This window comes from Vigna umbellata, chromosome 1 (genome assembly GCF_029865625.1).
Source record: "Vigna umbellata cultivar VRB3 chromosome 1, Vumbellata_1.0, whole genome shotgun sequence".
NCBI lineage: Eukaryota > Viridiplantae > Streptophyta > Magnoliopsida > Fabales > Fabaceae > Vigna > Vigna umbellata.
This window is the reverse complement of record NC_142165.1, coordinates 53,165,487-53,237,575: the sequence shown is the minus strand read 5'-3', so window position 1 is coordinate 53,237,575 and position 72,089 is coordinate 53,165,487. Positions and strand designations below refer to the sequence as shown.

The 72,089-nt window shown below is 33.4% G+C and overlaps 4 protein-coding genes and 1 non-coding gene across 5 annotated transcripts; 1 reads left to right on the top strand and 4 right to left on the bottom strand.

Annotated features, from left to right (window-relative positions):
- Positions 1–1,949: 1,949 nt before the first annotated feature.
- On the bottom strand, positions 1,950–6,120 carry LOC124821534 (G-type lectin S-receptor-like serine/threonine-protein kinase B120). Its single transcript, XM_047293433.2, has 7 exons — positions 4,653–6,120; positions 4,157–4,282; positions 3,828–4,045; positions 3,444–3,654; positions 3,081–3,318; positions 2,844–2,991; positions 1,950–2,571 (listed from the first exon to the last, which is right to left on the bottom strand). The coding sequence occupies exons 1-7, from the start codon at positions 5,983–5,985 to the stop codon at positions 2,263–2,265; spliced, it is 2,583 nt and encodes an 860-aa protein (XP_047149389.1). The 5' UTR covers positions 5,986–6,120; the 3' UTR covers positions 1,950–2,262.
- A 15,449-nt stretch (positions 6,121–21,569) lies between these two features.
- Positions 21,570–23,027, bottom strand: LOC148205730 (uncharacterized). The gene has a single exon (XM_088105161.1). The coding sequence runs from the start codon at positions 23,025–23,027 to the stop codon at positions 21,570–21,572; it is 1,458 nt and encodes a 485-aa protein (XP_087961287.1).
- An 11,133-nt stretch (positions 23,028–34,160) lies between these two features.
- Positions 34,161–36,298, top strand: LOC124832846 (protein PLANT CADMIUM RESISTANCE 11-like). The gene is made up of 5 exons (XM_047307164.2): positions 34,161–34,492; positions 34,949–35,012; positions 35,150–35,314; positions 35,508–35,573; positions 35,783–36,298. Exons 1-5 carry the CDS (start codon positions 34,233–34,235, stop codon positions 35,969–35,971), a joined length of 744 nt encoding a protein of 247 aa, XP_047163120.1. The 5' UTR covers positions 34,161–34,232; the 3' UTR covers positions 35,972–36,298.
- Positions 36,299–36,350: 52 nt separating this feature from the next.
- Positions 36,351–36,424, bottom strand: TRNAT-AGU (transfer RNA threonine (anticodon AGU)). The gene has a single exon. It is a non-coding gene; the product is annotated as a tRNA-Thr (tRNA).
- Positions 36,425–40,544: 4,120 nt separating this feature from the next.
- LOC124832848 (uncharacterized) lies at positions 40,545–42,334 on the bottom strand. Its single transcript, XM_047307166.2, has 2 exons — positions 41,920–42,334; positions 40,545–41,824 (listed from the first exon to the last, which is right to left on the bottom strand). Exons 1-2 carry the CDS (start codon positions 42,158–42,160, stop codon positions 40,785–40,787), a joined length of 1,281 nt encoding a protein of 426 aa, XP_047163122.2. The 5' UTR covers positions 42,161–42,334; the 3' UTR covers positions 40,545–40,784.
- Between the last annotated feature and the right edge of the window lie 29,755 nt (positions 42,335–72,089).

The window sequence follows — 72,089 nt, the reverse complement described above, 5'->3', positions numbered from 1 at the left end:
TTTCAAATTCTGAAAGATACTTAAGATTAAGACAGGGATAATAAGAGCTTTTCAGGGATGTAATATAAAAAAATTAAGACAATGAATAATAAAAATAATAAATTACGGGATAGATATATAATTGATTTGATATAATAATCATTTTATATATTTTATTGTAATATAATATAAAAAAATTATATTTTTAGAATTAAATTTTAATTTTTTAAATTTATTTGAATTCTAATTAATTAATGCGTTAATTATGTTTTTTTCCGTAACGCAAATTAAAATAAATCTCTTTGAAACTTTAATTTAATTTAGTTTTTCAATTTTAAAAATACGTAAATTTAATTTTTTTAACAAAATTTTATTAAGTTTATTTAATATTTTAAATATATTTTTAACTAATATTAAAGTAAAAATATGTCAATTATAATAAACAATTTAATTATTATCATAAAATATGTTTCAAATGGCAATTAAACTTAACAATTGAATAAAAAAATAAATTTATACATTTCTAAGACTTAAAAACTAGATTGAACCAAAGTTTTAATTTATCCTAAAGAAATAAATTTACACATTTATAAAACTTAAAAGAATAAATTTATCCTAACTTATTTTAATAAAACATGAATGAGAGTGTGATTCCTGTAAAATTATTATATTAAAAAAATGCAAAAGAATCTTAAAAATAATGTGAGATAGAAAACCCCATAAAAATTAAATTAGGATATGATAGAAGGACTCCTATTACGGTGTTGGACAATTATCATAAGAAAAATAACAAAAAAAATATTTTTTATAACTTAAATATGCAAAATATTTTTCATATGATTTTTAAAAAAAATTATAACAACTTAATTTTAACTTTCTCAACCCCGTTTGAATAAAAAAAAACATTTTCGAAAAAATCGTTTTCTTCTAGTTGCATCCTTCTTTGGAAGCGCATACAGATAAGTCAGAAGTCTATTATATTTGAAAGATTACTTTTCAAATTCTGAGAGATACTAAAGATTAAGACAGATATCATAAGAGCTTTCCGGTGAAGTATTATAATAAAAAATAGATTTAATGTCTCAGTAGGTCCCTATTTTTGTTCAGAATTTGAAATAGGGCCCTTTATTTTTTGGCGTCTCAATTGGGTTCTCCAATAAAATTTTCATGTGTGTTCCTCGAAATAGACAGATAATTATTTATGACTTAATACTTGTGGTTAGGGTTTTACATAAATATACAATACAAAACCTATAAAAACTAAATTAAGATACGATAATAGGGCTCCTAAAAATGCTATTAGGGTTTTTGGACAATTTCATAAACATCCAAAAAAGAAAAATTAAAATTACTTTTCATAACTTAAATTCGCAAAAGCTTTTTCATGACTTTTTTGAAATTGATAAACAAATTCATTTAATTTATGAAAAGCACCTTTTTTTTCTGATGCAAAATGCTGAAGAAACTATATTGTAAACAACTTTCATGACTATTCGAACTAAATATCTCCTAGAGAGTTATTTTCGCAAAGCGAAAGGGAGAAAATTATTCAAACATAAATCCTGTTTCCTGAAGAGTAACTTTCGCAAAATTATTTCATCATTTTGTGACCTTTAAGTCCTGAATTATTTCCATACTCGTGGTTTATGCTAAAAGAAAAATTCAAATGCGGGTGAAACAGTGGTAGTATAGAACATTGCACCACGGCATAAACACGTTCAAATGTCAATGTTATATAGTGGATCAACGCATATGATAGAGTTTTATCAGTCTTTAAACATAAACTTGTATAAAGAAAAGTTTATTGTCCTTAATAGTCTTATCGTATCCACTACAAAACACCCAAAATCTATATAAAATAAACTATTGATATAATGCACAAACAGAATATTGTGGTAGTTTTAGTGAGAGATTTTCTATTTTACAAGTTATGCGTGGTCCAACTGAGAGATATTTAAAAAGAAAGATGCTCCTCCAAGAATAAAATAATCTATTACTATATGCATGATCGTACATCAAAACTACGTGTAAAAAAACAAATCAATGTAAATGCTAAAAACAAATATACAACTTGCATGCATGATGGTGTGCTATGATCTCTCCATACGAGAGCCATCAACCTAGAATACTTCATTCATTGACCAGGAATCAAGGCACTTTTTCTGAGTCTAAAAAGATTTGTTGGTTTATAAATTATATATACAAAGGACTAAACAAAATGCTTTGTACTTTAATAGGTTGATAAGAGTCTAAACAAAACTGAAGGAAAAAGCATAAACACTTCTATCTCCCTGTCACCATTGTAACTGTCAAATCGTTTGACACGTCAAGGCCTTCGCTATAAGATTGATCTCCATCATCAAATTTCCTCATGGAAGCAGTGACCAAAGGTTGTTTAGGCAGAGGAAGAGTTGTGTCTTCACTTGCCAGCATTAACAATACAGAGGCCATGTTTGGTCTGCGAGATGCTGAGTCTTGCACACATAACATTGCTATGTGTATGAATCTCAATGCTTTACTCTTTGGAGTTGAATCACCAATGGAAGAATCAAGAAGTTCCATTACTCTCTGCTCACTCCACATGTGCCAGGCCTGCATCCATTTTTTCATCATAAACCATCAGCCTTCACCACTCCAATAAACCAGGAATTTTAAGTACTTTTACTTTCACAAACATTGTATAAATTTGTAACTTCTCAAGACTCCTTAGAGGTGGGCACTTTTCAAGTAATGATATAAATTTGCAACTTACTAACATGAACACCAAAGGAAAATAAGGAAACAAATACCTTATGTATTTCAACTTTAAAGAAACTTTTTCACTAAATTTGAAGTTTTGTGAGAGTTGTTTTAGTTATACTCACATATCCTATGAGACTTGAATCTTCTGTGTTGCGAAAGCTAGTGTTCCTGCGGCCACTCATAATCTCTAGTAGCAGTACACCAAAACTATAGACGTCAGATTTAACTGAAAAGAGACCTTCCATTGCATATTCCGGCGACATATAGCCACTGCATCAAAGATATAGAGATTAGTAGTCTGGTTCACATAAGATGGAAGAGAGTGATTTTGTCAAAAAGTGAAATAAAAGCATACTTACTATGTACCAACCACTCTGTTTGTGCTTGCTTCATTTTGGTTTCCTCCAAATATTCTGGCTAAGCCAAAGTCTGAAATTTTTGGATGCATGCTTTCATCTAATAAAATGTTGCTTGCTTTAAGATCCCGATGAATTATTCGTAGTCTTGAATCCTGGTGCAGGTAAAGTAGCCCTCTTGCAATGCCTTCAATTATTTCAAAGCGCTTTGTCCAGTCTAGTTGTGTTTTCTTCACTGGATCTGCCATGATGTTACAAGAACAAGCAAATTATTAAGATCATGCATGCACTGGTTGGTTCTGTTTCAAACTTATCCGAAATAGGATGCAGAAAAGGAATATGCTCAGTTAATGGTAAGAAACATACCAAATAAAAAACAGTCCAAGCTTTTGTTTGGCAAGTACTCGTATACCAGCATTTTTTCTTCTCCTTGAATTGAACATCCAAGCAGTCTAACCAGATTTCTATGTTGTAGTTTGGCTATTAGCATCATTTCATTCTTGAACTCCTCTAATCCTTGACTAGACTTTCTTGAAAGCCTCTTAACAGCTATTTCCTCTCCTCCTGGAAGCTTCCCCTGGTCAGTGGAATAAATGAAGCTATTAACCTTTTATTACGAAATGAGTTTTGCGTTTATGGAACACCTTTTTTTCTCTTGTCTTTCCATCACATACATACTTTTTCTCACTCACTCTTTTTGTTGTACACTAAACGATATTCTTAAGGTAAACTTAACAGTTAAAATTTTACCTTGTATACAGGACCAAATCCCCCTTGTCCCAGCTTATTTTTTTCGGAGAAATTGTCTGTTGCTGCTGCAAGGAAGCTCAAAGTGAAGAATGGAAGCTCTGCCTTATTCCCTTCCAAACCTAAGTCAGTTGATCCTGAAAATTCTGTCGATAAATCTGTACTCCTCGTTGGATCAATGATCGAAAACTCACCAATGTTGTTAGCCGAAGCCGGGGAAGCTGTTGACAAATGGAAAGGAAGAGATAACATAAGAAACTGTTGGTAATACCTTGTCATTCATTCATCTGAAGGATGAAAAAATAAAATTCTTACGGAAATAAATATATTACCTTCACGTTTTCTCTTAAACCTCCATACCAGCAATACAGAGATCCCAAGGCAGATGAGCCCCACCACAACAGTTATTATTATTATTATTATCCATGTTTTGGACTTTTTCTCTCCATCGTTTGCTTCTGAAAACATAAAAATCATATGCTGTAAATACTACCAGAAAATCAATGAAACTTGTGAGAGCTTGGATGGGATTTGAAGTGATTTGCCATCTCATCATATTCACAGACAACAAACTAACAGATGTTCCTCCTCCTATATGCCATATGGGAAAATCTCTAACCTAACGCATTAAGCAAATAATTTCCTGTGCATTGAATGTTATAAGCACAAGATTTCTAAACTTGATTGGTTTGGACATGAAATATGACAAATTCAAGTAGTTCCTCGAGAAAGCATGTAAGGTGAGATGTAAAATGGATTTATAAATCAAGATTAAAAACAAAACAAAAAAGATCAATGAAAAGAAAGACAAATTACTCGAGATCTTACCTAACTCAGAATCAGCAAGACGGATGTTGAGTACACTTCCAATATCATTTTCAGTGTGTTGAACATCGACCAAGTCCACATACCAAATCATGCACCCAATTCCAATTGTATATGAATACGCAGTACAAGAACTATTCTGCAGACAAAACCGCTTGCATTCCTCATCGTTAGAAGGACTCTCCAGACGTGCAAAATCTGGCAACTTTGTACATCTTTTAACGGAGAAACCATCATCACCAACAGTAACCTCAGTTCCAGAACTATTTCTCTCAGCCTTCAGTGGAGTCCTCCTCTTACAACCCCCTGAATTTCCATCATTCCACTCACTCAATTCCCCTTGTTGAAACCCGTGCAAGCAACTACAAACAGATGCCTTAGAGATATCACACACTGCAAAATTGCCACAAAAATTATAATGCTCACAATTATTATAAGGCTCGTGTTGTGTATTATTCCATTGTGTCTCATCTTCATTCGATATAAACTTCTTTTCAAACCCATCCCAGGTTATCTGAAACCTCACCTTTTCAGTTTCATTCCATGTATATGTAAAATGATTCCCATTAAGTTTAAAACCAAAAAGAGAGCTTCCTGTCATATTAGAGACACCAGTGAATACTCTACCATCCCAGTACCCAGTTCTCCACCTCCTTTTTTCCCCTTCCAAAATCAAAATCTGTATGGTTGATCCCCCAGAGTCAACCCCCATTGAGTAGTTTCCCGGTGAAGGATCCGTTGCTGATTTCCACGACCTGAACATACTCGTTCCAGCATTAATTGGTAGAGACATACCCGGCACGAAGGTATCAGTTGGATTCTCAAAGCTTTGCCACACCTTTTTCTCATGTTCTGATTCTTCTGAAAGAACAAGGTTCCCGTCATCACCAAGAACAGCTGTTGTGTTTCTAGTCGATATAGACTTGTTAGTTGACCACACCTCGTTGTTCTCTCCATCGAAAACAACCAAGTTTCCGTCACCTTTGATTTTGATCGAACCTCCTCTTCCCATGATGGGTTTCTCTCTATTTGCTACCCATATGAATGCCGTAGCCGGACTAGGAAACTTGCGGTACCAAATCCCAACGTACCTTGAAGAGTTATCAAAACCGAAGAAACCCATTTGAAAGCTGAGGTCTTCTGACACCAAGTTGTCATCACCATTGTTGTCTCTGATTTCTTGCTCTCCTGTCAGGGAATTGACAGCATGAGAGAACGAGGCATGAAAACAGAGAAAGAAGAGAAGGAGAAGAAAGTTTGTATATTTGGGTGCAGTGATCATGCCCATGTCCCTGAGATTACACAGAGGATTACGTGGTTTGGTGTGATGAGGCATAAGAATGATGAGAAATGAGTAAATAATAAATATAAAGAAGAAGGTTCAATGGCTCCTCTTCTCTGACCAAGTAGGTGTCACGTTGACATACATTTGACCACTTTAGCCACATGATGAACACTACCAACGTTTTCTTTTTATTCTTTGAACTCAATCATAATTAATAATTGTACCGTAGAGTCCGGAGGTTTGGTAATGTGTATCACATAGGTTAGATGTTCCTCGAGGATAAGAAACAGCTAAACAGGGGTTAGACATTTGGATTTCCACAAATAACACTGAAGGACTCCAGCAATAAGGGAAGCAAGATAAGTTTTTCCTACAATAATTAATTAAGATAAATAATAATTAGGGATAATAAATTAAGATTAGACTGACATTAAAGTGTCACTAAATCTCAAACTCAGAAAACTATAAATATAGATGAAGTTCTGAAAACTATAAATATAGAGGAAGAAGATGATCGCATTATTATGTATTTAATATTATTGCTTTGATTATCTTATGCTGACTTAAATATCAAATAATACTTCAAACAATTGGAATAAAAATAAAGATAAAAACGTGATTTTCATTGCGAAGGTGTCAGAAGTTACGTTTCAAACAATAATCAATATTTTTGTTCTATGTATTCAAATATTATATTGTTTTAGTTAAAGGTGCAAACTATTTAATCCCTTATAGTTATAAATTTAAAACAGTTTTTGTGTGATCCTTTTCACTTGTATGATGCACGGTTAAGTTTACGTTTATGTAACAAGTTTTTAATTTTATCAGATAATATATTTTTAATTTGATTGAAGTGAGTTCTTAAACTGGTCTTTCCTGTGGTAAGAGACCAAATTAAAAAAAAAAATCTATAATATATGGATCAAAGTTAAAATATCTTACTTATAAAGATTAAATTAAAAATGTGTAAAATAAATATTGGTGATAGAAAGCAAATCTATAATAGTTATAGGATTCAGTTTAATAAGGTTTTAAGTTTAAGAATTAAATTGAGAAACTACTCGTAAATTAGTATATTATTACCTCTTAAATTTTAACTTTCTTTTTTTGTGATTTAATAATATAGAATAAACGAAGAAGGTTGAAATGAAATGAGTGGTATGAAAAATGAGTGGAGAGAGTGAAGTGGGAGTTGGAATGAAGAAGATTGAATTGGTTGTGTAAGTATTACTGGTTTGGAAAGGTTAAAAACATTAAAACAAACACGTGGTGGTGGTTAGTTAATGAATAAGAAGTTGAAAAACTTTGAAGATGGAAATATTCATGGTAACAGGTGTACCTTCTCAATTAAATATTGTTTTTTCTCATATATGAACAAATTATACAGAATTATACCAATTTTCTTATGAGTAAATATATTGACTTTAAGAGCCTGCGCTGAAAAAGGAAAGAAGACTCCAGGAACCCACGAGCCTTGGAATATTTTCTTCCGTAGAAGCGCATCATGATGGATTTTTCAACTGTAAGCAGAAGAAAAATGCTACACGGAATGGGAAAAATCTGCACATTCAAAATGGACTCCTCAATTACCAAGTAAGTTGGGTTATTCAATGGTTTCTACGTCAGATTAGGTTTTGTAACACATTGTTACTTTGAAATTCTATGAACCAAACTCAATCCAACTTATCACTCTAAAATTATTATTAGTCTTATAATTTTTCTTACTATTACAAAATTATATTTCATGTCACACAGTTTATATCCAATTTTAAAAAGAACGACAAAAAAAATCATGACATTTTTTTAAATAGTCTAGTTTAAATTAAAAATTCCAACTTTTTTTTTCTTTTTGCATTCTTTCCAATTTCCTATTGTTTCTTTCTTTTGGGGTAACAAAAGATAAATATACTACTACCAAGTGGGTGTTTTTTATAAATGTGTAGGAGGCCATCTTTTTGGCTGAATAAGTGATTGTAGGAGTTTGGTTATGGTGAGTATTTTTTCCCCGATTACATTAAAGTTTCGTGGATCTAAATATCTAATTGAGATGAGTTATTATATATTGAAATTGAAAAATATTTATTATTGAGAATCTGAATGTATGAATATCTCAATTAATTTTGTGTTTATAATCTGTTTTGTTTGTTTTTCATATATCCTAAAACTTTGTTGTATTCATTTTATTGTATTTTTGCATTTTCACTGTTCACGCGATTATTCAAGTATTAGTTTATAACACTAAGGTTCATTATATATGTAAATTAATATTAATATTTTTCTATATTTCAAATTTTAGTTTAAGGCAAAATCGATTAAATAAAAAAAAATACAAAAATTTACATACACCACCATGTTGTAACATCCCAAAAATACAGTATCAAAACCATATAATAGGAATATCACAAATTAATAATATTACATATCAGTCTTACAAAAGAAAATCAATACAAATACGGCCGAACGACCTTAAAATATTACGAGAAATTTAATAACTTCACAAAAGTTGAAACTAGGCCGAACGGTTTACAAAAGACCTATACCGAAAGGCCAACAAAAGAAGTAGCTCAAAAGATGACCGAACGGTCATATAAGGAAACCAACAACTGACCGAACGGTTCTACTGTTCGGTCTTAACTTCTACCTCTACCAAATTTTCTTCTTCCAGCGCCTCTTCCAGCAACGCTTCTCCTTCTGCTCACATCCACATGGATGATCATTGCAACGGAAGGACACACACCGAACGTACAAAACGGATAAGACAGGAAAATAGGGTAAGCTTATGTAATTCAATTCAATCATCAACATGTACTTCACACAATGCAATTAAACAAGATAGTTTCATTCACTTTTACAGGCAAAACCTAATACTAGACTATGTCTGGCTAGACTGTATGAATTCTGTGTAGCTACGACGTTCGTGCACCTGGGTGATGTAGTAACTGGGATACCCTCAACAGCTGCCACCCGAGGTTAGTCCTATCTGTCCAAATTAACCATAAGGACTAGGACCTCCTGCCATTCCCACTCATGACTTACCCTTCTCTATGTGAGAACGAGTAATCACGGAATATCAGGATGAATCGCTAGCTTAGCATGCCCACATTCATACTTTACCAAATTTCCAATATACATTCATGAGTTATCCCTCCACGGAACGCTCGTTCATAATCCAATTCATTTCGTCCATATCATATGTTATTCATCTTTCATTATTAATAATCTCAACTGAACCCTTCGTACAAAGATCCCTTAGGATACCAAATACCGAACGTTGAACATCAACCCCGAACAAGACCGAACGCTCGGAGTGAGACCAAAGGTCTCCAGTTCCAAAACGGATCAAAATCGAAAGTGTGAACATCGATTTTAAGAAAGAGACTGATTTCAATAATATTTTTTGAGAACGACTAGAACCAAACGTTTATATTCTAAGTGAGCCAATTGGATGAACTGACTCACGAGTTAGACCGAACACCAACAAGCCTAGGCCGAGTACTAAAACTCTAGGCTGGAACCAATTTAGACAGACACTGAGGGACATCAAATAAGGGTACTTAACTGGATCCGGTGAATAAACCGAATGTCAATAAATATACTTAGCCTTTGAATGAGGTAAACATCAAGAACAATCAGAATGTCAGTCAAAGACCGAGCACCGAAAAGGGCGAATCCTATTGAGTTTGGACGAACGTTCTTATTATATATATATATATATATATATATATATATATATATATATATATATATATATATATATATATATATATATATATATATTTTACAGAAAGGAGAAAGAGTGCCTAGTGTAAGACTGAGCACTTACTCAGCACGAGCACTTGGTGTAAGACCAAGTACTACTAACTTATAGAGAAAATGTTTGATAAATATAATGGATACCATTTTTAGTAGTATTTAAGAACAAACGAATTATACAAATACTTATAGATATACTTGGGTTTATAATCAAATACCAAGGGACGACTACCCTTGGCCGAACGCTCATATACAAGTATTACAAAACAAAGACGCTCATCCTCAACTAGGATTCTTCCCAAATGAAAGAATCTAATTTCAACCAAGTCCACTAGAAAAAATCGAACGTTCAAAGACCATTCGGTGACGAACGTACACTTTCATAGGGAATTACATACTTATCATTCTTTACACCAATTCATTTCCTCAACATATATTTTCATACATTCATACCATCAAAACATATCAACAATCATACGTTATATTCATTCAGCAACTCAACAAACATGCATCCATTATAACGAACATAGAAACGAACATACAATCAAATTATATAAGTTTCCCTTACCTCTAAGCGTGACCGAACGTTCACAGAGACAGAGTACAGTTTCACCAGTACAAGTCCTTCTACCCTCAACGCTCGACAATTTTCCAACTAAACCAAGTAAAACCAAAACACTATCAGAACCTCTCATTTTAGAGGAGCGATCAACACATGAAACCAGAACTTGGTTTGCATGTAAAAGAAAACGCACGACTAAGTTAAAAGAAGAACTTACCAGTCCAGAACCCAAAACCGATCGGCTCAAACTGAAGCTCTTGACACCAGAGGAGTAGAAATGGTGCCTGAATGGTGATCGGAGGAATAAAAGGTGATAATTTCTTAGAGAGAAGTAAGAGCTTTTTAGAGAGAAGGAGGAGAGAATGGAAATTTTCAGAACTCTGGGGAAGAAGGGTGCATGTAGAGAGTGGCGTGAAATTCTGAAACTTAGAGTTTTCCTTCCAAAGTCAAAACGAACGGCCACTCAGCTGCTCACACCTGTCTTCCACCATCCGAGTGTCGGACCCCATTCTTGACACATGTAATCCACTAAGACGAACCTTGAGTGGATTTTAATGGTTCTGACATATTGTCAGATGAAGATTTATGCTACATCACCCACATTCATGTCAAACTGTTATTTGTCATAAAAAATGATAAATATACAACATAAGAAAAACATATTTTATAACCATACCCATGTAGAAAAGAAACATTTATTTTATAGTTCACTATTCTTCATCTTATCATTCTTTTCAATATCATATAATGGTTTTATATAATAATTCATTTTAATGGCTAAATTACAAGATAATAAAAGGTGAGGATAGATTAATTTATACCTCTTCTTTGAATATTATGTTATAAAAATATGTACTAACACTCCAAAGTTGACCAACAGAGTAAATATTTCATTCTTACATATTTTTCAAAACCACATTCACTAATTGTGAAGTACATTTATAATTATTGTTTAGATATATCAATGTTTTAAGAATCACTATTTGTATTAATGTTTAAACTATTGACAATCTTGTAAATTTTAAAATTCTGAATATATTGATTATGAGATATATTTTCAAGAATTACATGTGAAAATATATTTTAGGAACAAGTATGTTTTGTGTATCACCATATAAAATAATCTCTCAATTATAATATATACTCATTAAAGAGCTTATAATAGCAAATATTACAACCTAAAATGCACCAACAATATACACATATAAATATTTATATAAAAAAGTTAAAATAAAATAAAAATTACATATTTCTATTACTCCAAATATTCTCTTTACAATTGTATCTTTATTTGGTTATGTACATAATATAGTAATTATTGATCACAATACAAACAACACATGTAAGGATAATCTATTAAAATAAATTTATATATATAAAAAGATATATTTTAATTAATACGCCACAATAATTCATTTTCATTTCAAAATCTAACATATAACAATCACATAAACTACACATAGATCTATACATTAAGGATATTCATCAAACAAAATATCAACTGACTTTTCGGATATTAAGTACGTCATACAATAAATTAATATCTAGATAATTGAATACTTGATGAGCCCCTAACCCCTATCAAGGATGAAGGCACATGCTTAGGGAGAATAAACGTGTTTAGAAAGAAAAGTTCTTTCACCATCTTTCTTTTATTAAGTTTAGTTTTATGCTGACTTAAGATGAGTTGACCTTATTAACTTGATTTATTGACCTTCTTGTTTGGTTGTTTGTTTTGTAGGAATAAACTAGACCCAACTTGAAGGACGATAGCACTAATTGGAGTGGAGGAGAGACTTGTGCTTGAATCCACATGCCTTTTGAGCACATGTTTGGAGAGTTAGAGGAGCTTGGAGTTGACCTTCATTATAGAAGGTTAAAGGTTCCACATAAGAAATTTTGGAGGCCTAAGTTAGGTCTCTTTTCTTTTCAAAACACCACACCTTTAGTTAACCTAGTTTCTAGAACATTATTTTGTATTTTTGCTTCTTAGTCCTTAAGATTTGTATTTTTGCAAGAAGACCCCTTTCATCAATTATAAAAGGGACTTTTCTATACTTGTAAAGAAGGTTGAATATTTTGAGTAAAATTACCTTATATTTGATCATTTGTGAGAGTGTTCTTTAGTAGAATGTGTTTTCTTCCCTTAGTCTCATCTTTTAGAGCTCTCTATTAGAGTGTGTTTTCTTCCTTTAGCCTCATCTTGAGCCTAGAGCTCAAGTGACAGAAACACGACTTCTCTTAAGTTAGAGAGTCTTAGTTTCCCCTCAAGTGACGTGTTCCACCTTGAATCTCCCTTCCCTTTCAAGTCTTCCATCTTTCACTTTATCTTCTCTTCTCTTTTGGTTCCTTATATCATGTTTACTATTTGACACTTGTGTTCCATTTTTTGTTCTTGATTTTAGTTTTCTTTAATTGAATCATCTCATTCTCTAGAATACTTGGAAGTGAACCTTCACAACTTGATAACCTTACTTGTTTTAGGTTTAATCATTTACGAGGTCCCTAATTTTGTTGAGAAGTTTCAAATAGGTTCTCAGTTATTTTTTCTCTCAATTGGGTCTTTATTTTTGAATAATTAAAGCAATTAGGTCCTTCCAAGTTCTTTAAATTATAATTAAGTTCTTTAAATATACCTATAAGGTTTAAAAAAATTCAAAAATAATTAAATTTTAAAAAAAAACCACAAACTGACACGTGGCACCTCCTTTAACGGTGTTAGTACGAAACTAAAGGCAAGGACTTAATTGCTTTAACTTTTCGAAACTAGGGACCCAATTGAGAAAAAATAATAATTGAGAACCTATTTGAGACTTCTCAGCAAAATTAGAGACCTTGAAAATGATTAAACCTTTATTTTATTGTCGAGTGAAGATCTTTCTTGAGCTTTGTTAATCATCTAAACACCGTATTTACTCAAAATGAATCTTTATCAATACCTAAGACTTAGATTTACAAGTGAATTTAAGAGAAAGGATCAAATTAAGTTCAATACAACACAAGTCATAAGTTCATTATGTGCAAGAATGTTTTCCTCAACTTTTCATCACCTAGTGTCTTAATTCATGTGACTTAAACCATCAATCAAGGTAGGAGATCTTTGTTACAACATAAATGTCAATATTTAATGCTCAAATTAAACAAAAATCCATGTGTCATTCCATATATGTGATCATAAATTCACATAATTATCCTCAATCTCAACCACCATCTCCATATATAACATGTAAATTTCATCAATCTCATTAAACATTGTTATAAAATATAACTCATTTAAATAAAACCATAAATCAATCATGTATAAAAATTAATATTCAATTTGCATTTATAAAAATATTCACATTTAATCAGTTAAAGAGACTAAAATAATTTTTTTCTTAGCTTAAGTGAAAATATGCTCGTTTGAGTGAAAATTAAATAGAAATTGGATAAATTTGCAACACTATTTTTGCTAAAGTGAAAAATCATTTGCTTGAGAAAAATAAGGCAAAAATCAAGGTTCTTTCCATCTTTAAATTTTGCGCTTAAGCAAAAATTCTTTTACTTAAGTGAAAATAAGGCAAATAGTAATGTCTAGGTGCCTGTTTTGTTTTCACTTGTGCGAAAAATCCTTTGCTTTAACAAAAATATCAAAGAAATCAATTATAATAAAATTGGATTTTGTGAATAATTTGTTGGATGTCTCACATCGACTAGAGATAAGGTCAATTCATAATTTATAAGTGGGTGCAAACCTCACCCTACAAGTTGGTTTTGTTGGGTTGAGTTAGGCTTAAAGTTCACTTCTAACATGGTATCAAAGCCATGGTTAGAGCCTATCCTAGCGATATTTGTTGACCTCACCCTACAAGTCGGTTTTGTGGGGTTGAGTTAGGCTTAAAGTCCACTTCTAACATAATTTCAAAAGCATTTTAATAATACAACTTCTAATCAATTCAAATTATTTTATCTAAATCATAATTTGTTCAAACATTATTTCATGTATAATCTCTATCCTTTAACTCCAAAATATGCATGTTTAAGTTCATATCAATTTCATAAATTATCATAAGAAAAGATATAGAAATTTACTCTACTTATCTAAATCATATTCAAAACTCAATTCAAATAAGTTCTACACATGCATAATCTACTTATCATATCAATATATCAATAAGCATCTAATTCATATTAATTAAACAATCCTTCGTCAAACAAAACTTCATAACACTAAAATTTAAAACATTTACACAAATTTTCAACCTATTACAATCGTTACATAAGAATTATAATAGGTGACCAAGTCACCTTCACACACTCTATCTTAAATTTATATAAAAGAAAAACATAATAGCTTCCTTTACTTGTAATTCTTTATTTCAATTAAATCAATATATAATTCAAGCAAAACCAAATCAATCTATAATTCAAGAAAAACCAAATCAATCTATAATTCAAGCATAAATTAAAACTTATTTTATTTAAAAATATGATCAAATTATGAAATAAATAAGATATAGAGAAAAAAATTTTAAAAGAAGAAAGAGAAAGATTTTAGAGAAAAGAATTGATATGTGTCGCAACCGGAATCGCGACGGGACGACGATCCAAAAAAAGAAACGGGTTTTGAAAAGAGATTTTGGAGTCGCCACCATAGTTTATTCTGGGAAACTACGGAAAAACCATAAAAATGATAAGGCACGGTCTACAAGAACCAGATTCTGGATTCGGGAGTCGGTTACGCGTAGGGAAGGTATTAGCACCCTACAGCGCCTGCCCGAAGGCAGTACCTTTAACTAAATACGCGAAAGTGATGTGGTTTTCAAAATGTTTAACTATCCCCTAAAATAAGACTCTAAAGAAACAAAATGTATTTTTTAGTTTTTTGGGCCCGACAAGGATTGACCTTGCTCCTACGTATTCTCATTCAGAATGAGAAATCAGGGTTACGTAGTTCTTTTGAAAATGTTTGAGAAGTTTGTTTGAGAAATTGTTTAGAAAATTTGTTTGGAAAATGATTAAGGACAAATTTGGACTTTTGGGGAAGTGAACCTGACAAGGACTAGCCTTGCTCCTACGTATCTCCACTTTTGATGGAGAATCAAGGATAACGTAGTTCTGGCTAGAAATTGTCTGTTGCTTTGAAATTGTTGATGTTTTTAGTTTTTGAAAATTTTATATTTTTTGATATTTTTATAAAATAAACGGAAAAGGTATTTAGCACAAGGACGATGCGTGCGATCACACGTGTGCTCAACCTTTAAAATATTTTTTGTAATTTTATTTAAGAAAGAAGAAAAGGTTTTAGCACAAGGACGACGCGAGCGGTCACACGTGTGCTTAACCTTTAAAACGTATTTTTTGTAATTTTATTTAAGAAAGAAGAAAAGGTTTTTAGCACAAGGACGACGCGAGCGGTCACACGTGTGCTTTAACCCTTAGACGTATTTTTGTAATTTTTTAGAAGAGAAGAAGAAAAGGTTCTAACACAAGGACGATGCGTGCGATCACACATGTGCTTAACCTTTAAAACGTATTTTTTGTAATTTTATAAGGAAGAAGAAAAGGTTATTAGCACAAGGACGACGCGAGCGGTCACACGTGTGCTTAAACCTTTAAACGTATTTCTATTATTATTTTTTAGAAGAGAAGTAAGAAAAGGTTCTAACACAAGGACGATGCGTGCGATCACACATGTGTTTAAACCTTTAAAATATCTTTATTATTATTTATAAAAGTGCATTAAAAAATAGATGAATATTTAAAATGGGAACAAAAGAGAGTGAAAAAATAAAATAAAATAAAATAAAATAAAATAAAAAATAAAATAAAATAAAATAAAAGGATAACTAAATAAATAATGAAAATAAAGTAAAAAGTAAAAGGATAAAATTAAGGTAAAATACTAAGTAAATGAAATAAACTAAAATAAAAAAAATAAAAAAAAAAGGTGTGGAGGTGCCAAATAAGAAAAAGGAGTGTTTAAACAAAAAGCAAAATTTGGGCCAAAGCCCAGGCGGGGAGGGGTGCGAAAATGAGAATAAGGGGGCGCAGGAGAAAATTTGTTTTCTTTTTATTTTTTAGGAACAGAATGGGCCTGAGCCCAGACCAAGGGAATGGATAGGGGTGTGCCGGCCTAAGGTCGAATGGTGCACCAGGAAAAACTAAGCCCACTACGAATGGGGATGTTTGGAGAAGAAGATCCAAAGCCTAAACTCTTTTATTAGAGTTTTCAGAAACGCAAATGGGCTTGAGGCCCGATCAGAAAAAAAATGAAAGGGTGTGTGAATGGAATCAGGGTTTCAAACAGAAATGAGCAAAGCTGCCCAAGAGCCAGGCCCAAAGTCTTCTTCATTCACTAGCCTAGCACATTAGGGGTTCTGCCTCCACCACTTCATTTGCTCTCATCCTTCCCCAGAGCAGAGAAGAATGGCGCTCGCCGCACACCCACACCACAGCCTTTGCCGAATCAACCACGCCGGCCACCATAAACCGAGAAGCACGGCGGCGCCGATCGCCGTCAAAGTCACCTCTGGCGACCGCTCCGATCTCTCTCTCTTCTTCGCGTGCGAGAGAGAAACTCTCACGCTTCTTCGTCAGTCGCCGCTGGAACGATCACGGCCGCCTTGAACCAGAACACCACCAGTGTTCACAGGTCACGACCAAGGTCGCCGCCGGTTCTCGCGTTGACGTCCTCCACCGCCATGACCAAATCCAGTCGCCACCGGTGCCTTCGCGGTACGACCCTTCTCGCACCGGAACTGCTGCGATTCCCAGCCACCTTCACCGGCGCGTGACTCCTTTCTCTCCCTTTCTCTATTGTTGCCGTCGTTGCCAAAGAGGCTGGAGCCGCCGCCACTGAGACCACCACCAGCGTGGTTCCACCGTTGAGCTATCAGAGAGGACAGTCACAGAGGCTTGCCGAGACAATGTTTGGGGGTTTGGAAATGAACTGAGACATAGAGGTTTAAATTGCTGGTTTGTTTTGGCTTGTGATTGCTGTAGTCAAGGGGTGGTTGGGGTTAGATTATTGTTCTAGCAGAGGAATGGAATTGGGATGGTGTGATTCATGCTGACTGAATGGGATGGGTCTCAAGAGCAGAGAGACTGAGATCAGTGATGGCTGGGGAGGATGACAGTGATATGAGAGGCACATTATGAGAAGGTTTTATCTCATACTCTTTCTTTTGGTGATTGGATTAAGGAATGTAAATGAAAGAAAAATTGAATCTGCTTTGGCATTCTTTGTTGCTAGAGTAATGAATGGGTATCGATGAGTCTGCCTTGGTGTTCTATTTTTCTGGTGATGATCAGTGTTTATGGGATCATAGATATTCTATTTTTTTGTGGATTGTTGAGAATGGATGAACGACAAGGGAGGGAACAAAAGCAAACCAGAAGTAACAGATAATATATATCCCAGTATAATTACATCTTTAGTCCAAATATGAGCAAGCAAACCATGCCAAGCGTTATCAAATCAAATGGAAGCAGATATCAACCCAACGCAAGCAGACAGCAGCCATCAATATCCCAAACATTCATAGCATATGAGCAATTTAAGAGTGAAGACTTACCTTTCGCGTTCTAGCTTTTCCTTGCTTCGTAAGTGCCTGCGAGCTACCACCAGGAAGATGCTAACGAGAGTGGATAGATGAAGATGCCCCCTGTGGATAGTGAGGGTACCGTTATGTGAATGGGGAGGAATCAATTTTCCCTTTTTTTTGTGAAAAACGTGTCTCGGCCTCTTTTCCTGCTTCCTGTCTGTTCTCTTTTCCTTTGCACCAGGTTGGGTCACTGCCACCCTGCCATTCAACCGCTCTATTTCCTTTTTCTGCTCTCCATGGTCAGGCAAGACATTTCCATGTCTAGTAATCAGGCCAAGGTAGTGTTGGGTTGTGCATGGCTTACCAAAAGATTCCCATCCTAATATGGGAGATAACGTGAAGGAAAAGGAAAACTGGAAACCTGGAAGGCTGATAGTGAATCAGTTTTGACTTTTGCCAGGATCATGTTCTACCTTTATGTTTTGTTTCTTTCCATTTTTTTTTTAACATTTTGACAAATGAATTAAAATAAAAGAACATAAAGATAAAAATAGAATAAAATAGAACAGCCTAAAATAAAATAACCCTAAATGAAAAATCAGAATAACCAAGAAATAAAATAAAACACAATATAATAGAATAAAATACAATAACTCAAAATAACAAAATAAGATAAGATAAATTCAGAATAAAAAAAATAAATAAAATAAATAAATTCCATTATTATTTATTTATTCACCCGGACGAAATTAGGTGTTGACAGCTGCCCCTCTTTACTTAGATATTACCGGATAATATGAAAATTTGATATTTTCGTATTATCTGAGTAAAAGCTAAGTAAAGATTGAAACACTAATTTCGTCTGGATTTCAAATGAGAAAAAGCAAGAGTAAGAACTGATCCAAATACGATAATTGAAATCAATGAAGAGTGTCATGACGCGACAAAGAAAGTTCGATCTTTGCCTATCAGAACACTTGAACTTAGGATGCCAAAGAAAACTGGGCTTTGAGGGCTAGGCGAGCTGGGCTTTGGAGGCCAGTATGGAAACTGGGCTTTGCGGGCCAGTGTAGAAACTGGGCTTTGAGGGCCCGTGTGGAAACTGGGCTTTGGGGGCCAGTGTAGAAACTGGGCTTTGGGGCCAGTGTAGAAACTGGCCTTTGGGGGCCAGTGTGAAAACTGGGCTTTTGGGCCAGGCAAGCTGGGCTTTGGGGGCCAGTGTGGAAACTGGGCTTTGGGGCCAATGTTAAAATTGGGCTTTTGGGCCAGGCGAGCTGGGCTTTGTGGGCCAATGTGAAAATTGGGCTTTTGGGCCAGTGTGTAAACTGGGCTTTGTGGGCCAATGTGAAAATTGGGCTTTTGGGCCAGTGTGGAAACTGGGCTTTGGGGGCCAGGCGAGCTGGGCTTGGGGCCAGGCAAGCTGGGCTTTGTGGGCCAGGTAAAACTGGGCTTGGGGGCCAGTGTAGAAACTGGGCTTTGTGGGCCAGTGTGGAAACTGGGCTTTGGGGGCCAGTGTAGAAACTGGGCTTTGGGGCCAATGTTAAAATTGGGCTTTTGGGCCAGTGTGTAAACTGGGCTTGGGGGCCAGTGAAAACTGGGCTTTAAGGGCCAGCGTGGAAACTGGGCTTTGGGGCCAGGCAAGCTGGGCTTTGTGGGCCAGGTAAAACTGGGCTTGGGGATTTTGAAATTCTTGAAACTTGTAATTTGTGAAATGTTTTGTAATTTTGACAGAAATTGATTTTTGAAAAGACAGGAGGGTGTTGAAACCTTTCATTACAAAGTATTAAAATCTTGATGCAGGATCAGGATGTCAAGACCCTATAATGAGAGAAAAAACGTGATCGAAATGAAACAATATGGCTTGAAAGAGAAAATCTGAATGTTATTCTTTTCGTTTTTTTGTTTTTTTTTGTTTTTTTTTTTTGTTTTTTTTTTTTGCGTGAGTCAATTGTCTTATTTGCAATCATCAAACTGGTCATTATTTCCAATGGTTCGAAAAGCGAGGAATGTCATACATCCGAGATCTAATTTTGAGACGATTACGTTTTGACTTTTTCTTCCGAGACTTTAGTGCACACATGTTTGAAATTACTGGCAAGTGAAGGATGAGAGTTGTTTAGAATGGTTTGGAAGAGAATGGGATAGCCATGCGAGCATGTCACCTCATATGCTCCTTAAATGAGGTGAGGGCCGAAGCGAACACGAGGTACTTAAAAGTTGCCCCGGTTTGGTGTAATGAGTATGGTGACGAACCCATGATAATTCAGGTGGAAAATTCAAGTAAGATCTGCAAAGCTGCCCCAGTCTTGAGATTACGGGCTAATGAATTTCAAGGAAAAGGCGTGCGGTGAGATCCACCAAGCTGCCCCAGTTTTTGTTGTTGTTTTTTTTTGGCATGGGGTTCGTTTGGGAGAGGTAGTGGGCATGAAAGGTTCAGCTAAAAGGATGGCGCAAATTGGTTTGATTTTCTTTTGTACGCTTCTAACCAGTTGGTAGGGAGATCCCCTCTTCTTGAGACATTAGTTTTTTTTCTCCTTTTTTTCATTTTCAAATTTTTTTTGTTTTTGTTTTTTGGACACATTGCAAGTCATTTCTTCTTATCGCAAAATTAAGCTTTATGAAAATTTGAGCAAACATTATTCAATCTGTGTGGACTTTATTAGGCTTGTAATGTGGCTAGGGCTAGAAGGTATCGAAAGAAAGGGTATAAAGGCCCAAATGAATGTTTGTTGGTTATTATTTTTGAAACAAGGGTTATCATCTAAACATTGCATAAGCCATTGGCTTTTTGAGCACTTTGCTTTTTCTTGAACCTCATTTTTTCATTTTTTCATCACTTTGTGATTTTTTGTTCTTTTTGTTTTTTCTTTGTTCACTCTTCTTGATGAAATTTCTTCGTTTAATCATTGAGTGTTCTTCATTTGCATCATGAGTTGACTCCTACCTGATGACAACCCTTGCTTGGGGATAATTTTGAAAAAGAGTTTATTTTTGGCTCAAACGGGGTAACAATGGTTATAGTTTTTGCTTTTTGGATAAAGAAAAATGGCCACACATCATTTCAAATTCTGATTGCTTTATTTTCAAAAGATTAATTCTACAACTAGATGACCTCAACATGAGTTTTTTCTTTCTAGACTGCCCTTTCAGGTTTTCAATCTAGTGGGCTTATTTTCTTTTTGGAAGTTCTTTTGTTTGTCTCAATGGATTCAGGGATCACCCAACTAGCACAAGCGAGAGTAATTTTGGTCAGACCAATCTGCCCCAGTGTAAAGGTTCACTTTGTTAGTGAGGGCAGTGATAGTGTTTGTTGGGGAAAATCCTTTATTTTGGAAAAGGTAAATGGTGAAGGTTTTCAAGCAACATGCGCACAAACGTCTCGACAAAAAACGTCAAATTGTCATTTTTGATTCAACATCTGACCTCGGAATAATCTGACACTGCAACTTTTGTTTTCGATTATCATTTTTTATTCCTTTTTGCTATTTTTTTTGAAAAAACAAGAGTTTGATGATTTACAAGAAAGACAAGTGACTCAAGATTGCCTTCATCATTTTTGTTTTTTTCAATTTGTTCTTTGCGGCTTTCGTTCTCCACGACACCCTATTAGGACATGATTTCCAGTAAACCTTGGAGATACCTCGTAACGAAAGTTCACATTAAAAGTCATGGATGGAAACATGATATCAATGAGCATTGCCCTCATAGCAAGACAATTCAAAACACGAGCAAAACAACATCAATTTCGCCTTTTACAATAACCTATGCTTTCCCACATAGTCCTAGAGTCCTCTTCATTTGTTCATGGCATTTGTAGAGGCGAACTCACGCCTTGTCAGGGTGCTGGATTGACTTTCTTCAAACTTTAAACATCCTGAATCGATCAAAGATTGCACTTTATGCTTTAGAGCCTTGCATGCCTCTGTTGAATGTCCACGCGCTCCTTCATGATAATCACACCTGGCATTTATGTCATAGTTCTTTGGGTAAGGAGGTCGTACAGGCCTGGTGGGACAAACCTCTATGAGGTTGTTGCGGAGAAGATCTGGTAGTAGCTCTGTATAGGTCATGGGGATAGGAGTAAAGTTGGCGACCTTTTCGTCACGATTGTAATTTCTTCGCTGAATGGCTTGATTGGACCCATAGGACTGTGACACTTGAGGATAGGCAGTAAAATGTGAATTAGCTCTTCGTTCTTCATGTCTAGGACCATACTCATTTAAACTTGCTACTAGCTCTGGGCCTAGTGCAATTTTTCCATTTCTTATGCCACCCTCAACCCTCTCTCCAATTACTACTATGTCAGCAAAACTTGAGGAGACGCTGCTTATCATGTGTTCATAAAATGGTGGTTGTAGAGTATTCAGAAATATGGTAGTCATCTCCTTGTCACTCAGAGGCGGTTCTACTTGAGCAGCAATTTCTCTCCACCTTTGGGCATATTCTCTGAATGATTCAGACTCTTTCTTCAACATGTTCTGCAATTGTACTCTATCGGGTGTTAGATCTTTATTATATTCATACTGCCTTAGGAATGCATCAACCAGATCTTTCCATGAGTAGATGTGAGTCGTTTCTAAGCGCATGTACCAAGTTAAAGCCACGCCAGTTAAACTTTCTTGGAAGAAGTGAATCAAAAGTTTTTCATCGTTGGCATAAGCTGCCATTTTTCTGCAGTACATGGTTACATGGCTCCTTGGGCAAGTATTTCCCCGATATTTCTCAAACTCTGGCAACCTAAACTTTAGAGGTATCACCACATCAGGAACTAAACATAGTTTTCTAGCATCTCCAAATTCAAAACTTCCTTCGCCCTCTATGGCTCTCAACCTCTTCTCAAAGACTTCTAATTTACTCTTGTCGTCCTTAAAATCTGCTGGTGTAACGACATAAGATGAAGACTTCGTCCCGGGTTGTTTTTCCATTATCATGCTCTCAGTACCTGGTTGGATCGTTTTCCCAGGAATTGTGAAAGTGGTTGCCCCAAGCTCGTCTTCTACTTCAACTGCATTATCTTCAGCCTTTTGAACGTCAAGGTGTTCCAATTCCACTCCTGAGGGTGGAGTGTAATTCGGGGGAAGACCATAGGAAGGGAAAGTTTGTGCCTCTGGAACTGTTTGTTGTGGTTGTTGTGCGCACGAATCTCCAGGGCTTTGTAAGGCATTCAAAGCCTCTAAGATTTGACTCATTTGTCCCTTCAGCTGTTGGATATCGGCTTTCATCCCCTCTTGAACTTCTCCTTGGTTCTCCATGACTTTTCCACTGGTTCGTGTCCCTTAGGGTGTTTTGGAGACTTAGCCGTATTATTATTTTTAAATCTGAATTTCATTAGATGAAATAAATTAAGAAAAAGAAAATAAAAACGAAAAGAAAAAGAGTAAAGACAAAGTGACGCAATTACTATAGTAAGAAATTATAAAGATGTGAAAACATTGCCAAATGTATAATCTGGAAATTAACATGAAACAAAGCCAATAGGACAGTTCATCCACAACATTTAAGTTCACCACATGTGAGGTATCACGATCAATTATCACGAGCCTCAGCCATCACATTCTTCATTTCTCTCATCAGTTTCTTGCAGTAATTGAGGAAAGTTTCGACCTTCTTAGGCGGATTAAAGATCGGCATTACAGATTCAGCATCAGCTAATAACTTAGGGACATCCTTAATGGCTTCATTAGCAAGGGAAGCTAGTTGTGAGAAACTTCTCTTCCAGTTTTGTATAACTCGCCCTTGTTCAACGGTATACTCCTTCATCTGATTCATCAACTCTTGATGTTTCTTCTCTGATTCAGCCCGATGCCAACGTTCCTTCTTCCGTTTTGTCACTACTGCTTTTATCCACTGCTCGTCATTTTGAAATTGTTTTTCACAATTTGGGTAGGTGAAATTAACGTGAATTACAACTTGATTGTCTTAACCCTTTCTATGTTCCCTTTCCTAAGGAAAACTTTCATTAATAATCCATAATCTTGAGCCTCCCTCCGACCATTGCCCCAAGTGTCTCTAACCTGATGAAGCAATTCAGCAAAGGTTCCTTCCTCTTAAGATCTGCGATATGGCCAGAGATGCAGGCGTGGGCGCTACCCAGATTGCTTTTGTGCTAACACAGTATTGTGATTAGTACAACATCGAATACCCATGAGGGGTACATTAGGGTACTTCCCGCAATGATATATGATTTGTGGTCCTTGCTGCCTAGAAAACACGTCATTTAAACCTTTCCTCCTCTAAGCCCGCATAGAGTTGCGCTCATTCATTTGCCTCTTTCATCTTTGGTTTACACCGCAGTAGCTCCTCCATAGGACACGTGGCATTCAAGGCTCCCTTACTCATCCGAGAGATGAACCATGCATGCACCACCGGTAAGCAGCATAACATCTTCCTGTCCTTTAGCTCATAACAACTATGAAGGGTCCCATAAACTTCAGCTAGGATAGCAGTGATTGGATTCTCATAGCGCTCTTTATAACCCACAAATGCATTCATGGCGGCGTAGGCGATGAAGTGAAACATCTCAATGGTGGTTCATAAGACTGGGCTAAAAGAGTAATGGCCGGTGTTTGTACTTCCACCTCTAACAGGCTCAACAAATTCCCATATTCCTTCCTGAATGCATCCTTTTGGGTTGTCTCCATTTTCTTCCGCAGTTCTCTCAGGCAATCCATATTACCCTCCTTTACTTCAATGGCTATCCTTTCCTTTAAAATTTCTGAACTTGAACCCCCCTTGACTTCAGATCTCATGTTAATTTCCATTTTATCTCAAAGGCTTAATCACAAAATTATAATTTCCTGACTAGAACCAGTGACAAGACCATAAAAATGCATGAGAAAAAGAAAGAAAAGAAAGAAAGAAAAAAAATGTATCAAAAGATATAGTGATATGTACAATGTGTTGGATTTTATTAAGCAACAATGAGGATTATAAGATTGCACACATCTCCCTTTGTGTCCTACTGAAGGTTGAACACTTAAGATCCAAGGTTAAGTATATGAAATCTCACAAGGATGGTTACCTGAACCTAAAGATCAACGGCCACTAGAGCTATGGCCCCCTTCATAGTATCTCCACAACAGTCGAGTAATCAACTAGATGCGGAGACACAAGTGAAGAGAACAAACTCTAGCTGGGGTTCTCACGATAACCAAACAGGAAGTATGTCCCAAATGGCACCGCTACACAACCCCTCTATTTCTAAGCTACGCTCAGACCCGGGTATAGGGCCCCACTCATGATGTGTATAATGTGTGTGTGCGAAGGGAGAATGCAATTGTACACCCCAAACCCTCACCTGCAAAACAACCAGAAGATTCCCAGGCAGATATAACACATTTTCTACCCTAGGGTTCAATATCCAACAAGCAAATTTATTCACATGCGATTATTCAAATATCAAAGATAGATAAAGAAAAAGGGAAGAAAAACATAAAGAAAAACCACATTGAATTCGCGCATATAGTTAAATGGCTTGACTCTCTAAAAAAGGTCTCCAGCGGAGTCGCCATCTGTCGCAACCGGAATCGCGACGGGACGACGATCCAAAAAAAGAAACGGGTTTTGAAAAGAGATTTTGGAGTCGCCACCATAGTTTATTCTGGGAAACTACGGAAAAACCATAAAAATGATAAGGCACGGTCTACAAGAACCAGATTCTGGATTCGGGAGTCGGTTACGCGTAGGGAAGGTATTAGCACCCTACAGCGCCTGCCCGAAGGCAGTACCTTTAACTAAATACGCGAAAGTGATGTGGTTTTCAAAATGTTTAACTATCCCCTAAAATAAGACTCTAAAGAAACAAAATGTATTTTTTAGTTTTTTGGGCCCGACAAGGATTGACCTTGCTCCTACGTATTCTCATTCAGAATGAGAAATCAGGGTTACGTAGTTCTTTTGAAAATGTTTGAGAAGTTTGTTTGAGAAATTGTTTAGAAAATTTGTTTGGAAAATGATTAAGGACAAATTTGGACTTTTGGGGAAGTGAACCTGACAAGGACTAGCCTTGCTCCTACGTATCTCCACTTTTGATGGAGAATCAAGGATAACGTAGTTCTGGCTAGAAATTGTCTGTTGCTTTGAAATTGTTGATGTTTTTAGTTTTTGAAAATTTTATATTTTTTGATATTTTTATAAAATAAACGGAAAAGGTATTTAGCACAAGGACGATGCGTGCGATCACACGTGTGCTCAACCTTTAAAATATTTTTTGTAATTTTATTTAAGAAAGAAGAAAAGGTTTTAGCACAAGGACGACGCGAGCGGTCACACGTGTGCTTAACCTTTAAAACGTATTTTTTGTAATTTTATTTAAGAAAGAAGAAAAGGTTTTTAGCACAAGGACGACGCGAGCGGTCACACGTGTGCTTTAACCCTTAGACGTATTTTTGTAATTTTTTAGAAGAGAAGAAGAAAAGGTTCTAACACAAGGACGATGCGTGCGATCACACATGTGCTTAACCTTTAAAACGTATTTTTTGTAATTTTATAAGGAAGAAGAAAAGGTTATTAGCACAAGGACGACGCGAGCGGTCACACGTGTGCTTAAACCTTTAAACGTATTTCTATTATTATTTTTTAGAAGAGAAGTAAGAAAAGGTTCTAACACAAGGACGATGCGTGCGATCACACATGTGTTTAAACCTTTAAAATATCTTTATTATTATTTATAAAAGTGCATTAAAAAATAGATGAATATTTAAAATGGGAACAAAAGAGAGTGAAAAAATAAAATAAAATAAAATAAAATAAAAAATAAAATAAAATAAAATAAAATAAAAGGATAACTAAATAAATAATGAAAATAAAGTAAAAAGTAAAAGGATAAAATTAAGGTAAAATACTAAGTAAATGAAATAAACTAAAATAAAAAAAATAAAAAAAAAAGGTGTGGAGGTGCCAAATAAGAAAAAGGAGTGTTTAAACAAAAAGCAAAATTTGGGCCAAAGCCCAGGCGGGGAGGGGTGCGAAAATGAGAATAAGGGGGCGCAGGAGAAAATTTGTTTTCTTTTTATTTTTTAGGAACAGAATGGGCCTGAGCCCAGACCAAGGGAATGGATAGGGGTGTGCCGGCCTAAGGTCGAATGGTGCACCAGGAAAAACTAAGCCCACTACGAATGGGGATGTTTGGAGAAGAAGATCCAAAGCCTAAACTCTTTTATTAGAGTTTTCAGAAACGCAAATGGGCTTGAGGCCCGATCAGAAAAAAAATGAAAGGGTGTGTGAATGGAATCAGGGTTTCAAACAGAAATGAGCAAAGCTGCCCAAGAGCCAGGCCCAAAGTCTTCTTCATTCACTAGCCTAGCACATTAGGGGTTCTGCCTCCACCACTTCATTTGCTCTCATCCTTCCCCAGAGCAGAGAAGAATGGCGCTCGCCGCACACCCACACCACAGCCTTTGCCGAATCAACCACGCCGGCCACCATAAACCGAGAAGCACGGCGGCGCCGATCGCCTTCAAAGTCACCTCTGGCGACCGCTCCGATCTCTCTCTCTTCTTCGCGTGCGAGAGAGAAACTCTCACGCTTCTTCGTCAGTCGCCGCTGGAACGATCACGGCCGCCTTGAACCAGAACACCACCAGTGTTCACAGGTCACGACCAAGGTCGCCGCCGGTTCTCGCGTTGACGTCCTCCACCGCCATGACCAAATCCAGTCGCCACCGGTGCCTTCGCGGTACGACCCTTCTCGCACCGGAACTGCTGCGATTCCCAGCCACCTTCACCGGCGCGTGACTCCTTTCTCTCCCTTTCTCTATTGTTGTCGCCGTTGCCAAAGAGGCTGGAGCCGCCGCCACTGAGACCACCACCAGCGTGGTTCCACCGTTGAGCTATCAGAGAGGACAGTCACAGAGGCTTGCCGAGACAATGTTTGGGGGTTTGGAAATGAACTGAGACATAGAGGTTTAAATTGTTGGTTTGTTTTGGCTTGTGATTGCTGTAGTCAAGGGGTGGTTGGGGTTAGATTATTGTTCTAGCAGAGGAATGGAATTGGGATGGCGTGATTCATGCTGACTGAATGGGATGGGTCTCAAGAGCAGAGAGACTGAGATCAGTGATGGCTGGGGAGGATGACAGTGATATGAGAGGCACATTATGAGAAGGTTTTATCTCATACTCTTTCTTTTGGTGATTGGATTAAGGAATGTAAATGAAAGAAAAATTGAATCTGCTTTGGCATTCTTTGTTGCTAGAGTAATGAATGGGTATCGATGAGTCTGCCTTGGTGTTCTATTTTTCTGGTGATGATCAGTGTTTATGGGATCATAGATATTCTATTTTTTTGTGGATTGTTGAGAATGGATGAACGACAAGGGAGGGAACAAAAGCAAACCAGAAGTAACAGATAATATATATCCCAGTATAATTACATCTTTAGTCCACATATGAGCAAGCAAACCATGCCAAGCGTTATCAAATCAAATGGAAGCAGATATCAACCCAACGCAAGCAGACAGCAGCCATCAATATCCCAAACATTCATAGCATATGAGCAATTTAAGAGTGAAGACTTACCTTTCGCGTTCTAGCTTTTCCTTGCTTCGTAAGTGCCTGCGAGCTACCACCAGGAAGATGCTAACGAGAGTGGATAGATGAAGATGCCCCCTGTGGATAGTGAGGGTACCGTTATGTGAATGGGGAGGAATCAATTTTCCCTTTTTTTTGTGAAAAACGTGTCTCGGCCTCTTTTCCTGCTTCCTGTCTGTTCTCTTTTCCTTTGCACCAGGTTGGGTCACTGCCACCCTGCCATTCAACCGCTCTATTTCCTTTTTCTGCTCTCCATGGTCAGGCAAGACATTTCCATGTCTAGTAATCAGGCCAAGGTAGTGTTGGGTTGTGCATGGCTTACCAAAAGATTCCCATCCTAATATGGGAGATAACGTGAAGGAAAAGGAAAACTGGAAACCTGGAAGGCTGATAGTGAATCAGTTTTGACTTTTGCCAGGATCATGTTCTACCTTTATGTTTTGTTTCTTTCCATTTTTTTTTTAACATTTTGACAAATGAATTAAAATAAAAGAACATAAAGATAAAAATAGAATAAAATAGAACAGCCTAAAATAAAATAACCCTAAATGAAAAATCAGAATAACCAAGAAATAAAATAAAACACAATATAATAGAATAAAATACAATAACTCAAAATAACAAAATAAGATAAGATAAATTCAGAATAAAAAAAATAAATAAAATAAATAAATTCCATTATTATTTATTTATTCACCCGGACGAAATTAGGTGTTGACAATATGATAAAAGAAAAAGAAAATAAATAGAAGAGACAAAACTTCACATTTTGATTATAGATATATTTTAGTGATTATAAAATTTAGAGAGTACTAAAACTTGGACCAGTCACTCAGTGCATACTCTCGCTAAGCGAAACCCCCCAAACAGTGGATTATACCCTCAGCTCACTCGCTCAGCGCATGTCATTCGCTATTTGAATAAAACTGACAAAGCTCTCAAACCTCAACAATTCGCCCAACGCATACCATTCGCTAAGCGAAATTCCTCTGACAGAAAATCCACCTCTACCACCACTCGCTGAGCGAATTCACTCGTTGAGCGAGTGAATTCGCTAAGCGAGTTTGCATAGTTATGCAACACTAAATCTGCAGAATTACGCAACCTACATCAAATTTACCAATTCCAACTATTTTTCCCATCTATTATATTGTTTTATATACTTAATTAAACTTAACTAAGTTTGTTTAAACCCTTCTAACATCAATTTAAACAAGTAGCTACAAGATCTCAACCAAAAACTCAACTTAGAGACTCAAATTGAATTCTACCACTTGTGGTACAATTTCAAGCAACTTAGGGACTCAAGCAAGTCCCAAATGACTTACCAAAACTCATCAAACTGACCATTTGAGCACAAAACCTTTAACTCAAGTTTTTATTAGTTCACTTCCTCAAATTGAGTTTTAAACCAAGTACAACTCTACCTTATCTATCACCAAACCTTCTCCCCACATATTTCATTCATTTTAAACATCTTAACCACTCATAACACACTCAAAACAGACTTCACATACTTCAAACCAGTTCACAAGACTTCTCTCATAGTCTTCACTTTCTAAGACCTCATTTCTAGACCAAAATAACCTATAAGTAACCCTTGCTCCCAATAATTCCATCATCACAATTCACTTTATCAACACTAAATTCAACATCAATGTCATATACAAATAAATTCAACATATTATACATCATTCATCAACACAAAACGTCAAACATCTAATTGATTTCTCTACATTCAATCATAGAACAAAATTTTACTCACACAGTTCAATATTCATGCATCCTCTAACATACACAATTATCATCAATTCAAGAAAACTCTACCTTCCCTTACCTCTAAACCAACTGCCAAACTTTAAAAATGCTCGGACGATTACTTGAACCGCAAGGAATACCTAGATGAACCTACGAAACACCAAATTAGAAACGAACAGAGTTCTTAGAATTCTAGATGAATCAAGAACATGTAGGAGATGCATGATTACACATGCAACAGAACAATATTACTCTAAAACAGATTTAGGAACGAAAGGGGAAAAATGAGTCGAAACTTACTTGCTCTATTAAATAAACTGATCGGATAGAATGGTAGACCTTGACGCCGTGATCATCTAGGCACCTCATGATCGTCAAATAAAGGACTTGAGATCAAGAACTCTTAGAAACAAGGTAGAAAACTCTAGAAAAATGATTTCGTGAACGTTTTAAAATAATAAAACTCGTTTATAACAAAATTATTTATAATAAAACCGTTTAATACTAAAATAATCGAGTCTCACTATTTTTATATTCCCATTACTTCTAAAATATACCATTTTCTGGGGTTTTACAAAGTCAATTAATAATAATGTTAATTTAAAATTAAAAATAATAGATAATTTAGATTAAAATATTTAAAAATTCAAAATTAAAATATCATATAATCATTAAAAAATTTAAAAAATTATTCCATAAAATAAAATTCGTAAAATATTCCGGATCTTCGCATTGCACTAAAACCGTCATGGCCATTATAATTATAGTCACCATTATGGTCAACTTTATAATCATAACTATTATTATTAATAACATAATCAAGATTGTCATTATTTTTCTGTGACTTGTTGACATAATAATCATGGATGTAATAATAAATATGATTAATGACTTAATCATTTTCATCACTCACTTTTTAAATATTTTAATTGTAATGACATGTTATTTGTAATCTGTTTTCAATTATTGTCACTAAGTTACTTCATAAGCTGGATAAGTATGTTACAAAGAGAAATCTATGGAAAAAAAATCATATCTATATTCAATATTACTTTAAGGTTTCGCCAAAGTTAATGATAAAGATATAAATAATAATATTATCTTTCAATTATAAAAAATAATATAATTATCTTTAGCTCGATAAGTTTGTTACGAGGAATATCTAAAAAAATATCATATATATTCAATATTACTTTAAAGTTTCGTAAATGCTGATGATAAGATATAATAAATACTAAAAAAAATGGTATACCACACGTGAGACCAAAATATAAAGCTTTTCCCCATTAAGACCACAAGTTCAACACTTTCTTAAGAAAAATCTATAATGAAAAAAATATATATTAACCATATGAATCAAATTTAATATTATAATATAATTTTGTCCACAAAGTCTGATTCGTAAATGATGTTTCCCAAAATTTCAAAGATTAGTTCGTCAATGTTTCAAATGCATCATCTTCTTGCAGACCAAACGTATAATGTAAAATTGTCTTTTACTATGTAAACTTTTATTATCTAGTAGACGTTTTTCAACTCTTCTTCGCTTTTTATAGAATGGGATGTCTCAAAAAAAAATTCGAGTTCTTAGTAATGTAATTAAATATTTTACTCAAATATAAATTAATGCAAAAAGGTAAAATCAAATTATGATAAAAATAATTATTATAAAGATGTTTTCTCATAATAAATTCATTTGAATGAGTATCAATTATGAGTTCATTGGTCAAGATTTAATGTCCAACTTACTTGTGAGAAATTAAATATTTTTATTAAGTTATTAATGGTGAGAATGTTTCCAATAAGTATAAATAGACATGCGATATCATAATCTAAAGAATAAATGTGACCTTTAAAAACATAGTATTCAATATTTGACACCTATTAATCAACATTAAATTTATCTATTTATGAATACAATTTTCAATATCTGATAACTAATCTGTCTCTAAAAAACTATTTAATAATCATTCTATAATTTTATTGACTATAAATTATATATTGATTATAAATCATATAGATACCCAATAAACAATATTATATTTAAACAATATCATATTTAAATATTGTAGTTAAGCTTGGACATAATTAATTAAACTGTACTAAATTATAGTTAACTATATTTTTATTAAACTAAAGAAAACTGAATTACTTACTATAACAACTAACTGTATTATTTAACCGTCCAGTTTTAAAAATCTGAATTTATATTAATTAACTAATAACTGAACTTACATCGGGTAGTCTTCTCTGTAATGCGAGTTTGTGTACTGCAAGTTTTTATACTGCTGGGTTTTACTCAAGTTTGTGTAATGTGGGTTTTACTCAAGTTAATGTGTGTACAGTGATCATATATTACCATAATTTTTAACAAATCAATTCAAGTTAGCTATCACCATTTCAATTAATTTATGAAATTAGACCAAAAGTGACACAGCTCTCCACTGCAAAAGCTCTTCAGGTAATTTATAAAACAAAACTTTTAAATTAACACTATTTCATAATACTTTTTATAACACTTCCTTTACCATCTCAACTAACATTTATATTGCTCACATGTATTTTTTTTTACCAACTTTTATAAAACACACACACACATACATATATATATATATATATATATATATATATATATATATATATATATATATATAACATTTTATTGGATAAATGATTATTTAATCAAAATTAAAATTTCACATCAATCATGTAAAAATTATCTACAAACTGATGTCAATTATGAAACAAAAACTCAAAATTGAATATAAAACATTAGTGTCAAATCATTCATGTTTCTCAGTATTTTATATGGTTTATTATTCATAAAGTTACTTGATTGAGGATTTTTGTTTTCAAGTACTAGAACAACTTGGATATTTTAACCTATTAATTTTTTTCTCTCTTTCCGTCTGTAAAGTTTGCAATGGAGTCATGCAGCTAAATCGAAGCAGAAATCAATTAAACAAGTGGTGAGAGAAGGGAATGGGATCAACAAAAAGCAAAAAAACAAAATTTCAATTAACTCCATAAACAGCAAATATTATAAGTTCAGTTTTTCTAACTTAAACTAGATAATAGTATAAATAATTTTTGGTTAAAATGAATTAGTTTTTTTTAGTATAAAACAGTGCAATTAATTATAGTTTAATATAGTTAAATTATTTTTGCTCAGTAGTTAAGCTAATGGAGATCTATCTACCCATGTAATCTTATGGAACTTGTACAATTTTTGAATTTAATTCCAAACAATTACTAGCATTAAAATCACGATTTTTTGGTCAACAAAAAATCAATCCTATATTTATTCATACAATTACCAGTTGATCTACCTATAAACAAATTTTAGAAACAAATTATTTTGTGTTGAAAACATTGTAACAGACTTGTACTCTTAATTATTTACAAAATATTATAAAACATTTATAAAATATTCACATCTTTCATTCCGTTTTTATTCCTCATCCTATGTCTATAATTTTACCCATTACTTATTATTTTTAATGTTTTTCCACTTTTTCTTCCTTTGGTGTTAATGAATAGTTTTCCTTTTTTATTAAATAATAAATATAAAAACATTTATTTACGTGATTCTTGATCAATTAATAATCCCACAATATTGAAGTCAAAATCTGACTGGCATGTCAATTTACGAAAACAGAGTTTGGAGGATTCAGTGGCAATGGCGTGAAGTTTCTTCTATTTTTTTAGTTAGGGTTGAAATTTGTTTCTATAATTGATTTAGTTTACTGTTCAAATCGGTGTGTTGCTGTTAAAACCAACCGCAGAAACAAAAAACGAAGTAGTTAATTATTAATTATTAATTATTTAATAATATTTGTGAATTAGTGGGAAAAAGATAGGAATAAGATCCACTATGAAATTGGCAGCAGCACACCGTTAGTTTGTTATATAGTGGAGAAAACACAGCTACTGAATTTTACTTTCCACGTGGCAACAGCTACACCCTTATAATTGATACAATTATTTCCCGCCAACCTAAGATTCATGAATGTGTCAACGCACATTCATCAACAAAACAACCGTCCTTATCTTATCTTCTTCTTTTAATAATATAAATAATTTTCTTTTTTTCATTCATTTATTCATCTTTTCTCTATCATTCTCTGTTCTAAACCCGCATAACAGAGCCACCAAAGGTTTTCATTTGACGCTATGGGGGATTTGGAGAAGCAGGAGAGGGTCTTGGAAGAGGAAGAGAGAGAGAGTTTGCTCGAGGGTGTGGCGGTTTTGGACTTTGACGTGCTCTGTTCCACTGTGGCTTTGCAAGCTCAGCATGGAAAATGGGGGAGGCTTGGTGTTGGTGATGATGATCAAGAAGAACAGAGTGGTGAGTTTGGTGTTGTCCTAAGGATGTGGGAGGGTGAGATTCTTGAGTGTTTCGATGATCATCGCATCGCCCTTGAATCCACATGGTAATCAATTGTTCATTCTGTTTTTTTTTTTTTCATTCTGGGTAATCATCATTATTCATTCTGTTTTTTTTTTCTTCTGGGTATTCATCGTTGTTCATTCTGCTTTTCTTTCCCTTCTGGGTATACGTCATTGTTCGTTTTGGTTTTGTTTCCCTTCTGGGTATTCACCATTGTTCATTTTGAGGCCTGTCTTGTTTTTTCAATTATGTAATGTATAACAGTTCGTAAAAAGACTTTTTTTGTTTTTGTTTTTTGGAATAAAAGTATTGAAATGAGCTTAGCTAATATTGTTCTAAAAGGTAAAAACACTTGCTTGTTATGAATTTAGTCCTTTATTTTTCTATGAAGTTATCAAGGGGCTCAAAATTTGATTTTGAAAAGTAGGAGTTAAGATGTTTTATGAGATCATGATCTGCCATGTCTGAAAATAAAAGTTCATTCATTTGGTTGTTACAGCTGTCCTTGCTACCGGTTTGGGAAGAACATGAAGAGAGCTGGTTTTGGTTCTTGCTACATTCAGGTAAGCGATAACATTGATCAGAAAGTTAAACAGCTTTTGTTTTGGTAAAAATGATGAAACAGTTGCTAAGAAATTCTTAGAACGATTGTGTTTATAATTGGCAGTTGTTTAGCTTGTTTCCTTGTCTTATTTTGCAGGCAGCGATATATTTTGTTCTTGCCATGGGTGCCTTTCTTAACTCCATTGCCTTTATTGTCACGAGACGTCACTGCAATCTATATCTGGCAGTTGCCGTCGTTGTTTCCTTTGTAGCATATTTAGGGTTCTTCCGCACACGACTAAGAAAGAAGTTCAACATCAACGTGAGTATTTTTCTGTATTTGTTTAGATTTACTGATTACTGATGAATGATTCAACAATTATGGTTAACATTGAGCCATAAGGCTTCCTATTGCGTGGATTCAAATGCAAGACTACTTGCTTTATTTGCTTGTATTGTATATAATTTGATATGTTTTGAGAAACTAATACGCTCTTTATTTGTAACTTTTTCAGGGTAGTGACAGTTCCTTGGACGATTGCGTTTACCACTTCGCCTGTCCTTGCTGTACATTATGTCAGGTCATTTTCGAAACTTTCCTTCCCTTCTCAATTAAGTCATCTTGAGTAATTTTTAAAAACATGTTCTTACAACTAAAATTCATATCAGTTTCTTCCAATGACAATACTGAATAAGGGTAATTTCTTGAGCTAAGCAAAATGGGGTATTTGATCTATAGTAATTGGAGTGAATGGTGAGATTTAACATGTGTCTTGGAAACATGATGCAGGAATCTAGAACGTTGGAGATGAACAATGTTGAAGATGGCACTTGGCATGGTCGGGGTGACAAAATATGCATAGGAGGTTATGGCCAAGAGGGCAAAGGATTCTTTCAGTTAAATCCTCCTTCGATTATGAATATTGATGAAAGTTCATTGGAAACAAAAGCAGACACAAATGTCAGCAATCCATCTTAATTGAAGGTGGCGAGGAAGATTTTAAGGAATTTAACATGCACATTGGCCACACATTTAAAAATCCCATTGAAAATTTCTTGCTGAGATGAAATGTAGTGAGCAGTCCTCCATACATGGAAAGTTCATGTTAAGGACTATATTGTTATGGGCGAGAGGAGTGAAACACAAGTATTGTTAATGGGATGACTTTCCATTTGCTCGAAGAGCGATGGTTTGATTCAGATTCGCTCTGGGAAGGAGATGTTGTAATAGAGTCTGATGATGGTACAAAAATGTTGCCATCTTATTGTTCATAATGTAATGTTTCATGAGATTAAGTGTTGATAATTCACACCCAGCAATATTTGAAATTGAGGAAAAGGAAAAATAATAATCACAATGCTTTCATTGAGAGTCGAACTCAAGACCTCCCGCTTACTAAACGGGTGCTCTAACCAACTGAGCTATGAAAGCTTTGTCGATACTAGAAATACAATATTTATATTTATATTTTTACACCTAAAGGACTTCAATTCACTTGTAGAACTATTCCATTGTATTTTAGGTAGGGTAGTGTTAAGTGGCGATGGAACTCCAAATCTCATGTTCACCTATTTCTTTTTAATTAATTTATTATATTTTTTCTTCTTTATTTAAAAAGTGGTATCAAATATATTATAAGCAGCCATAATCTATCGATTTGTTTTTTTCTTTGCACTTTCTCTTTGTTTCACCTTCCATTGAAATTATTTCAAAATCTATACAATTTTAAAGTCCTGGCACACATTAATCATCATATTACTATAACTTATAACGATCATTCTTCCTATATTTCTTTTTAATAATTCTTTATATATATATATATATATATATATATATATATATATATATATATATATATATATATAAAATAAAGCATCGTAATCTAGTTCGTAAACTAAAAGGTTTTTAAAGAATAAGTTTCTATTTTTTTTTCTTAATCAATTAGGTATTAAAACTTTTAGACTTATACTATTTCATAATTATGTAATATTAACCAATGGTTAAATTATTTGATATCATATTTATGGTCTTACATGCTTAAAATGTTCTAAAATAGAAAGATAAATTTAACACTTAAAAAAAATTAAATTAGAGACATTGCACAATTCTTTTTATAGCTATATTATCAATATACAGTATATATTGTTTTTATCATTAATTAAATTTCTTAAGAAAGTTCCCTAAAGAGAAGGGGAAAATAAGACATAAATACGTGTTTTGTTGTGATGTGTCACTTGTGTATTAGGCTTCTAATGTATAGGTTATGCATTAAGAATAATGAATTTAACGAAGAATCACAACTCTAAGTATAAGGAAGAGAATGGTGACAAAAAGGTACCGGAGAAATGGAAAATAACAATGTTCTTCTTTGGATTACATGAATAAAAAAAAATTTGTAGAGCATATTTTTAGAAATAGGAAAAGTGAGAGAGCTATTAAAATAAAATTATTAAAGAAAAAAAGTCCAACACCATATTTTTTTATTGAGTATTTGATTTTTTTTTTGTTGGAAACTGAAAACAAATTAAATTTTGGTGAATTTAATAGAAACTTAATCTAATCAAAACAAAATAAGTGTCAAATTCATTTCAAAATGAACTCAAGTTGAACACTTATCAATTGACTATAGAAAGCTTAATTAAGCCACAAGGAATTATCATTTTTTACTTCCTTTCATGGACTAGACGTTGCAAAGGTTAGTTGAACAAGTTTATTACTGTTTTTTTGACAATTTTTAAGATATAATAATATTGTAGTTGATCATAAAGAGAAAACTATTATTACTTTTTCTTTTGGAATATTTGCATATGAAAGAATTTCATTTAGATTATACGATGCTCCAACTACTTTTCAAACATGCATGATTGTTATTTTTTAAGAAAATAATTACCAACTCCATGTAATATTGGTCATTAAAGCTAGATGAAACACTTTGGACATATAGAACAATTGTTAAAATACTTATAGGTATGACTCCATTTAATTGGTTTATGGTAAGGCATGTCAATTACTAGTGGAGCTTGAGCATAAAGCCTTTTGGGTCTAAAGGCCTTGAATTATATTTCAAAGTTACTGGTGAAAAAAGGAAATTACTGGTCCATGAATTGGAAGAATTAAGGCTACAAGCCTACAATTCAGCAAATATTTATCAAAGCAAAATCAAGGCATACAATGATCAAAATTTTTTGAAATGAAAGATCAAAGTAGGACCATAAGTCATACTCTTCAATTCCAAGTTGAAACTCTATCGGGGTAAGCTGAAATCTAGGTAGTTTAGACCTTTCATTATCAAGCATATCAGTCTATAGGTGGCAATAAAGATTGAAGATCCAATTACAAAGAGGAGCTGAATTGTCAATGGTTAGGGGTAGAGTTATGAAAACAGGTCATCGACCCAGTTCGATCCATTACGGGTTGGTCACCTAGTGAGCTAACACAACCCGACTCACTTATTAGTGAGCTAAAGAAATTTAAGTCTAACCCGACTCACCACGAGTTGGTGGGTCAAACAAGTTAGCTCACTTAATTAAAAAAATTAGAACTTTTTTTTTCTTCAATCTATCATATTTTTTAATATGTAACCAAAATCTAAAAAGTTCAAACCTATACTAATTTTTTTTCTCCTTTTAGACAATAAATAAATCATTCATCCCAAAAAATAAAACACAATTTTAAATAAAATCTAATAATCTCAAAATTTAATTCAACATATTTAGCTTAAAACTTAAACTTCATGGCATGGACTTCTCTCTCATAAAATTTAAATAAAGAAGTTTACAAGACTGACATGGATTTTGTTTTTTATGTCCAAGTTGGTGAGTCAACCCGACTTAACTGATTTGAAATTTTCAATGAGTCAAAAAGGTACCCGGTCTACTAAAAATCCGACTTACCCAGCTCGAAGAGTTATCTTCTCACTGGATGAGCATAGAGATCACTAAACGAGTCTTTTTCTAGTAGACACTCACTAAGCAAGAAACTTATTCAGTAAGCGAGAATGTGCCATCAGAAAGGATGACTTAAGTTTAAATTTTACAAATTATTATTGAGTTATATGAACTTGGATGGAATGTAATAATAAGAAAGGGATTCCTAGGATGTGAATACTACAATGTGTTGTTTTGTATGTAGTGTATTGACAATAAGGATTAAAAATGAGATTATCCTAACTCTATTAGTTCTTTGATTCCTATAAATAAAAATAACTAATTGTAAAAGTTGATAGAGTTTTCTATCCAAAATTTTGACAAACGGTCGAATAATATATGTAAGTTACCGTGTCATATTTTACGGATCAATTTATATAAAACTTATATAAATTGATCCATAAATATAAAACTGTAAATATATATATATATATATATATATATATATATATATATATATATATATATATAATAAACTTATATATTTGATTTATTGCTTAATATTCAATTTATAATAATTTGATTAATATTGTAAATATGTTAAGTTGAGATGTTACATTATACATATATTACTTTTTTTTATTATGTTCATGATTTTAACTTTATCTCGAATTCATAAATTAATTATACAATTTTTATAGTTAAAAATTACAATACAAATTTGTTATCATAATTTGATTATTATAAGTATGGTAAGTACAATTAATAAATCAACTGTAATACAATATTTAAGTTTAAATACATTATAATAATTATATGTTTATTTATGCTTGTTAATTGTTAATTAATTTTAAATATATATCTTTATACTTATTTGAATACAACAGTTAGTTTAATTTGGTTTAATTCTTTATTTTGAATTTGAACTAAATCACGCGATTGAGAAAAATATAAATTGAAAGAATTAACAAAATTGTTCTTTATACTTTTTTTTAGATGAATTTGTAGTTATTTGATTGAATTGTTCCGATTTTGAGTAATTCTAATTTTAGTTATGGAAATGTTATTTTCTTTTTCTTCTTTTTACTTTTCCCCTTATAAAATAACGAATAACGACTTACGAAGAAATTTATTTAAATAGACCCTTAAAACTCATTAAAGTTGAAAATTAGGGTAATTGAGTTGAAAAAAAAGAGAGATTCGTTAAGCTAAGGAAGCAGGAAGAAGAAACATGTAGAAAGCATCTATATTTTATACTTTAACCAATTTTTTAACGTTATAACTAAAATAATATGCATTTATTGTAGATAAAATGTGAGCACCTAAGACATTCCTTATCCAATATTGCTCCTCATAAAAAAACGGTTCTTTCTTTAATAGGAAAAATACAAAACCTTCTTTCTTTTAGACAGGTTTAAGATCAGATCAAAAGATTCCCAGCATTGTTTGCTTGCGGAAATACAACGTGTCCAAATAAATTCAAGAAATATGATTTAAGCTCCACTATATCTTTAATAATCCCAGAAAAAAAATAATAAAATGAAAGGAAAGCAATTAAAAAAAATCGTTTTCTTTCATAATTACTAAATCAGTTTTAAAGCACTGGTTTAATTTTATTCTACATAAAAGGCAGAAAAAAAATCTTCTAATTAGTTTTTACCAGACAATAATACCAAAAAGCAAAATTTATTGGCAGCAAAAAGAAATATTATTTATCAATAATGTCCTTTATAATGTACAACCTGATTAACTTGCTCAAAGAAATTCATATAATTACCATATTTGGCTTGTAATGCATTCAATTCAACGAATAAGGGAAAAAGCCCAAACTTGATGGAGCAGGCACGTGTACACATGAATTACCCATTTGCATGATCGTAGTATAATAAAATAATTCAGCATCCACCCCCAGCACAAAAACCGGTTCAGTTATTCAGCGAATTGGGGCCCCGACCCACCATGTACTCCGCTCCACCTCTCTGCAGTTCATCAGCACCGGTCATGGGCATCATCGGGTGTACGGGAACCGGGCCGGAATTTGGCACGGCATGATACACGTGCTGTTTCAAACCGTCGTGAACCACTGCGGCGGAAGGATTGTAAGGTTGCAGTTCAGTCATCTGCCTCATGCCTGCACCATATACTTGACCCGAACCCGGAATCAAATGATGGTAGCCGATGGGAACCTGAGATGGCATCACTGCATGGTATGGTTGTTGAACGTAGGAGTAAGGTGTCTGCTGCATATTAACCGGCACAGTTCCCGGTTGAACCGGACCGGGAACATAGAAAACAGGAACCGGGTTTACTGTATGAGCAGAATAAGCAGATTCTTGGGGGTAGTGGACTACAGGGTTACCCGCGTAGAGGTTTTGGTTGAGGTTGGGTTGCGGTTCCGTTTCAGGTTCCATTTGATTTTCCTTGGAGTCCGAATCAGCAACAGAGTTTGAAAGTTTAGTCTTTACTGGGGGAAGGTTCGGAAGAGAAGGAACGCAGGGCGCTGATGAGGTGGAACAGTACGGTGAGGAAACAACCGGGGCGGGAGAACCCGGATCCGAAACGGAAACGTTGTCTTGGAGAACGGGTCGGTCCTTGGGTCGTGGGTCGCGTTGGTGTGTGTCGTCGGAGTTGTCTAATCCGAAGAGGTAATCGGGTACTTCCGAGACCATGGAAGAGGCTTCAGAGCGGCCACGCTCGAGACCCGAAACGCCACCGTTTAGTGCGTCGAGGAACCAGTTCTCGCGTTTGGCTGAACCGTTCAATAGCGAGCTGATGCTACTGGTTCGAGAGTCTTCCCCTTCGGGGAAGAGGAAGAGCCGAAGCCGAGCCGATCGCGGGTTCTGATTCTGTGCCACGCGGTCGTACTCGTCCATCATGTTCTCCACGTCTTCATCCGTCGTGACCGAGATTAACGCGTCCAGATCCTCGTTCGGGAGCTGGTACTTCGCGGTTATGTTGGTCATGCCTGCATCCAATAGAACGCCCACAGAAACTAAAAGTTATAATTGTAATTAAAAATTCAAAGACGAGGGATGTGGTGTGAGGTTGGTTTTCTTGTACCTGAGAGTTTGGAGAGTTTGAGAATGAGGGCGGAGAAGGAGATGGAGCGGTGGACCGCGACGATTCGAGTGTCGCCACCGACATAACGGAGCTGGTTGTCGTGGGGACGGGGGAGGATCTTGCCGCCAAAACTGCACATGAAGCGGACACGCGGCGGCGCGTCGTGGAAATGGTCGGAGCGAGGGGAGGAGGTGACGGAGTCGGCGTCTAAGTCGGGTTGGTAGTGAGAGTGTGACGTCATTCTCCGGCGAGTAGAAGTGGAAGCGTTACTTTAGAATGTGGATTCGGTGTCAGAGACACGTAGATTCCCCCCACTGGCATTGTTGTGGTTGATCTCTGAATTTATATAGGACCCCCCTCCTTCACCCACTTTATGCCTCATATTCTTTCTGTTTTCATTTTTTTTACACAAATGCCCAGGCTGTAATGTCATCGAATATATACAATATTTTAATAATATATACTCAATAAAGATTGTATTACTTTTTTCATAATATCAATTTCAAACGATAAAAAATAAAAGTATTCGCTAAATTATGATGAGTAATTTTTTATTTACATTATTTTATCTGTATTCATTGCATCACCTACTTTATTATATATATATATATATATACATATATATATATATTTATATATATATATATGCATATATATATATATATACATATATATATATATATATATATATATATATATATATATTTGTTTCCACTATAAAAAGTAGCAAAAATATTGCCCTGCTTATAAAATTATCCTAAAAAATACTGAAGCATACTGTTCGGCTAAACACTAATATAGTGCCATTTTACTCGGAAATGAGCTAGGTGGATATCATTTTTAAAAAATTAAATAAATAAATAAATTATACATGAAATAACTATTTAACAAATAGCTAAATCATGTTTCAAAGAATAATTTTACATATAAAATTCGTAAGTCTATTAAAATTTTAACTTTTTTGCCGTCAGTCCTATTATGATTTTAACATTTTTTTCTTATTTTTATAATGAAGTTGTATTCTTGTAGTGTGAGTTCAACATATTTTTAATATTCGACTATTTTAAAACTTTTTAAAAAAAGTAGAGTGAAATCACCCTAAGAAACATAACTTTAAATGTAAAAAAACTAAACAATTCAAATTCTAACCACTTTAAGATTAAATTCAAAAAGAAGAAGATAAAGTTGTGTTTATAAAGAAGACGGATAAATGTTTGTGTGTTAGCTACAATAAAATATTTAATTTCTTTACAATTATAAATATAAACATGTTTTTTGATATTTTATCTCTTAAAATAATGATTTTAAATTTTGTATCTTTAGAAAAAATTAAAGAAGAGAAAAAACTAAGTAAATATAAACATGATATCCCCCTTTCTAAGCAGTGGAAGGATCTTACCCTAAATCGGTATGATGGTAGCACCGACCTAGATGAGCATGTTGTCGTCTACACCACTAAGGTTAGTTTGTACTCGACTAATAATGCCATTATATGCAAAGCTTTTGCCATCACTCTAAAGTGGCCAGCCTTGGAGTTGTTCACCTGCCTTCCCCCATATTCTATTAACTGATTTGACATGTTGGCATCATCTTCATAACACAATACACCACAACCCACCACCATCACCTTACCTCCCTTACACTTCCTAACATTAGGTCGGTAAAGGGATAACCTACGAACTTTTAGTGAAAGGTTTAGTAAAGTGCATTGAAGATAAAAAAACCTAAACTTTGAGATGGTTCTCCACTATATAATCACGACACTAAGGCTGAGTTCTTTTGCGGACGACTTGTGTATGGCGTCGCCTTCAAGTATGGATGAGCTGAGGTAGCAGCTCGCTAAATTCATGCGATTGGAGGATGTGAGAGAATATCCAAACAAGATAAAAGTTAAGACTATGCTAGTTGAGAAGAAAGGTGTCGATAAGAGTTTTAACCACTCATGGTATTAACCCTAGACAACTTGTCTAAAACTTTTAACTCAATTGAGTTAAAAAATAAAAATGTTTTAATTCACTTTTGAATATACAAACACAATCAGTGTTTTGAGATAGGATAAATTCAATATAACAAAATCTGAGAACTTGTAAAGTTCTTTCTCTTATAATAAAAGCTTTAGACAATGTGAGCTTGGAGAGCAGCAAAATAAAAATTCAAAGATATACCTCTTGTAGTAATTACCCTTCTTTTTTATCTTTTTTGAGTCCTTTTTATATAGCCTTCTTCAAGAGATGATCATTAATTAGAGAGAGTTGACCTCTTGAGAGTAGTTGGCTTCTAATACGAAGATTTGTATTTTTCTGCATCTTGGGAAGAGCAATATTGCTTTATCAGTGAGAGCTTGTACGGTTATGACAGGACATAAAGCTTTATGAAAACATTTCAGGAATGTTTTCCTATTTCTCAATGTCTTTCTAATCCATGTACAAGGCTTTTGAATAAAACTTGGTATTTTCATTAATTGCATAGATAAAAAGAGAGAAAAGCAAAACAAACAGAGATACAGTACGTTCATGCATTTAATGTTCTTACGTTAACAGAGGGTTTAGGCGGGTTTAGGCATGATTTATAGTATAAGCGTTTAACGTGAGTCTATGCTTTTATTATTGTTTTCTCTATACACGATTTTTGTCAAATACTTTTTAATATTTTATAAATGACACTTTATTATTTATCTTGCTTTCATTTAACAAATATTTTTTACTATGCACTTCTCTTAAACATTTTACTCACTAAACAATATTTCGTTAATTGTTGTGTGTTAAACTTCAAAACTCGAGTTGTTATATAGTCTAGCCTCTCTAGACGATCTTGTCCTAACACCAGTCAACCATCTCCTTCTGTAGTAAGTTAGCTACCTTACGACCAAGCACAAGGGACCCACTTTGAAATTCCAACATCGTGCAAATAAGAGTAGCCAATTCAGTCTCCTCTACCAATTTTAGTTCACTATCCTTCAACCCTATTTGAATGTCTTTACGTATAATGATAATGACCCCCTCCAAACCACCCAAATCAACGAATTGGTCCTTGAGCTACCAACTTGGCAGAGTAGCTCAACTCTTAGTTTATTCTTGTCTTTACCCACTTCCTATTACTTTTGAGGACACAAACCTCCTGTTGCTACTAAAAGGTCAATGAGTATCTACAATTGCTCTCTTTAGGGTAGGAACCACAGTCTCTTCAATTTTGTTGGCCTCCTCGGCTAGTTGGCTCCTTAGCTTGCGGAACATGTCCTCGTTCGTTCCCACTTTAGTAGTGTGTTGGGTCGTGTAACCCACAAGCACCACAAAATTTTCAAATCAGCTAAAAACTACTCAACTTACAGGATACTCTATACATACCACACAAGTTAGCAACCGATTAAGGAGACATGTAAATTCTAACAATATTTTTTGTAGGTAGCTTTCGAGGAAGCTGCTTCAAGATCCTAGCAATTTCCGATCCTCCTCGGACAATATGTCCTTCAACCACTCCTTATACGTAAGGGGGTTATCGGTTCAGTAGAAAGGAAATTTTGGGTTGCCATTATCATAATAAAAATGTGAATGACCAGTCGAATTCACCACTACCCTAAAGATTCCATTCTTAAACTTCTTGAAGGATTAGAAATAGGCATCTAGAAAACATATACTTGGCTTGCTCACCAAGGATAACCAGGTAATGGGATCCCTGGTTACGTTAAGTAAAAATGAAGAAAGCACTCAAGTGAAGGAGATAAATTGAGAGCCTAGCATACACTAGTATAAAAACACCGTATAACGTCAGTGTTTTTGGCTTTTCATGTCGAATTCGAGGTCGACGTCATATCAGGAGACGTTAAATTGACGTCGAACATAGAACAATTCGACGTTTAAAGTAAAGAAAACTAATGTTGAATTTGTCAATATTCGAATTTAATATGTTTTTGTTTAAATTAATTGTGATCCTTTTTTACAACTCTACAAGATCTGAAAAGCAGAAAAATAACACATTTTAGTTTTTGGTATTTTATAAAGCATGAACTATGAACGTGTAGTGTAGTATCAACAACAAACAACAAACAACAAACAAGTTCAACAAAAAAAAAACAAAAAACAAGTTCAACAAATAAGTTCTTCAAACAAAAACGAAAACTAACCTTCAAAAGATGGGTTCGTCGAAATAAAGTGTTGCCACCAGTGAGAGAGAGAGAGAGAGCAGAATGTGCCTATGAAGGACAATAACACAAAAATAATTGGTCAAAACAAACTAAAAATCATACCTAAAGTAGTTAATTAACATGCACTTGTAACAAATGAAAGAAAGATTACATGTGATGGTCATCAAACATCGTTCCAGAAAAGTTTGAGTAGAGAAGAGGGTATCGCACGTTAAGATAAAGTGAATGAATTTTCAATCTCTCGCTCAAATTTTTAATGAATTCACTAACCTTTTAACGTCTAACGCTGGGGCATTCGACGTTTTATATCCTTTTGACATCTAATTCTAGGGAATTCGACGTCATACGTAAATACATTTTCACCTTCACGCCAAACATTTTTGCAAAATTTACCCAATATAACAAATTAACATTGAACTACAAATCTAAACGACGTCTAATAATTGCGTTTATTTACAAAACATCCATCGGTCATTTTTAACGTTGGCTATTCAGTGGTTGGACGTTGAACGCGTGACGTTATACGCTATTTTAGCACTAGTTATACTAATCCAAAAGCTTAAAGGCAACCCTGATTATTCGATGAAGTTGTGTTGGTACAACATTCAGAAGCCAAAGCACAACTACAGTAAAATCGTCAAAGGGTAAGCGAACATGCAGTTGTTAAAGAATTCCTCCTTCTACCCCCTCAATCATGGTAGACATTATCAATGACAGTCACCTTCCTAAAAGAGACTATATCCTCAAACACTCCTCTCTCAAACACATAGATATTATTCAATTAGGAATTCAAAGTTCTAGACCACCTAAATTTGAAAAATTTAGTTCTAACTAAAGGATGTACTCACTCATACCCATCCCCTCTAGGTAGTCGGGACTCAACATGCACTTCAGCGGGGTCTTCCATATTCTAAAATATCACCTCCATTTCCACCCTTTGGTACGAGATGATGATGCATCCGATCACATTCAAATTCGACTATTATTACTACTTCTGCTATCTGATTCCTCTCTAGAACCCATTTGACTTGCTACAAGAAATACTTGTTGAGTAATCGACTCTTGAAGTGATTGACTTGTCTCACAAGATATCAGTAGCAAAGCAATTTCATAGAACTTGGTACTCCTATTTGTAGCAAAAAATTGTGACTTTTGACCTTTCCACCCTTTCCCCCTAACCATTAGATCTCTCTAGATCTAAAAGCTAAGAATTGTGACTCTGCCCCTTCCAAGAATTGTATCGTTTCTTGAGTAGAACAATAGTCTCATACGCTCTTTCCCCATTAATCGTTACGCTTCTCGAGGCTAGGGGGGATATTAATACTTATAAGGTTATATATCCAAAGATGCAAATTTTCTTTGCAAGACGACTACTCAGTATTGATACCATGGTCGATAAGCCAAAAAATGATGATCAACTACTAATATGTGATACGTTGAAGCTCTTCACAAGACTTTAACATGTAACATGTAAAGTATGAGAGAATGATGTATCGTATATGACCGAGTACCTCTCCACCATACCAGTATAGGACTCGTCTTTTTACAAGTACATGTCAGACTACTAAGTCGATATGTATTCGACCCATTCATATTTGGCCAATTCAACATCACACAAGACACTTAATCACCATAGTCAATAGTTAACTACGATGATTCATAACCAATAAGTATTTGGGCCAATGAGCTAGGTCCATCTAAGTAAAATCCCATAAATAGTAAGTATAAATAACATATTTTATAAGGTATGTTAATTACGTTTCATTAATTACGCATTTATTGCTTACTCAAGTGAGAGACTAACTTGAATGTGAGAGTGTCTTTTGTAAACACAATCTTTTTTTGTCTTAAAGGAACAAACATTCAAGAAGAGGACGAATACTCTAGAGATTGAATTGAAGAGTCTTTGAAGTCTTCGTAGCAGACATTCTCGGCTCTATAATAACGTATTTTAATATATTTATTTGTTTTATTTAATACTTGGATTAGAAAAATATTTTATAATTATAGTTTTAAGGGTGAATTAAAATTACTTCTCTCCATTTTTATGTCTTTTTTTTTCTAATTTTTTTACCTTCTTAATATTGTAAGGATTAAATTTACTCAACATAGCAATAATTTAGATATAAATATTAATATATAAAATTTTCATAATGTGATATTAAATATAAAAATATTTATTACATACATCACTTAATAAATATGTTTAACTTTATTGAAAAAAAATGACTATCAGTGTGTTGAGTATGAATGACCCATCCCTAACATACGATACCTTCAAGCTCTTCACAAGTCTTTAACCTATAGTATGTAAAGTCTAAGTAATTGGTATATTGTGTATTACTAAGTTTCTCTACCAATATAAGACTCGGTTTAGTCGAAGGCATGTCAAACTACTAAGTCGACATGTACTCGGCCATCCCCACTCGACCAACGTGTCATACTTTTTCTTGCAATTTGGGCTCATGAAACATTTTTCTTTGAATAGAAAAAACATTTCTCTTGGATTTTTTAATTTATTAGTTTCGTGGTAAAAAGTATTCGTATAATGTCTCGTTATCTATCTGAATTGGAAAAACGTAGTTTCATTTCTTAATATTATAATATTTGGTTCTTCCGTAGGGTAGGGTTATATTTCTTACGACACAATCAATTGTTTCAATGTTAAGAAGCATTTATTTAACTTATAAATTCTTTAATAGCATGAATTATGCCGTGTGTATAATTGCTTTTGAGAAAAAAAAATGAAATTTTTTTTGGTAAAATTAAATGTTTCGTAGCAAGGAAAAGAATTTCAAAAGTATACTCATGTAATTTTAAAATAATACTACTTTTGATACAAAATATTAAAACCATACCACTTCAATGTACAAAATAAACTTCATTGCTAGCTCGTTTCTTCCACACAATCATTTAACTACTTTATACGTCTCCTCAAAAAAAAGGATAATATTTCCTTCAATTTTCCAAAATGACAGCTTCAAATTTGGAGTCACGCTAACAATTATTTGTATAAAGGAAACGAATAAAATAAATTAAAATAATAGGTGAAAAGAAGCAATGATTAATTTAAAATAGGAGGTGTCATAGTCAAGCTATAAAATTAATGTTGTTGGAGAAGATGGTGAAAATGCAAATATATTATGTGGACACATCTTTCTGAACGGTTTGTGTAATTGAATTTAAATACTATGAAACTGAAATTCATGTCTGTCGTCTGAGTTGCTGGGTATGAGTGGCTACAAATCGTTCCTCGGTATAAAGTCGTTATCCATTTCGGTTATTAAACTTCTGGCCGGCAAAATAAAGAAATTAGAAATAATTATTATGATTAATAAAATAGGTTGATTGGGTCTAAAAAAATTAGTTAGTTGAATGGAGATACCCTATGTGGTGGTCCTTAAAAGTTATGATAGGGCGTTGTGTAAGATGTGATGAGCATGAATGAGCACGGTTTAGGCTTATGGAAAGTGGTTTTAGGTTTTAAATATTGGGCCACGTCACCTTGTGTTTGTGGTTCAACGCCATTTTTGATGGGGACATGTTCTTGATTACAGTGGTACACCAACGTTAATATCTCATTAGTTTTTTGAAGGTTTCCACCTAGGATTTTTAATACCAGCAATTTTGTTTCTGAGAGATGGGGCGTGAGGTTTTGTTTCTGTGATGGAGACACCGATTACGATTCTTGAAACCTGGATTTTAGATCCTTGCTTTTCTTCACTGTTCACGTGAGTGATTAAGACAAGGGTTCTGTCAACTCCTTTTCTCCATTGCCTAATCTGTACTCTACCCTTCATTACCATCACTTCAGATTAAATGCAACACAGAACCAAATTCCATAATGTAAGGGAAGGAACAAGACAATAATGTTGGACCCATTATCGATTATTTTGATTCTTGAGTCAGATGTTCGCCCAAAACTGAAATTGCTTAAACCTTAAACCTAGCCTGATTGTATTTTGAAGGTAATTAATGTTCATGTAGTGTTACTCGACGTGGTTCATTCGTACTTTATGAATCAACTTATTCACTCCCCTGTTGACTTCGACAGAAATGAATGAAAATATAAATTATCATATTTCAGGATGAATTTGAATGGATTGGAGGAGACAAAAAGTTGAAAGTGAGATTGTATGAATTAAAGAAAAAATTGTGTGAAATGAAAAAATTTGAGACGAAAATTAACGAAAGTTTGTAAGTGAGGTAATGGATTTGGTAAATAAAAAATGTTTTAATAGATAAAAGGAAATGATTATTATTTTATTCTTAGAACGTAATTAGTATAAATTATTATATATCAAACAATCTTTCTTAAAAAAGAGAGGTTTCTTATTCTTTTAAATACATCAAATTTATGTGCAATCAGTCAACCACCTCTAATCTCATGAGATCACCGTCACTATTACCACACCAGTAAGATTCATCACGACAACAACACTAGAAATAAAAATTCAATAGAATCAATTATTAAAAAAAGGAAAATCAATTCTTTAGAAATAATAAAGAAGAGAATAAATTCTCTTCATTCCAAAATCGATTTCCTCACATGTTTGTGTCAAAACGTTGTTTTCTTCTTTAATTCTTAATCCAAACTAGAGACAAATGAGTAATTTCTACAATAATGTCGTTCCTTTCTCGTCAAATCTCTTCAGTTGAGCGAGACACCTCTTTCCTTTCAACCTTGCAAATCTATGCTTCCATTTTGATGCAAATGGTAATAAACAAATGTTCTTCACACTTGTTGTTCCGACCATGACAATAGTAAATCATACGATCCAAACATCGGATAAAAGAGATATTTTATCTTAATTTATAAGTTGGTAAACATTCAATATAAGATCTAAAGTATAATAAATATTACTACTTTTCTTTTATTGACAAGAGAGTTTTATTAATAATTTTGTAAAAGCATAATCATCTTTATCGTGTGAGATATATTATAAAAATTGACAAAAACATGAATAACATGAGTTTTCTATGATATAAACGATCATTATTCTTAAGAATTTATATGTTATGTATTGTGCAAGCATCATAGGATATAATAAGAGAGTTTTTCAAGTGGTTATGAAAAACTCAAAAACTAGCCAAGAAAATTCTATAAACAACAAATAACTCAAGATATAAGAGAGGTAGAGACAAGTGGTGATAGTGAGTAAAAACGTGACTTAGAGATGCATAGGAGCCCTTATTTATAGGTGGAGTATAGGGTTAGAAACCCCATGAATCACATAGCAAGCTAAAGCTTTACGGATGAAACTCCTCTATCTACAAAGAAATCTCTTTGACTTGTTGAAGAGGAAACATGTAACTTCCCTACAACAACATTGTAGGACATTTTTGTAGAAAGGATCTTGACAACAATGTTGAATGTTTGCATGTCAAGAGGATCTTGGTGTAGAGCATTTCCATGGATCATGGGTTTTAGTTATGGAGGTCATGCTTTTGCAACACTTTATTATTCTTTATGTTCATAACAATATATCTTTCATGCAAAAGGAAAAGATAAAAAGAATGGAAGAAGAAAATCTTGGGTTTCATATTATATGTAATGCACCAAAGTTGATGTATCAAGCAATATGAACCTATCATAGATTAAGAAACTTAGCACATTGTAGTTGGTATAAAAAGTTATTTGAACCAATGGACGTAGAATGTGTTAGCGATTTATCAATTGCAATACACCTTCCACAATTCATATTGTTATTTTTTGTGTTGTGCTTACTAGGCCTTGCGTGTATTTGATATTCATGAGTGTTATAAAGGTTTTATTATGATCTCATGTAAGCAACCCCACTCAATAGTTTTATTAGTGATTTCATCAAATGTATGCTCTAAATCATACACCACTTATAAGGGATATGAAAATCATTAAAATCTTTGTTAAATGATCAAATTCTTTACCACTTATAGTATTATCATTTTCACACACAACATAGGAATATGAAAAATTGATTTAGAATCAATTTAAGTGCTTGCAGAACTAACAAGTGGTTTGTTTCTACCTGTATGAATCTTATTCATGGGATCACTAATTACAAATGTTGGGTTTTCATCACTTGTTTGATTACAAGTGCTTGAGTCTCATTCCCTTCAATGTTTATAAAATCATGTTTCTCCTTCGGGTTTTGTCAAAGAACCTACTAGATTATGTTATAACTTAACATAGTCAATAGAAATAGTTTCACTCTTTAGCAATTGTTGTATCAAAATGTGTCTCAATCATATATGTTTATTTTTCCATTAAAAGTTTTGTTTTTAGTTATAGTTATTGTCGATTGGCAATGACAATTCATTGATATAGATGGCGTTGGTTTCATTCCTATTGGAATGTTATCTCAAGAGCAACAAACTCATTCCACTGTTGATCTTGCAATAATTATTTGCTTAACTGATCTCCATGTAATCGCATCACCGAGTGAAGACACAACCATTAATGGACTTTGTCTCATCTTTATTAAAGATTCAATTAGCATCATTATACCATTATAGTATAACAGACAATTCACTATATTCAATGACATAATCTATTCTACTTCTTATGCATTAAATAAGTAGTGCAAGTGCGTCTCAATGTTCCTTATTAGAACACCGAGTTTACATATTAAATCTACCTATCTCATAAGCAATATATGGTCTAGAAAAGTCTATTAAATTTAATAAGCTCCCAATTATTTAGGCATAGTGAGGTTGAAAATTAGATTATTCTTTATTTTTCTTTGATTTTAGAGTTAACATCATAAGGGGTGTTTATTGACTTAGAGTCAAGTACCTAAACATCCTAAGAAGTTTCTCAATGTATTATTTTTGGGATAGTAATATATTATATCCCTTCTTTATGATTTTAACTCCTAAAATCACATCATCTTCACACTGCTCTTCTATTTCAAACTTAGATCCCATAAACAACTTAGTTCTAGAAACAATATGATTGCATGTACCAAAAATGAAATAACAGACAAACTCTATAAAGGAGAGAGGGGTAGGCGAAAGGATTTGAATAGAGTTTGAAAACTTTTCACAAATAGTGCTAAACACTATTTGTAGAGGTTAGACTATCTATAGACAGTGTTGAACACTTAAGGATTTTTCAAAGCATTTACAAACACAGTAAAAAGAGGACAAATATAAAGCTCATTTTATACTAGTTCACTCAACCTGAGCTACATTCAGTTATGCTTTAAGCACTTTTAAAAGGTTTCACTAAATTCAATAAACTACAAACGAGTTTCACTAGGCTTGGTTTACAACAGCCCAACTGGCTAAAATACCATTTAACTTCCCCTAAGTTAAACAAATCAAGTGTTTGGAATCATTCCCGATTATCCAAAACAAATGTATGTTTAACTTATCTTCTTCATGTAGTCTTCAATTTATAAAGAACTTCGAAAAAGATCCATTGGACTTAGACCATTAACTTTTGGTAAAGTTGATGTAGCCTTTTGTACATTGTCAAATGCTATTATGCTTTCGTAGAGAAAAATTGTGTTGTTGTACAGATGATCAGACAGAAAGCAACAAGGAAATATTCGTAGAATATGTCTATCTCTCTTAACGTCGTTTTGGATCAGTATAAAAACTTTGAATAAAGCAACTTGTCCTTGGTAGGATCCGCATAAACAAAGAGGTATTACACAATAGACAAAAGTATTATTCATATGATAATTAGGCACATTGGTTTTAAACAATAGGTTTTTTACTATAAGGTTCATGATAGTCCGTTTACTAATAGCATTGAGGATAATGTTTAGTCATATAGTAGCGAGTTATCCTAGACGGTTGTTAGAAATAGGAGGCCTTACATCTCAATCCAAGAGGGGGTGAGAGAAAGATCAAAACACACAACAATTTATACTCGTTCAGCTTATCACAAGCCTACATCCAGTCTTCTCCTAACAACCTGAGTTGAGAGGCTTTCCACTAAATCAAATTTGAGTTGAGAATACAATGAAACTCTCAATTGATATCCTCACCACCCTCAAATCAGACTACAATACAAATAAGAAAGGAAAACACCCACTCTCACCCAATACAAGAGATGAAAACTTTCAGTCTCTAACCTAACCTACTCGCACAAGTGCTACATAATGTAGAAAGAATGATACACTAATCAGAACACAATATTCTAGTGTAGATATATCAACAACAGTGAAGTCCACTTGATCTTGAATGAATCTTTGAATGTGAGCTCACCAATGAAGGATGAAATCCTCCAAGAACTGTTCTTGAGAGACCTTGTACTCAAAACTCGGAAAGTATGTTAGTATTTGAAAATTATAACGTTAAAGAAATACGTCTCAAGTCAGGTTTATATAGAAAATTCAAATCCTAATACAATTTAGTGGATTATATTATCAACATAATCTATTATGGTTTTCTCTCTGTTTTAATAGATTATAGCACGTGTGTAATCTATTATTTCAACATTTATGCTTATAATTGCTTCTTTTAACAAACTTAACAGATTAGACTATTTGTATAATGGATTAGACCTTACTTTCTATTTTAATCAATTATCCAACTTATATAATATATTATATTTACACTTAGTCTCATTAGTCATCCATTGACCTTTCTTAACAGATTATGTTACTTATATAACAATTTATGTCTTTCTCTCTATTTTAATCAGTTATATAACTTATATAACAAAGTGATTTTCCTCTGTTTGATTTTCTAAATGTTCTGGCTTAATCTAATGGATTATACCACTTATGAAATCGATTATTATTACCAGAAACTAGATTCTCAATCTATTTTAGGCCTATTTTATTAATCATGAATGGATTCAAACATTTAGCCCTAACATGTTAATGATTTAAACATTTGTTATGTCCTTTTGTTGTGCAAGAATGATTAAAACCATTTCTAATCATTTAAACATGTTCATCATAAAAAACCAATATGTATAGAAGCTAGGCTCCCTCTATCAACAACGGTCTTTGCGATGAACACTATTTCAATAAATGATTTTGTTAAACTTCAAAATAAAGAGTTTATAAACAATATTGTCTTAACAATCTCCCCTTAATTTTATGTTTAACAAGTACTATGCAAAGTATAACATGAAATAGGATTAAATATTTGATCAAGAAACTTTTGTCATGTTAGTCATTTAGGTAGTCGTTTACGCATATAGATGTAAGTGTGTATGTATGATAAATGATTTCCCATCAGTCACAAATCATTGTGTGAGCAATAGTTAATAAAAATACAAGGTAAACATTATTCAGAGCGAATAACTTATTAGAGTAGAAAAAAAAAGGTATCATAACAGCTTAGAAATAATTATCAGAGCTAAAAATATTCAGACATAATAAATGTTCACCATGAATTTAATGTAAAATGTTCAGACCAAATGTTTAGCATCAAATTGATGTAAAATGTTTAAAGCATATCAAATGTTTATGTTAAATGTTTAAAGCATCAAATTCATGTTGAGTGTTCAAAATGTTCAACATAATTTCTTCCCTTTATTTGATAAACAACAACAAGGATTTGAAATGGTATCATTGCCCCGGTGGTGATGGACAGGTGGAGTCATCCGATGGTGGTGGTGGCAGTGGTAATGCAATAGGTTTTAAAGATAGAATCTGACTAGTTGAGACATTGAGTGTGTTTATTATTGTAGTAAGATTCTCATCATGTCTTCTTTCATTAACTTTTAAAATTACAACAAGCTTTTGTTCTTAATGTGCATTGTTTTCAACTATAAGAAAATTAACCTAGTCAAGGATGGATGAGGAAGTGGATGTGGCAGTGGATAAGGTAATAGGGTTATTAGGTGGGGGCACACTTGGTGATGGAGTTGGTTAAGTGACTACTGTCTATTTTAGGTATTATGGTGGGAGCTTGGTTGTTGAATAGACTCGGCATGGCGTTCATAGACACAGTTGCATCCTCCAAAAAGGATTTTTCAATGATAGTAGGTAATGATGGACGAGCACTGCTATCATGATGAAAAACTTCTTTAATAGCAGTCAAGATGGATGAAACACTTAGGAGTTGTTGAAGTTTTGAAGTTAAAGCTTCTATGTAGTAAAGCAGTTGAAGTAAGATCATTGTTATGAGGGGAACTTTAACTTGAAGCATATCAAATAATTTGTGACCAAAAGAATTTGAATCCACTAGATACGTGGCACGAGATTCATCAAAATGATAAATGAGGCACGATTGCAAAATGGTTGAGCTAGGTGGTTGTTCTCCATAACCAAACTAGTTAAGGAAGTTCATGTTGGAACTGGCTTGAAAGCATTAGTGTTCTTGAAAATGAATTGTTGCAAAAATAAAAATGCATTGGACTTAAAGTAAGACGATTGGAGTTCGATAGTCCATTCTTTTATAGGATTAGCGAGCATGGAGTGTGTATGAGCATAACGAGTGCCTTTTAGCCTTTGAATCATGGTTCTTTTTATTGGTCGTAGATCCATTGGAGGTAGATGTGGTGCAATGAGATTAGGCACAATGAACCAGTTAAGACAATAACATAAGAGGTGAACTAACATCAAGGACAAACTCTTGTAGAATCCAATTAGCAAAGAGAAATTGGGATGATCTACTAATACTAGGAGCATCTTGGACACAAGGAGGTAAAGGGAGACACATCCTGGTTGATGTGAGGGGGTTATATTGTAGAAGGTGAAGGTGGTAAAGGTGGTGAAGTTTGGCAAGGCTGTAAGTAGGAAGGTGGGTCAAGCATCATTTGATCATGGTCTGAGTCGAGAGGAAAATTTTTTTGAGCAGTATAACTAGTAGACAAAACACCCTTAGATGTTGTTCTTGCAAAGCATCTAACAATCACATTTTGGTTCTTGACTATAGCATCAACAACAAGTTTAGTGGACTTTTTCAGTCATTTAAAAAACGAGTCCTTTATCAAAATCAATAAACTCTTTAAGACGTCCAACATTAAAGGTTTGAGCAACCTTGACTTTTTTTTTTCTTCATCATCGTTGATCAGGAGCGTTTGATGGAAACTTCTGGTTAAGAGGTAGAAACATCTTGTGCGGTAGCTGTTGAGAGTGGTTGAGCAGTAAACACTTCAACCTTAGCCTCAAGAATCATGCCTTCATGATTCCTTTTTTGTTGACGAGTAAGAAGTTCATAGGAAAAAGCTTTCATTGTAGACAGAAGGCTTTTGATTTTGAGGGATTCCTTCATCTTTTCATTCATGTGCGACGAAGCCAACTTCTCTTGTCTCTTCTTGGCCAAAAGTTGCTTAACGTCTAACTGAGGAGTAGTAGACAATCTTTTCATATCAACATCCAAATGCCTCTAGCATATATTGGTGATCCCAAAATGTAGTGCAGTCAAAACGGGTTACTCGACCCGACCTAGTTCGACTCATAATGGGTTGGTCACTTAGTGAGTCAATCCAACCTAACTCACTTATTAGCAAGTTGAAAAAATTTGAACTTGGCCCGACCTACCATGAGTTGATGGGTTAAACGGATTACCTCACTGACTCAATTAATTACAAGTTTTTTTTATTAAAAAAATAAAAAAAAATTCTATTTCAAATCTAAATAAAGGGGAAGGGTCTTAAATTATATTTATAATCAATCAAACATCATATTTCATTAACACAAAGGTATCACAAAATCTCAACAAATTTTGTAATGGCTTTATAGCGATTCAAATTTGTTTTTGCATAAAAATTGAGTTACTAAGTATAGATTTGAAGATTTTTCATGTTTCCTAATTATTCTAAACAAAAATCATTTCATAAGGACCTTCTTATCATCAGATGATAAATGACGAACAAACCTAGCTCCATCACATGGTCTCTATAGTTGTTCATGTGCATAATTTTTTTTAGCAAACATGTTGCAAAACCCTGGCATATGGACTTAGCTGCTTATAAAGAACCTGTCCTTTGAGAAGTTTGTTCCATATAAGAGCCAATTAACAAAACCATTATGGGCATAAAGATCATCTCATCCTTCATAGAAGCAATTGTTGTATCGATCGCACTCAATAGCAAATGGTATAGTGGCAACATTTATCATTACCTTCTTTCCAATAACCTTAGAGATAAGCATGTTGTCGTTGTGAAGATCAACATTTGTCCAGAACTACCTTACAAGATCTGGTAGAATCAGAGTATCATACTCAAAATACTTTAACAACCCACATATGTGAACATTGTTGATGACATCGAAATCGTAGGCATGTAGCTCCTTCAAGTCTGAGTGTTCCAGGAAAAGCTTGATGGATTTATCGATAAGGGCATGTATCACATGATCTCTTTTGGATGAGGAATGAACTTCCTCTAGGGTGATGGCAATTTGTTCTTCGTTTGACATAGTTGTAGGGAAAGGTTTTGAGTAAAGATGAAGATAGGTTTCGAAGAAGTTGATGATTGTTTCTTGTAAAGAGAAATAGTGAGAAGAAAGTTTCTGAGAGTAGTAAATGAGTTTAGAGTCAAAAGTGACAATTTAAGTATGAGAAAAAATCTTAGGTAGAGTAATGGGTTAGGGGAAGGGAAACACCATATCTCATTAAATGCAAGACATAATGTTTACTAAGCTAGCATATTTTGAAACTATTTAAGACTAGAAGAGAATAGTGGGCCAGTTAATGGGCTTAGTTGCTAAATAGACACAATGAAATCTAGAATGATTTGTCATCCAGACGATGAGACATTAGATGCTAGATGTGAGCATGACATCTTACATGATGAGTCTTAGATGTGTGTCCCTAGATGCTACATGATACATGTGATAAAGATGTTGAGTCAAGTCATTCATTCAACAAGTTCATTCCAAATAGTATCCTTAGATGAATTAGTTTGTCTTTCACAAGGGGCTTTGTAAAAATGTTAGCAAGCTGATATTTTGTGTTTACATACTATAAATCTACAATCTCCTTTTGGACATGATCTCATATGAAAAGATGTTTTATCACAATGTATTTAGCACGAGAATGAAAAATTGGATTCTTAGATTAATTGAAACATTATTATCACAAAAGATAGGAATGTTAGTCTTGTAGATTTTATAGTCTTCTAGTTCATTCTTGAGCCAAAGAAGTTAAGAACAACAACTAGCACCTGGCATATACTTTGCTTCACTCATTTAGAGAGCAATCGTCCCTTGTTTCTTACTAGTCCACGAAACAAGATTGCCTCCAATGAAGTGACAACCTCCACTAGTGCTTTTATGTTCAATCCTATCTCCAACGTAGTGTATATTGTAGTAGCCTTACAATCTAAAGTTTTCTCATCCCTTAAAACAAAGACAAAGATTATTTGTTGCAATGTTTCTAGAATATGTTTGTATTTTTTAACATATTTTTTTATTAACATAAAACTTTGAATAAAACACTTTGTCTGCACAAACAAAGAGGTACTACACAATAAGAAAAAGTATTATTTGTCTGATGAGCACATCGGTTCTAAACAATAGACTGTTTAGGATAGTATGTTTACTATAGTGTTTAGTCATATTGCGTTTAGAGAGTTATCGTAGAAAGTCTTTACGATGAACATTATTTTCATAAATGATTTTGTTAAACTTCAAAATAAAGGGTTCCTAAATCGGTTATAAACAATAGACTGTTTAGGATAGTATGTTTACTATATCGTTTAGTCATATAGCGTTTAGAGAGTTATCCTAAAAAGTCTTTACTATGGACATTATTTTCATAAATGATTTTGTTAAACTTCAAAATAAAAGATTCCTAAATGATATTCTCTTGACAAAAAATTTGAATATCATTCTTATATAAACATATGACATATTCACTATTTTCAAATTTAATGTACACATTTATTAATTAATATTATTAATTGAAAAACTATCACATAGGTTTAGTCATATAAATTTTCTCTCCTAATTGTAAATAACTATAGACAGTAGAACTAACAATACTTAAGTAAAGAAAATCCTAGTCACTGTGACAAAAATATAAAAGTAATTTATGTTGGATTTTTAAGTTAAACGTTTTGCTACTTATGTTACCTTATATTTATTTTTTAGATTTACTAAAATGATACTTAGATCTATTTATAATAACGAGTTTTGTTCGTTTAAACAATTTTTAATATCCAAGTAATATTTTTCTTAATTGAATAAGTTTTATCTTAATGGTTTTATCTCAATATTAAACATTAGTGACTTTTAAAATCTAGTTTAATAATTTTCAATTAAATAAGTGTAAAAGCCAGTTCCTAATTTTATTTATTTTTTATTTGTCTCTTACTTCTCATCAAATTCTCACGCAGAGTTTCAATGCAAATATTTATAGATTGTTCAAATGTCTTATTAACATGTAAAAGAAAAACATATATAAAATTTAACATTTTTTACCTCTACTATAATATGTTGATAATGTATTTTTTTTAAGTTCAAATAGCTACAATTAGATAATATTGATGTTCGATAAAAAGACAAAAAGTTATTACAAGAATACTACACATTGAAATTAACCATTCACAAAATTTGTGGGTTGCATTTTGGTGATTCATTTTGACTCTTTCACAAGCAGGCTCGGATTAATTTCGGACCTCCATTTTGACTGTTTATAACATAAAACGCTAACTTTTTTTACATATAAAAGATATTCCTTGACGATTGAACGATTCTTTTATTATTTTCAGGGGAAAAAATCCCAATTTTAAGATTCGAGGACAATAAGAAAGAAACACAACAATTGTTATTTTAAATTTTAAAAGGACACTTTTCAATACATATAAAAAAGTATTCTTATCCATAAAATATAACAGCTTAAATAATACCATTGTTTGTGGTACTTGAGTCCATTTTAATTTATGACATATAATACAATTTAAAATAAGTGAAAATAAGAGAATTTGAATTGAAAGTTGCGTATTTCTTTCTATCGCAAGTTGCCTTCAATTACAAGGACGTGTGTGGCTACACCACCGGTGGACGGCGCATAAAGCACTTTTATAACTTAAAAAAATGCAATAAACAAATCTCGCATTATTAAATCTTAACAACACTTGTCAGTCTTCTAAACTTTCTCTAATGCCACTTGAAAAATCAGGTTATGGATGAAGTGACACTGTCGGATTGCACACAACATGTCAAGAAGATTACCTGAACCGATTTAGAGCATCAGAATGATCAAAGAACAAATATAGCTCCAGAAAATTTGCTAAATTAAGAATAATATGGAAAGTTTCATGTTATGCTACAATACTATATATGGATGTTTTGAAATGTGATTTTTTCAACTGTTTGTGAATAGTATAGTTTATTGTAATTCTTCATTTATAATATTATTTTTTCGATAAAAAAAATCAATCCATACATTAATTTTACTCTCTCCCAACCTTTTTATTTTCTCAAAATCAAACCAACCATTAATGTTAGATGACAAAATATATACTAGATCTTAAGATTGAAACTTGAGTCTTATAAAATATTCTAATTACACTACTTGCACCCCCATTTTTCTTTCAGAAATCCATAAAACTTGTAGCTCCCAAATTACCCCTCATTAAAATTATAATAAAAAATTCTACAACTTTTTAAGAGTTTTCAGATTAAGTGTTTTAAAAGGTAATTTTAGATTGAAAAATATATTCCAGAAAATGGGATTGTGAATGATGGGTTTGGACGAGTTCCTTAGAAGGGTAAGGGTCATTAGGTCAAGGTTGTCCACCCTAGATGATGAGAAGGAAGAGATAATGAATAAGGAAGGTGCAGCAGAATGGGTGGGTGAGCGATTTACGTTTTAGGGGTGCGGAAAGAAAACAATTCAATTTTTAAGCAGTAATTATCCAAAGAAATTATACTTTTTTTTCTTTCATTTTTAAATTTATCACACTATTGTCTTATTTAACAGGTGAGAGACTGATTTATGAATCTATGATAAGGTGCTAAGATGGAGGTCCTCCAAATAATGCTTCTAACTTTACTTCGTTTCCTTCAATACTTTCAAAAGTTGTTCGTAAAACAATTATTTGAATTAAATGTACTACGTATATGATTTCATAATCTATGGCATGTTCAGTAGACAAGAACTTCCATTTTCATAAACTCTTAGTCTCTATTAAAAATATTCATTTCATAGAAAATTAAATAACCCAAACAAATACATGATAAAAGTATCCTATATTTGCATTTATTTAATTATAAAATTAAAAGCTCCTATTATATTGTTTTATTCTGTCAAAATAATATAAAAAAATAGAAAGAGAATTGAATTTCACTTAACTTTTAATACAATAATAGTATTTTAAGGACTACACAATTTATTAAATTTTAAACTGGAAAAAATTGTTTTTATTGAGATTTTGGAGCGAGTTTTTGGATAGGTAGCAAGAGTTTGATGGTTTTAATGATTTACGAGTGTTCTTGAGGATTGAAGCAATCCTCACGGGAAAGATCTATCTTTACAAGATTTTTTTTATGTTTAAGACAGTAGAAGAGTCTGAATCTTTTAAGTAAAAAAGAGTATGAGAGAAGTGTGTCTCTATTTTTTGAACATGTAAGGTTTTTTGGCCCTATAAGGCTTGTTGTAAAATAGATAATATCAAGGGTGTTTCTCCCTCCACTACCACACCATACTTCTTCCACCTCCTCAAATTCTTTTAATTCTAATTTTATCCTTAGGTTAAAACTTTTTTCCTTTTACCATTTAGAATTTTTTAATTAATTTAAAAATCTTATTTTTACTCATTTTGCTGCGTCCAGCTGCACCCCCACTCATCTCTCATGGATTCCTCTCTTCCTCATCTCCGTTTCACTTCCTCTTATTTCTTCTTCTTTTTTGTTCTTTTTCCTTCATTTGTCTCTTTTTCATTTTCTTTTTGAATTTCATTGCTTCCATTGATGTTGATCTCTAGTATGGAAGAACATGAAGAAGTGTGGATCAGATTTTGAATAGAGCCTGCGAAGGCCAAAACGGATGTGGGATATTCGTTTGGCCTTCAACTGATATGGGAAAAAAAGACAGTGATGTGTTGTCTTTTTTGTGATTAGATATGATGTTGTTGGGCAACAAGGGATGTGGATACGATATCTCTAATTTCATCATTTCTTCTATGTTGTTCCTTCTATTGATAATGCAGTTAAAGAACCTGTTATCGATTTCTTTGAACTTTATTATCGCCTGTTCATGATTATATGTATGTAGAGACTTTTTGTTCATTTATTTTTTAATTTCATCATTTGAAAAAATTACTCGCATTCGCTGCCTGAGAAATATACTTTTATTCATTCAATTATTATCTTATTATTTCCTTTCAGTTGCTCAAGCCAATTTATGATGAGCGTTTCCATAATTTACTTCAGAAACTCTCTTCTAGTAATAAATTATGCATTTCTAGTTTGGTATACGATTTCAAGCACCTTTCCATTTTCCGATTTTCCATTCCGATGGCTTTTAGAACAACCCATTTTTTGGAAACAGAATAAAGACTTCTTATGTAGTCCAAACATTCCTCTATAAAGCTCCAAATGCATGTCTAAGTGAAGATGAGGGAGAAGTAGAACGCGCAACACCGTGGGTTGAAGCCAAAAACACAACATGCATTACCATTGGTTAAAGCCAAAAGCAGAAGAATAACGAAGAAGTCATTACAAAAATTAAGGTTAAATTAAATAACTTATAAACGTACTCTTCAAACTGCACATCAATGGTAGGTGCAAAAAAACATTTAAGTAAGGGGTGTTGGAAACAATTGCCTGCATCAGGTAGTGAAATAGAAAAATGGGGAAGAAACAAATAAAAGAAAAAGAAAGGAAACAAAGAAGAAATGAGAGGAAGTGAAACGAAAATGGGGAAGAGGGGTAATCTGTGAGAGGTGGGTGGGGGTGCAGCTGCCCAAAAAAAATGAGTAAAAATAGAGTTTTTAAATTAATTAAAAAGTCTTAAATGGTAAAAGTAAAAAAGTTTTAACCTAAAGAAAAAATTGGAATTAAAAGAATTTGGAGAGGTGGAGGAAACATGACGTGGTGGTGGAGGGAGCAACACCCTAATATCAAGAGGGTATTAAATAATATCTGTAAATTAACAACTTACACACACATATATATATATATGATAGTTAACAGAATAATATCAATAATGTGATACATTACCTAAGTAACTATATATTATGTAGATATATGATATTAAAGAATATCCTAACGTAATTAAACAACTGAGATTTCGTCATATATATTATTAATATATGACTATTAGCACTAACAAATATATCTTAGAATACTATGTAACCAATTTAGGTCAATAATGATGAATGGATCTTGTTGGACCTCTTACTTCACATATTTATTAGGTCGAGTGTGTACAAAAGCACCCCGAACTCAGAAGTTTGATTAACGTATAGGAAATACTCGTTGGGATTTTAACTAACCCTTTCGTCGAATTGTAGCTGACTGTATGATTATAGGTCGATTGGCCCTTGGGCTAAATTGTATGTAGTTGTCTTTAACCATGTTGAGCTTACTGTTAACTTAGGTTGTTCTTAACCTTAGACGTTGGTTTGAGTAGACTTTGTTGTATGAGTATTGTTGGCTTAGGCAGGAATTGCTTTTTGTTGCCGACTCAAGCATGTTTTACTTTGTCTTGTCGACTAAAGCATACTTTATTGATTTCTATAGATCATTTATGAGGGGGGTTTTCTGAAACATTGCAATGATCATCCTAGGATGTGAAACGTCGCCTCACATTAAATGACTATGATCGAAATGGACGTGGTCACATCTTAACGGTTGAGTTTGAAAGATGAAGTTTCAAAGGTTACTTGTTGTTTAGAGGGAAATGACATTTGATGAGTCATCATTTCACTTCAAATTCTCAACTTTAAGACTTTGCCCTTTCAGGTTTCTCTTTCACATTATCATTCTTTGTACTTAAAACTTTTGTGCGATGTTCATTCGCTTTGTTCGCATTACTACTTCTTGTGAGTCACTTTGATTTTGTCAAGCCTTATCCTTAATTTTTGTATTCGCTTATCATTGTAGCTATGTCTTATTCTTCCTTCTCTGATATTAATCATGGTCGTCGTCGCTATATGTTGGAGAGAGAGATTATCCCCGTGAGTAAGGGTTCCTCTACCATATCTCTTCCTCCTTCTAATGAGAGGGTTTTCTCATTCGGAAAATCCTCATTGTTCCTCCAGTGATTGCTTCTTCTAGAGTCACCATCTAAGCTTCTAGGAAGAAGGATGTAGTCAATAGGAGGAAACTTGTGTCGCATGCGCAAGTGACCAATACGAGTGATTGTTTCCCTATTAAAGATTCTAGGTATACGTGGGTTAGAGATGCCAATAGGTCGAGTCAGACACGGATAGTGCCTACCCACAACCCGACCCGCAAAAAAATATTTAACCTGCAACTCGTCCACTACCCGCACGGATACCTACTTAGAAAATACCCGCGAGCATTTTAAAACTCGCGGATACTTGCGGATACCTGCAAAAAGTATATAAAATATATTTTATAGATTTTTAAAAAAAATTATAAAAAACATATGTATAATATAATATAAAGTAAATTAAATATAAATTAAAATTTAATTTTAATTAGATTTAACCTAGTAAATATAAATTAATTTTATTTTTAATTAAATTTAATTTTAAAAAATAAAAATTAATATTTTTTTTTATTTTTTGTGGGTAGCAGGTACTTGCGGGACAGATAGTTTAATACCCACACCCGACCCGTTTAGAAGCGGGTATTAAAATACTCGCTACTCGTTACCCGCAGGTAATAAATATCCGCGAGTAGTAACTACCCGCCGTGAATTTTATCTGCGGATACCTGTATCCGCGAATTTTTTTGTCATCCTTAAGCTAGGTCCTAGATAAGGTGGTGCCTTAGCTTCCGAGTTTGTTACTACTAGGAAATGGCTGATTTGGTGGCTACTTTACCCTTTTATCCTAAGCGGCTTATAACTTTACCTTTTCCACATAAGAAAAAGTTTTTTCTAGGTTTGGAGAGAAAGAGGACAACTGTGTTTTTGTTTATGAAATTTTTAGGGATTTTGACATCTCTTTCCCTTTGACCGACTTTAAGAGCAGTCTCATTGCAATGCTTTCTATCACTCCTAGTCAACTCAAACCCAATAAATGAAGTTTGATTAAGCTTTTAAAATAGTGTACGATCAACCTAACCTGACCCCTACCCCTCATATCGCTCCTAGTCAACTTATAGCAAATGAAGCTCGAGGCCAAAGTCGGTTTGGTATCCCTTAATGGTACCCAACATGGCCTTTTATTTACTATATATACCCAGTGTTTCAAGAAGCTTTAGACTAAATTCCTTAACTTGAAGGCTTCTTTCGAAGAGGCCAAGCTTAAATTCCTTTTGTTTCTTGAAACCTAAAAGTTGAGGTTTCCCTTGTACAAGAGTCACCCTAGGAAATTGACTTTAGTGCTCGAGAATTTGTTGAATGTCAAGGAGAAGATAGACGTTGATCTTCTCCTTCAGCTTCCTTGACCAATCTTCTGCCGAGAGGTGCTTTGCGTTTTGCATGCTGAGAATCCTACCGCTCTCTTTGAAGGTAAGGTTGATGTCTCTTTAGCATAATTTTATTCATTGCAACTAACACTTCTTTCTTTTTTGTCATGTCGTGGTGAGAAAGAAACAGAAAGTTGACTCTGGTAGGTCGACTATCACATCAATTTCACCTTTAAAGAAACAGAAGTTTGATTTGGCAATGACAACCTCCTTTCTTGTTGCGACTCCTACCTTTAAAAAGAGTGTGCCTCTAGAGGTGGTCGACCTAAAAATCGAGGAGGCATTAGGTGAATCTGTGAAGGAGACCCAAGTTGAGGATACTCAAGTCGTCGAGAATCCTTTGGCGTAACTAGAAGTGTTGTCTGAGGTTCAATTTGTAATGCATGTTGCTGAGTCCACTATGAGAGAATGTCCCTCTCCTGGAGTCTTGCCATTTGGTAGGGCTCAAACTCCGAGCAATAGGTGTTTGCCTGAGTTTATATATAGGGAGACTAGCCTTCCTTTCAGTTAGAGATGCCTCCACTAACATTGTCGATTTACCCTTTATGTGGCATCTCAAGATGTGGGGAAACTTCATCCACCAAGGTGAGCACTCCATTTTCCCTAACCCTTATGATGTTGAGCTTTTAAAGATGACGAGCTAAAAGGTTGCATAGACTCTTTCGTGGTGATGATAGGTCATTGTATGGTCATTTCTCGTTTCTGCAAGGAGTAGGCAGTCACGAGAAGACAGCTAATGGCCAAGCTTATTGAGACCGAGAAGGAGAAGATAAAATTTTTTGCGAGAATGGTGAACTTGAACCAATAAAATGAACAGATTATCGAGCTGGAATGACAAAAGAAGGAGACTGAGAAGAGCCTGAAGCAACAGGGCAAGGAGTTGGATACGTTAAAAGTGGAGGTATCCAGCCTGATGGAAAAGGAGAAGAAGTTGGTTACCCTAAGAATTATAGGCAACCAAGCTAAAGGACAAGCGAGATGAGCTTGCGAACCAAAAGCTAAGAGACATGTGACCTTATTTAATCTTGGATTGGACTTAGAACAATTTGATGTGGATAAGGATGTGGTTGACAATTCCCTTGTTGACGTGAAGGGGGTCCCTAAGGACAAGGCCGATGTTGAAGTTGATTTATAGGTTGATGCTCGAGCTGATGAGGAGATTGTTGTTAAGGTCATTGATTAGGCCGACTAATTAATCCTTCTATAGTATCCTACTCTGAGTACTCATGCAGTCATGTCCCATGTTGCAAATTGTCAAGTAGTGGTTATAGTGTTCAACTTCTCGAGTAACACCTGATGTAATGGGCCAAAGTATGGGTATTCTTGGCACTTCATGATGTATTCATCGGAGTCTTTTCTCAAAGTGGGCTAGTAGTATCCTGGTTTGAGTACTCGTGTAGCCATGCACTGAGCTCTAAAATGCATGTTGCATTGCCTCGGTGTATCTTGACAAACATTTATTGGGTATGTTCTTGATCCAAGCTTATGAGGAGCAGGTAGTACGTACGAGAGTCCTCTAACTCAGCATGCCGAGAAGATCTCAAGTAAAGGTTCAATAAATAAATTCCAAGACTGAAACTTGCATAGTTGAATAAACTGAGGAATTAAAAGCACATTCCAAAGCAATTATCAAAACACCAATTTGGAGAGAATGTTTGACAATCTTGTAACTAAATAGAAGTTGTTGACTTGACAACCGTCTAAGAATATGAAATGTGAATTCATTTATGAATGTGAAAGACTAGCATGATTACAAAAATTACCAATCATAATTATAAACATTAATGACAAAAATGCATGTTACAATTGTAAGTTGTAGAGTAAATATTACTCTACCAAATACATAAATAATAGATTACTTTAATGTATGTTAAGGGTCCATTAAAGTAGAGTATGAGGACATAAATAACACCATATTTTCATAAAGCAATAATATTACTCACATTGATAAAAAAAATGTGGTAAATGTCATTATAGAGAACAAATTTTATCTAATATCCAAGTAATACATAATTAAAATTCAAACAAATTTTATCTAATACATAACCTTTCTCTCTAGTTTTGGAAGGAAGCATAGAAAGGTCAATATTGTCCTTCTTAGAGAAAGCTTTATGGTCTTCATCTTACCGTCATTATTTTTAACCATATTCATAACTTCTTCGTCGTTGTAATAAAATATTTTTGAACTACCAAACATAGCATTCCATTAAAACATATTAAGAAAATGCTAATAAAAATACAACAAAAACTCAACTTTCAAAAACTTAGCATACTAACCATGAAAACAATACACAAACCAAAAAAATCATGATTTTGAGAAACTCATTTCAAACCATCATAGTGGTAGGGAAATGCGCTAACATATCAAGATTTTTAGAAACTCATTGGAAACCTTTAATCACAAACTAGCAAACTAGAACCGACCTTCAGAAACTTAGCATACCAACTATGAAACCAAAACAATGTAAAAAAAACATAACAACAATCATATTTTCAATACAAACAATGATCGATGTTGAAGTTGATTTATAGGTTGATGCCCGAGCTGATGAGGAGATTGTTATTAAAACCAAATGAGAAAATTTAAGTCATGGATTTCATCTTTAAAAATGTAAATATACAACTCAATTTGGTTTTAATATAAGGAATTCAACCTACTAATAGTTATTGGAAAAAAGGTTGATCTAAGTTGTCTTTTGATCGAAGATTGTCTCGTGTTGTTTTCGACCAAAGGTCGATCTAAATTATCTTTAGCGAAATGTTGACTCGAGTTGTCCTCAAACGAAGGTCAACTAAGTCGTCTCTAGGGCTTTGTGGCTAAGTTCGAGTTAGTCTGATAAAAGATCAACTAAGTTAATTTCATTGGTGGTCGATTGAGTCTATCCCACCAAAGATCGACCGAGTTGGCTTGACTGGTGAGTTGAGTTTGTCCAAATTGAAAGTTAGCTTGAGTTTACTTAGGTTGACTTCTACTTAGACAAAAGTAAACACCAAATCGACTAGAATTTAAAGTTGAATCAAAAATCAACTTAATACATATTTAATAGACCTAATAGTTAAATATATTAGATTGATCTTATTGAATTTAATTTTATTGACAAAGTAAATTTAATGAGAAAAACTGACTTAAAATCATAAATAAATTTCAAAAACAACAAATTTAGAATTGTCATATGCAAACACAGTAAATAACTATAAATTTACGATTATATTTATAACTCAGAAAAATAAACTACTCATAGAAATTAATATGCAGACTCAAAAACAAAAAAAAAAGAATATATATATATATATATATATATATATATATATATATATATATATATATATATATATATATATATATATATATTAAGTGGAGATCGAGTAATATGATATAACTGTTGCCAAAACATGTGATAAATAATTATATTTTCAATGTAGTACAAGATTTCATTCTAGTACAATTGACCAGTACAAGATTTTCGCTTATGCTAAACTGGCAAATATCAGTACAATGATAGATAAAAGAGCATTAGTTGTGAATAGAGAGTACAAAATGGTTGGTGTACTACATTGAACATTCTCTATGTAAGTTTTACCAACGAAATTCATGTTATATATAACATAAACAAATGCTATAAATTTGTAATAGAACATAAAATGGATCTCCAATAGTTTCGGAAAGTCCCCATATCAGAGAAACATCATTGAGTGCAGCGTTGATGAAGTTTCTCTCTCACTTGTGTTCTCAGGCATATGAAACTGTCATCGACACTGCATTCAATCATGTTTTTCTGCCAATATGGGATTCTGTCAAGTAAAAGGCAACCTTATAAGCAACACAGGTTTTGTTTCTCAATTACTTTTGCCAATTAATTTGAATCTTTTCTGTTTCTTTTCCTATTTTCAGAAAATTTGACCAATTTTATGTTGTTCATCCTCAACTGCTATTTCATGCAGTTCAGTGTCTCAAGATCAGTGTGAACACAATTACTTCTTTTCAACTATTATCCAAACTTTTTCGTAGATGTAAAGTTCATTATACTTTCAAATCAATAAAATTTATATCAAATCTCCTAATGAAACTTAGATGAAAAGAACTGTACCTTTACAAATTTTACTGGTAAATCATTGATGAGGAAATTCCCAAGAATAATATTATTTACTTGCAAAGTCCAATATTAGGTTTCTTGAATGCTGCTTTTTGGTAAATGTTGTCATAATAGAAAGGCATATAAAACTGAGGGTTTATAAAACACAGATCTCCAACAGTTAAAACGTCAAATGTTGGCACTTTCACATACTAATGCTTTATCAACTAAGCTATGTCTTTAATGTCTTAGGTTAGAACTAGGTTGCTGCAATGTCACTATTCTGATGGAGAAAAAGGTTTTTTTTTTTTTTTAGAGTTTAGCCAACATGGTTTGTGAGTATGCAAGAGAGATGATTGTGATTTTTTTTTTATGTTTTACCTTTTAAAGAAAAACAAATTATGACTTTTTTTTTTCAATCACTGTATTTTTTTAAAGGAAACCAAAAAAAAAGTTTAAATTTTTTGTCATCAATACAAAGGAAACCAACTTTGTTAATTTCCTCGTAACATTATTTGGACAACTTCTTGCAAAAATGAAACTCTATTCTCTTTTAGTTTTTTTTTTGTCAGTTAGTTGATTTTTCTTTTATCTTGACTATGATTTTAAAACCCTTTAAAACTTGAAAATAAGATTGGCATGCAAAATTTTTCTATTAATCAATATATTATAATAGCTATCTTCATTACGTTTTGCAAATAGTTACTGGGATTTATGAGACTTTTTTTACTGTATTCATAATTCTTGTGGTGACAAAGTTGTAGTATGCCCAAAATTACTAAACCATTTTTTGAACATTTTGAAAATTGAAAGCTTTTCTTTGCACCTCCAATCGTTTCTAAATATGCTTTCATTTTTTTTTTAAATCTCAAAATCATCTTTTGTAAAAAAAATTTTTTTAACTTAAAGTAGTTTTTTTTTAAGTTTTTCTCTCCATTCAAAAAACCCTACACTCCAACTTTTGTGTTTCAATGTATTTTGAAATTCGTTGAAGGATTTTTTAAAGACTTCAATAGATTGCAAAAACAAATTTTGAAATCCGTTCAAGTTCTTAATGAATTTTGAAATCTGTTTAGACCTTAATAAATTTTGAAATTCATTAAGATTTTCAATGAATTTCGAAATTTGTTAAAGGATCGACAAATTTTTAAATTTATTGAAGATTTTGACGAATTTAAAAATTAGTTGATGTTTGAACGAATTTCAAAATTTATTGAAATCTTTGTAAATTTTGAAATTCTTTATTTGAAATCTGAAAGCCTAAATAAATTTTAAAATTTGTTTGAATGTACATTAATTATTGTCTACAATCTCATTTACTGAGAACTAATTTTAGAAATTAGAAGGGTTGGAAGAAACTTTTTAGAGATAAACGCCCTTGAAAATTAAAAAAAAAATTTATAAATAAGTGAATTAGTAAACCAACCCGTTTAACCCACCAACCCGTGATGAGTCGAGCTGCGTTCGAATTTTGTCAGCTAGCCAATGAGTGAACCGAATTTGGTTGACTCACTAAAT

Excerpts from the sequence above, each read along its gene's own strand:
- LOC124821534 (XM_047293433.2), bottom strand. The coding sequence starts at position 5,985 with ATGCCTCATCACACCAAACCACGTAATCCTCTGTGTAATCTCAGGGAC. Across the intron at positions 4,283-4,652 it reads TCTTGCTGATTCTGAGTTAG|AAGCAAACGATGGAGAGAAA; the intron begins GTAAGATCTCGA and ends TTATGTTTTCAG. Across the intron at positions 3,655-3,827 it reads GATTTGGTCCTGTATACAAG|GGGAAGCTTCCAGGAGGAGA; the intron begins GTAAAATTTTAA and ends TCCACTGACCAG.
- LOC148205730 (XM_088105161.1), bottom strand. The coding sequence starts at position 23,027 with ATGGAGAACCAAGGAGAAGTTCAAGAGGGGATGAAAGCCGATATCCAA.
- LOC124832846 (XM_047307164.2), top strand. The coding sequence starts at position 34,233 with ATGGGGGATTTGGAGAAGCAGGAGAGGGTCTTGGAAGAGGAAGAGAGA. Across the intron at positions 35,315-35,507 it reads GAAAGAAGTTCAACATCAAC|GGTAGTGACAGTTCCTTGGA; the intron begins GTGAGTATTTTT and ends TAACTTTTTCAG. Across the intron at positions 35,574-35,782 it reads CTTGCTGTACATTATGTCAG|GAATCTAGAACGTTGGAGAT; the intron begins GTCATTTTCGAA and ends AACATGATGCAG.
- LOC124832848 (XM_047307166.2), bottom strand. The coding sequence starts at position 42,160 with ATGACGTCACACTCTCACTACCAACCCGACTTAGACGCCGACTCCGTC. Across the intron at positions 41,825-41,919 it reads CAAACTCTCCAAACTCTCAG|GCATGACCAACATAACCGCG; the intron begins GTACAAGAAAAC and ends TATTGGATGCAG.